This window comes from Scyliorhinus torazame, chromosome 3 (assembly GCF_047496885.1).
Source record: "Scyliorhinus torazame isolate Kashiwa2021f chromosome 3, sScyTor2.1, whole genome shotgun sequence".
Lineage (NCBI taxonomy): Eukaryota > Metazoa > Chordata > Chondrichthyes > Carcharhiniformes > Scyliorhinidae > Scyliorhinus > Scyliorhinus torazame.
In genome coordinates this window covers 148,996,901-149,068,989 of record NC_092709.1, presented here as the reverse complement: position 1 = coordinate 149,068,989, position 72,089 = coordinate 148,996,901, and positions in this window count along the sequence as shown.

Sequence of the window (72,089 nt, the reverse complement as noted above, 5' to 3'; positions counted from 1 at the left end):
ATAATTGATTGCGTTCGACATAGATCATACAATTTACAGTGCAGACATGGCGACGGTGCTAGCCCATTTAAAGTAGCTGATTCGGTGCAGATGTTGTGCCATTTCTTTGTCGTAAAACGCCACACTTCCTCCGTTGGCGTCAACACTTAGCCTCAGAAACGGGGAATCCAGCCTAGGTTTCTCACTCGGCAGTCCATTGGTCAGCACCCCCCACCCCTCCGATCGCTGCTCGGTAATAATGCTGAAATTCAATGGCCGGAATTCTCTGGCCGTTCACGCCGACTGCCTTGCCAGCAGCGCATCCCCTGCTGTGGATTTCCCAGCAGCGTGGGGTGGCATCAATGAGAATTCCCATTGACTTTGGCGGGACCAGAGGATCCCGCCAGCAGCAAATGGCGTGCCAGCACTCACCACCAAGAGACATGCGGCTGGGAGGCCGGAGAATCCAGCCCAGTGTTTTCTAAAAACAATGCAATAGGAGTACAAGAGTGTTTTTAATAGAATTTGCCTCCAATTCCAGGATATGGCTAAAAGCCTCACATGTAGTCTAACATAATACTATGCCTTCAACAAAGTACTTTTATTCTGATGGGTAAACAATGTTTTCACAGGGTGGGGTGGGCACAAGTATTTTAGTATAATAATGGATGTCTAGGCTCTCAGCTGGGAATACATAATAGGGCTTGGCTGAGAGCCAGACATCAATTGAAGTACTAAACTACCAAACCCCAGGGAAAACATCGCTAGAGTGACAACTCAGGCTCTCTAGAACATAGAACATAGAACGATACAGCGCAGTACAGGCCCTTCGGCCCACGATGTTGCACCGTAACAAAAGCCATCTAACCTACACTATGGCATTATCATCCATATGCTTATCCAATAAACTTTTAAATGCCCTCAATGTTGGTGAGTTCACTACTTTTGCAGGTAGGGCATTCCACGGCCTCACCACTCTTTGCGTAAAGAACCTACCTCTGACCTCTGTCCTATATCTATTACCCCTCAGTTTAAAGCTATGTCCCCTCGTGCCAGCCATTTCCATCCGCGGGAGAAGGCTCTCACTGCCCACCCTATCTAACCCCCTGATCATTTTGTATGCCTCTATTAACGAAAACAACCTCAAGTCCATCAGCCTTTCCTCATAAGATTTTCCCTCCATACCAGGCAACATCCTGGTAAATCTCCTCTGCACCCGCTCAAAAGCCTCCACGTCCTTCCTATAGTGCGGTGACCAGAACTGTACGCAATACTCCAAATGCGGCCGTACCAGAGTTTTGTACAGCTGCAACATGACCTCCTGACTCCGGAACTCAATCCCTCTACCAATAAAGGCCAACACTCCATAGGCCTTCTTCACAACCCTATCAACCTGGGTGGCAACTTTCAGGGATCTATGTGCATGGACACCTAGATCCCTCTGCTCATCCACACTTCCAAGAACTTTACCATTAGCCAAATATTCCGCATTCCTGTTATCCTTCCAAAGTGAATCACCTCACACTTCTCTACATTAAACTCCATTTGCCACCTCTCAGCCCAGCTCTGCAGCTTATCTATGTCCCTCTGTAACCTGCTACATCCTTCCACACTGTCGACAACACCACCGACTTTAGTGTCGTCTGCAAATTTACTCACCCACCCTTCTGCGCCTTCCTCTAGGTCATTGATAAAAATGACAAACAGCAACGGCCCCAGAACAGATCCTTGTGGTACGCCACTTGTAACTGAACTCCATTCTGAACATTTCCCATCAACCACCACCCTCTGTCTTCTTTCAGCTAGCCAATTTCTGATCCACATCTCTAAATCACCCTCAATCCCCAGCCTCCGTATTTTCTGCAATAGCCTACCGTGGGGAACCTTATCAAACGCTTTACTGAAATCCATATACACCACATCAACTGCTCTACCCTCGTCTACCTGTTCAGTCACCTTCTCAAAGAACTCGATAAGGTTTGTGAGGCATGACCTACCCTTCACAAAGCCATGCTGACTATCCCTGATCATATTATTCCTATCTAGATGATTATAAATCTTGTATTTTATAATCCCCTCCAAGACTTTACCCACTACAGACGTGAGGCTCACCGGTCTATAGTTGCCGGGGTTGTCTCTGCTCCCCTTTTTGAACAAAGGGACCACATTTGCTATCCTCCAGTCCTCTGGCACTATTCCTGTAGCCAATGATGACATAAAAATCAAAGCCAAAGGTCCAGCAATCTCTTCCCTGGCCTCCCAGAGAATCCTAGGATAAATCCCATCAGGACCCGGGGACTTATCTATTTTCAGCCTGTCCAGAATTGCCAACACCTCTTCCCTACGTAACTCAATGCCATCTATTCTAATAGCCTGGATCTCAGCATTCTCCTCCACAACATTATCTTTTTCCTGAGTGAATACTGATGAAAAATATTCATTTAGTATCTCGCCTATCTCTTCAGACTCCACACACAACTTCCCATCTCTGTCCTTGACTGGTCCTACTCTTACCCTAGTCATTCGCTTATTCCTGACATACCTATAGAAAGCTTTTGGGTTTTCCTTGATCCTACCTGCCAAATACTTCTCATGTCCCATCCTTGCTCGTCTTCGCTCTCTCTTTAGATCCTTCCTCGCTACCTTGTAACTATCCATCGCTCCAACTGAAACTTCACACCTCATCTTCACATAGGCCTCCTTCTTCCTCTTAACAAGAGATTCCACTTCTTTGGTAAACCACGGTTCCCTCGCTCTACGCCTTCCTCCCTGCCTGACCGGTACGTACTTATCAAGAACATGCAGTAGCTGATCCTTGAACAAGCTCCACTTATCCAGTGTGCCCAACACTTGCAGCCTTCTTCTCCAACCTATCCCCCCCCAAGTCACGTCTAATGGCATCATAATTGCCCTTCCCCCAGCTATAACTCTTGCCCTGCGGTGTATACTTATCCCTTTCCATCACTAACGTAAACGTCACCGAATTGCGGTCACTGTCCCCAAAGTGCTCTCCTACCTCCAAATCCAACACCTGGCCTGGTTCAGGAAACCCTCCTGCACACACTGTACAAAAAACGACCCATCTAATGTACTCAAACTATATCTTTTCCAGTCAATATTTGGAAAGTTAAAGTCTCCCATAATAACTACCCTGTTACTTTCGCTCTTATCCAGGATCATCCTCGCCATCCTTTCCTCTACATCCCTCGAACTATTTGGAGGCCTATAGAAAACTCCCAACAGGGTAACCTCTCCTTTCCTGTTTCTAACCTCAGCCCATACTACCTCGGAAGATGAGTCCCCATCTAGCATCCTCTCCGCCACCGTAATACTGCTCTTGACTAGCAGCGCCACACCTTCCCGTCTTTTGCCTCCTTCTCTGAGCTTACTAAAACACCTAAACCCCAACACCTGCAACATCCATTCCTGTCCCTGCTCTATCCATGTCTCCGAAATGGCCACAACATCGAAGTCCCAGGTACCAACCCATGCTGCCAGTTCCCCTACCTTATTTCGTATACTCCTGGCATTGAAGTAGACACACTTCAAACCACCTACCTGAACACTGGCCCCCTCCTGCGAGAACAAATCTATGCTCCTGACCTCTATACTCTCATTCTCCCATACCCTAAAACTACAATCCAGGTTCCCATGCCCCTGCTGCATTAGTTTAAACCCCCCCAAAGAGCACTAACAAATCTCCCCTCCAGGATATTTGAGCCCCTCAGGTTCAGATGTAGACCATCCTGTCTGTAGAGGTCCCATCTTCCCCAGAAAGAGCCCCAGTTATCCAGAAATCTGAATCCCTCCCGCCTGCACCATCCCTGTAGCCACGTGTTTAATTGCTCTCTCTCCCTATTCCTCATCTCATTATCATGTGGCACGGGCAACAACCCAGAGATAACAACTCTCTGATCTCTGCTGTCAATTTCTCATTTTTTTCAAAACGTTAAATGGTTTCAAGGGATAGTGTTTTTTTTTACATTGGTACTTGAAAGGGTCTGGATGAATGACATTTTTATTAGCTGTAGTAAAATGGCTATTTTCAACATTGGAGAAAGTTCCAAATTTTTTTTCAAAGTTTTTTTTATAATGTATATCACTACACCCGATAGATTTCTTTGGTTCTTGACTGTGTACATTGGGTCAAATGTGCATGGAAGTATCATGATTCTCAAGATTCAATGTGACATGGTATTGAATCATGAGGAAGCATAATGGGTGGTTGGGAGGGCAGTGTTTGGCATAGGGGGCATGAGGAGCCATGGGTGGGTGGTGGGTGGGTGGCATGAAATGGAATGGATGTGGCATGCGGAGTGTTTGGTGGGTGACGGGGTGTGGGGGTCATTTGGGCTGGATTGTCTTTGTGTTTTTAGTTTTACTAACATGGAGTTCCGAGGCACCGAGGAGGGTCATTTAAACAGTCTGCCTTTGTATCTGACGGCCCCTGTGGTTGTCTTCGCTCTTCTTCCTGGTGAGCTGGGCCCCCCAGAAATGAATGTCCCACTTGGCAGAGGCTTTCTCCTGAGGTGAATTTGCGAGTCGGGAACTTTCCCGACTCCCGCTATCTGCCTCCAGGTTGAAAATCCAGGCCACCATCTCACTCAAACTTTGTCATTTGCACTTGGCTGCTACTGAAACTGGGCAGAATTTCTGCAAAGTATTAAACGTTACCAGTTAATGTACAATTCTTTAGACCCTTACAGCCATTGCAATTTCATTTGATCTGTTCCATTTTCCTTACAGGTTGCCTTTAACGTTGCGTTCTTTTTGTGACAAATTCGGCAGCTGGCGAATAAGCTCATTGTCAATTGTAGTCGAATACAGTGCCAAGGATTAGTGGAATAAAATTCAGACAGTAACATAGTTCAGACATTACATAACTAATTATGACAAAAGAATGTTATACATAGTTATAAACAGTCATTAAATTCAGCGCCAACCCTTTATATTGTAATTAATGGAAGCAGTATGTTAAAAATAAAGTTTGAACCTATAATTACTAAACATTTAGACAAAGCGCATTCTGAAGAAATTGTATTTATATCTTAATTCTTTTTTATGGAAATAGCCCCAACCATTTTAGAAAAATGAAAACAGATGCATTTTTTCAGGAATAAATTCTGTTCATGAAGTTTTTATAGATTCATAAAATCTAGTTTATTTGGTCCTTTTTGCACAAATCTGTGCGCACAATTTCGTTGTGGATGCATGTTTGACGAGCGTTGCTTAACTGCCTGACGTACAAAGGCTTTTTTTTGCCATTCCCTGCCTTTAAATAGTCACATGACATTCAGGTATCCTCAGGATCAATATTCTGTGTTGTATAGTAACCAACGCATTTGCAAATTGTCACTTTTGTAGAACATGGTATGAGGAATTTTAAGTTTGTGTTATTGATGCAGTAAAACAAATCTGTTTGTACTTTGAATTATAATACTCTTTCACTGTTCCTTTAACTTGAATACATTGGGGCAGATCTTCACTTTGTGCATTAATGCAAAACAGGTGATAGCGAGTCAGTGGCCCATTTATATATCTCTTCTGATTTCCATTTCCATTGTTCACAAAGGGAATAAAAATCAGGAGAGATGTAAAACGTGCTGCTGACTCATTATCATTCACTTTATACCTTTTCAAAATGCCAAGATCTACCTCATTCGACTCTGAAGGTGATACTTTACTGACTCAGACCCATCAGATGAATGGGGGAATTGGTCCTGGAAGACAGTTGCAGCTGAAGTCACTGTGGCTTCATTACTCCAGTTTACCAAATACAGTTGAAGGTTATGCCACAAGGTACCACTCTGAAACCTTTACCAGTTTAAGGAGATATGGTGCATATCTGCGTGACTTGCTTCGAAGACACCCTGAGGGGTCACTATGACTTTGGGGGAGTGTAAATTATCTAATTCACTCGCCTGTTCTATATCACTTCCCGTTTTATTTTGACTGACTTTGCTAGTAATAGAAATAAGGGCAGCACGGTTGCACAGTGATTAGCACAGTTGCTTCACAGCTCCAAGGTCCAAGTTCGATTCCCGGCTTGAGTCACTGCCTGCGCGGAGTCTGCACATTCTCCCCGTGTCTGCGTGGGTTTCCTCCGGCTGCTCCGGTTTCCTCCCAGTCCAAAGATGTGCGGGTTAGGTGGGTTGGCTATGCTCAGTTGCCCTTAGTGTCCAAAAGGGTTAAGTGAGGTTACTGGGTTACAAGGATAGAGTGGAGGCGTGAGCTTAAGTAGGATGATCTTTCCAAGGGCCGGTGCAGACTCGATGGGCTGAATGGCCTCCTTCTGCACTTTAAATTCTAAGGTCTAAGAGATATGTAGTTGATCCAGTATCACCCATTTTACAGTCAACATCACAATGTAACTCGAGCAAATGAGTGCCTGTCTGTTTCATGCCGTATGAACACATCAAATAGGAGCAGAAGTAGGCCATTCGGCCCCTCAACCCAGCTCCGTTATTCAAATGATCTGCTTGGTTGATCTGTTTGTGTTTCGTGTTTCACTTTCTAATCTACCCCTGATAATCTTTGATTGCCTTGCAAGAATCTGCCTCTGCCATTTTTTGCAAACCATCCGTTTCCTTTTCCTTCACAAACTTAAATCACACTGTGTTGTGGTCACTAATACTAAAATGCTCCACCACTGCCACCCCAAAAATCTGTCTGGCTTCATTGCCCAGAATTAGTTCCAGCACTGCACAGTCACTTGTTGGACCTTCTACATATTGACATTAAATGCACTCCTGAATACATTTCAAGAAATCTGCCCCCTCTAAATTCGTTACAATATGACTATCCCAATTGCACGAATGCAAGACGTGCCAGATCATCAACATCGGTACCACCATTACACGCCAGAACACCACCCACCAGGTACGCAGTCCATACTCCTGCGACTCGGCCAACGTTGTCCACCTCATACGCGGCAGGAAAGGATGTCCCGAAGAGTGGTACATTGGTGAGACCATGCAGACCCTGCGACAACGGATGAATGGACATCGCACGACAATCGCCAGGCAGGAATGTTCCCTTCCAGTCAGGGAACACTTCAGCAGTCAAGGGCATTCAGCCTCTGATCTCCGGGTAGGCGTTCTCCAAGGCGGCCTTCAGGATGCGCGACAACGCAGAATCGCCGAGCAGAAACTTATAGCCAAGTTCCACACACATGAGTACGGCCTCAACAGGGACCTTGGATTCATGTTGCATTACATTCATCCCCCCACCATCTGGCCTGGGCTTGCAAAATCCTACCAACTGTCCTGGCTTGAGACGATTCACACCTCTTTCACCTGGGGTTACCCCAATCTCTGGATCTGTAAAGACTTAATTACCTGCAAATGCTCGCATTCCAAGCATTGTCTTGCTTCTTTGACTTTGTCTATATATATGTTTCTGGAACCTACCTCTTCACTCACCTGAGGAAGGTGCGCTCCGAAAGCTAGTGTTTGAAACAAACCTGTTGGACTTTAACCTGGTGTTGTAAGACTTCTTACTGATCACAAGGGGGGCAGCACGGTAGCATGGTGGTTAGCATAATTGCTTCACAGCTCCAGGGTCCCAGGTTCGATTCCGGCTTGGGTCACTGTCTGTGCGGAGTCTGCACATCCTCCCCGTGTCTGCGTGGGTTTCCTCCGGGTGCTCCGGTTTCCTCCCACAGTCCAAAGATGTGCAGGTTAGGTGGATTGGCCATGATAAATTGCCCTCAGTGTCCAAAATTGCCCTTAGTGTTGGGTGGGGTTACTGGGTTATGGGGATAGGGTGGAGGTGTTGACATTGGATAGGGTGCTCTTTCCAAGAGCCGGTGCAGACTCGATGGGCCGAATGGCCTCCTTCTGCACTGTAAATTCTATGATTCTATGAACAATTAATGTTCGGGAAGTTGAAATCCCCAAATATAATTGCCCTATTATATATGATTTTTACACACCTCAGTGAATTGTCTACATAACTGCTCCTTTATTGCCTGCACACTGTTTGGGAGGCACTCCCAGCAAAGTGACTGCCGCCTTGATATTCCTAAACGCTACCCACAAATCCTCATTTGAAGGCACTTCCAAGATGTCATCCCTCCTTGTTGCAGTGACTGACTCCTTCATCAATATGCAACACCATCTCCTCTTTTACACCCTCCTCTATCTCACCTCAAGATCCTATACCCCAGAATGCTGAGTTACCAGTGCTGCTCCTGCCTCAACCAGGTCTCTACGATGGCAACAATATTGAATTTCCACTTGTGAATCCATACCCTTAACACATCAGTCTTACCTATAATATTCCTAGCATTACAGTAGAGGCCATCCAGCCTTATCTCATTCCCTTGGAGCACAACATGGCTTAAATCACTCAGTCTTGGTGTGTTTATTATAGTATGCTGTGTCCCGATTGTACTATCGCTCTTTGTCCCCTCCCCCACCCAATCTAATTGGAATTCCTCCCAACAACATTAGCAAACCCACCCGCAAGGATGCTCGTTCCATTCTGGTTCAGGTGCATCCTCTTGTACATATACCATCTTTCCCAGAAATGGTCCCAGTGATCTGGGAATCTAAAACCCTCCCTCCTACATCAACTTTTGAGCCTCGCTTTCACCTGCCTTATTATCCTATTTCTTGACTTGTTAGAACGTGGCACTGGGAGTAATCCAGAGATTACAGGAATGATTTAAAGGCCCTATCGCATCCGACTTGGTGTCGAGAGACACCAAGAAAGAGAAAGAGGTGACGAGACCATTGAATCTCATGAGAGGCCTCGCATGCGAGTCGTGATGCTCGAGACATCTCGCAAGATTCAAACGAACCTCGTGAGACGTCGCGATCTGGATCTCACCTGTACTGGGCTAAATCCAGATCAGGCTAGTAGGTTCATTTAAATATGCATGTGCCGGATTCCCTCGGTGCCTGGGATCTAATGGCTTCCCCAGCGAAGCCTCGACCGGGTGCCGTTTACTACTGATCCAGACAAACATGGACCAGGAGTATTGGCATCTGGGGAGTTTCCCATGCTATTGGACACCCCATTGGGATGTCGGCGACAGGGCAGGGTGGCACCCTGACTGTCCCTCTGACATCTGGGCACCTTGGCACTGCCACCCTAGCACTGCCAGGGTGCCTGAGTGATACTGCCAGGATTGCAGTGACATTGCCGGGGGGGCAGTGCCAGAGGACCCGGGGGCCAAATTGGCACTGCCAAGGGTTGAGGCCTGAGCCGGGTCATGCCAGTAAAAGGGTGAGAGGGGTAAGAAGGGGCCTGTTTATGAACTGACCACCTTTCCACTCGCTTCAATGTGGAAAACGTGTGCACCAGCCATATTGGGGTCACATTTAATTTTTCCACGGTTGAAAGGCGTGTAATACGGGGCCTCTCAGCATGTGGGGAGGTGAAGGGTGGAGGTCCTAAAGGGGGTTCCAAAAGTGGGGGTGGAGGTGCCCGAAAAGGGGTTCCCCCAGCAACCCCATAGCAGACTGTCCTCACTTGGAGAAGGAGCAATGCCCATGTGTGCGGGAGGGGGGTGGGTGGCATTGCCCATGGGTGAGGGCTGTGGGGGATCCTCAAGCTCACTTAGAGGTTGAGCACCCTTTCAAAATGGCGGCCCGATCACTGAGGAGCTGGTCTCGCCAGCGATTTCAGATCACCATTGTTGAAAAAAATTCGATGGGTGGGCTAGACCAGGGAGAAAGTCCACAAGGCCCCAAAAAATGACGAAGGGTGTGATTTATTGACCTCGTCATGCTGGACTCGGTGACACGAGGAGGCTGTTAAATCTCGCGAGAGGCCTCTCGCGTGATTTACGATGCTCAGAACGCCTCGTGCGATCTAACGAGTCTGCCAAACTCTCATTGCCATTTACCCTTCTGCTTTCTCAGACATGGGCTTCTTCCCCTCCTAATTGCCAGGGCTAGTTTCAAACCTGTTCTTGCTGGCCAGGATTAAAGCTTCCAGAGCAGACAGCTCTTGTCTCCATTTTGCCGTCAGCTTTCCTGAGCCTTGGGCAATCCATGAAACTGATGTTACATGTAAATCAGGTTTCCAATTGCACTGTGGGAGCTGATTCAAATATGTTTCTGAGCTGACCACATTTCCACTCCCTTCATTGTGGTTGTTGCACATACGCGATATTGGGGGTCACATTTCATTTGTTCAAGATAATAGCCTGCCAAACCTCTTGCTGCCCATGCTGCTGGAAGAGCTTTAATGTCAAGACCAGGGCAGGTGAATTGTTTTAAGATATGACGTGGTAAGTATATAAGCATGTCTCGCTTTCTGTTTTCTCCTTTCTGATCTTTCTTACTCATTGTAATAAATTCAGGCTGTGAAACTGGGCTCAGTAACGTTCATTATCTGGCCACAATGCATTACAATCACAGGAATCCCGCGAAAGATCAAATCGGAAGGTTTATTCAACAAGCCAAAGCAAAACTACAAAGCGGCGGGGTGTACAACTAGTCCCAGCAGGCACCATCTAAAGATGTTGTTTCCTTCCTGGCTGGCCATTGTCTGTGGACTTTAACAAGTTCCATTGTTAGGCCTCAGTCCCTCAGCCCCACAATGAGATCAATCAGGTTGTCTCTGTAGGGGGGGGGGGGGGGGGGCCCTGCCAGGGCCAAGGGGGAGGGTTGATGGGCTGAGTCCTGGGGTGACCCCCCATGTGACTGGGGCAGTGTCCAGTCATGGACCGCCATTGCCGTGGTCTGCAAGGGAGCCATCTTGCTACCCACCCCACTGACCACCCACCATAGTCCCTGGTTCTGCAGAGTGACCCTACCCCTGCACCCCACCCTCTGTCACCCCTCCCCACCCGACTGCCACCCACTGGCGGGAAATCAGGCAGTCCACCCAGGGCAACACCCACAATAACCTCTGTGGGGGAACTGCGTGGGGCTGTGGAGCGTACCGCTAGCATGGGCAGTGGCATCTGACGGTACTCCTGGCATCAGCGATGGGCTCCAAGGCCAGAGTCCCCATGGTGCAGGGCAACGATGGGGCCAGGAGTGCAAAGATGGGGGGAAGTAAATGCGGGGGCAGAGCCCACAGTGCCAACTGGGGCCACCATGTAGCCCATTGCACCTGGTTGGGCATGGGGTTTGCACCATGCTAACATGTCGGCCTTTCACCCCCTGCAGACAAAGGATATTGGAATTTAACCAGCAATGGTGGTCTTCCTGCTAATCACCGCAGCCCTCGGGGATACTCTGCGGCTGTACGAGCTGGTGCTGCTCAAGGAGGAGGAGGAGGCTGAAGCAGTGGAGCATGCTCCAGAGGAACAGGGCATAGTCACCCAGGATGAAGAGCCGGCTGCCAAGAGGCCAAGAAGGAGGAGATGCCAAGGAGGCGCCATATGTACCAGCAGCGGGGACCTGCCTGACCGGACATGCCATCGAAGACTCTGCCTGAGCAGGGGCAGTGTGACACATCTGCCACATGATAGCATACCTGGCACCACGGGGGTATGGGGGAGGACACCCACTCCGGTGGCCGTCAAGGTGATGGTCGCCCTGAACTTTTACGCCACACTGAATGGGGATCTACCCGGAATCTCGATGCACAGGTACATCCGTGCTGTCACAGAGGCCCAATATGCCCAGTCGGCACAACAGATCCACTTAAATGTGGGCCAAGCCCACCAGGATGCCCGGGAAGTGTAGTCCGCCACCATCACCGGGATGCTCCGGATCAGCGGATGATAGACGGGATGCATGTCCCCCAAGAGCTGCTGCAGATGACAGGCTGCTTCACACAAACTGAAAGGGGTTCCACTCAATGAACGTGCAGCGGCGGAGGGGGAGGATGGGCAGGCCACTGGGCCCAGGCAGACACAGAAAGCAGCACGATGTGTGTGCCCGAGCCAACACGCACAGGGTGCTCTGATTGCCTCCAGGGTCTTCGACTGGCAATGGGCACCCCCCCCCCCCACTTCCCCCCTCCCCCCCACTGCCTGCAACCCCCTCCATTATATATATACCTGCCTCACTACGAGTTCCGGCCCCTGGGTTGGCAGTTAACATCGGGTCTGGTCCTTGGGATGGAGGATGATGACAACCGACTCTGCGATGAGCTCTGGTGCTCCGCATCATTTGACAATGTTCGATTCCTGCCCATGGTAGCATTTTCCACCGTCCACCAGGGTGATCCCTGCATGCGAGCTGGCCATTCCATCACACAGTCCCACCGAATCCTTGGGGTGTACTTGGGCATCAGGCATTGGCCTTGATTAACTGGAAGGGGTTCCACTCCCAGAATGTTCAGATCGTGTGCGACCACCGCCTCCATATCATACACCTGTGTGCCCACTACATGCTGCAGGACGAGGAGGAGGAACATGCAGCTTCATCTGAGGAGAAGAAGAGGGACCAGCAGGAAGGCGAGGAGAGCATGAGGAGGAGCCGGAGAGTGGAGGTCAAGTGATGGCAAGGTTCCGACATGCCCGAAGGACCAGGGAGACCTTATCATCTTCAGATTCTCATAGGACGAGGCTGTCCATCAGCTCAACACCTCTTCATTTAGTTCCCCCTTCCAAATCCCTCCTTCCCCCTCATCCATTTCCCTCCTCCCATTTCCCTCCTTCTTCCATCCCTTCTTCCACCTCCCCCATTTCCCTCCTTCCCCCATTTCCCTCCTTCACCCAATTTCTTCTTCCCTGCCTGCTCCCCCCATTTCTCTCCTCCCAACCCTTCTTCCCTCTCCCCCATTTCCCTCCTTCCCCCATTTCTGTTCTTCCCCCATTTTCCTCCTTCCCTCCATCCCTCCCATTTCCTCTCCCCCACAGTTTCACAGTAACTTCATTTTTGAAGCCTACTTGTGACAATAAGCGATTTTCATTTCATTTCATTCCCCGCCCCCAATCACACCATCCCCTCCACGACCATCCTGTCCCACCCTACAAGGGTCTGAGTAACATCACTCCAGGGTGATGGGCCTGTGTCGGCACTGTCAGTGGGCCAATATCGAAGACAGGAGAATGATGATCACTCGCTGCGAGGGAAGCTCTGGTGCTCCTCAGTTTCTGCAACAGTCTGACTCCTGTCTTTCTGCAGACAACGCGCTCACACCCATCCTCTGAACAGCGTCTGCATCGGGAGCTTTTGATCTTGGACCACTGTGTCCGGGATGGGTGGTTGGGGGAGTGGAGGGCAACAGGGGATGGGGGTGCAGGCAGACCTGCTGTGAAGATTAACATGACAGAGGCTTCACATGTATCAGGTGTAACATGTTTACACAGTGAACATTCTACATTTCGATTCCCCTAGTTATAGATAGTGAACCCCCCAGTGCCCCAGTGCTCCTCACTCTTCTTTATCTTTCATTGTCTACTGCTACATCTACGTGTGTCCCCATGATGCACATCAGAGGTGGCGACAGCCTGATGATTTCCGCAGCGTGTGACCTTTGATGCCCTTGATGTACGTCCTCTGAAGGGTCTGGAGCCGGAAGGCCCTAGCCACTCTGTTCTTCCCAATGCGTTGGTGTCAGGAGGAGTGGATTCAGAAGAACTGGAGACCGCCGTCGTGTCCTTGGTGTCAGACCCCCGCCGGGTCGGAGAATGGCCGTTGGCCGCCGTGAATCCTGCCCCCGCCCCCGCCGAAGTCTCCGGTACCGGAGATTGGGCGGGGGGGGAAATCGGGCGCGCCGGTTGGCAGGACCCCCGCTCAATTCTCCGGCCCGGATGGGCCGAAGCCCCGCCCAGGAATTGCCTGTCCCGCCGGCGTAAATCAAAGCTGGTATTTACCGGCGGGACCAGGTGGCGTGGGCGGGCTCCGGGGTCCTGGGGGGGGCGCGGGGCGATCTGACCCCGGGGGGTGCCCTGGCCCGCGATCGGGGCCCACCGATCCGCGGGCGGGCCTGTGCCGTGGGGGCATACTTTCCCTTCCGCCTCTGCCACGGCCTCCACCATGGCGAAGGCGGAAAAGACTCTCCCCACTGCGCATGCGCGGGAAACTGTCGGCGGCCGCTGACGCTCCCGCGCATGCGCCGCATTTCCGCGACAGCTGGCGGGGCACCAAACGCCATTTCCACCAGCTGGCGGGGCAACAAACGCCATTTCCACCAGCTGGCGGGGCGGAAATCCCTCTGGCGTTGGCCTAGCCCCTCAATGTTGGGGCTCGGCTCCCAAAGATGCGGAACATTCCGCACCTTTGGGCCGGCGCGATGCCCGTCTGATTGGCGCCGTTTTTGGCGCCAGTCGGCGGACATCGCGCCGTTGGGGGAGAATTTCGCCCTTTGAGTGAGCTCGAGAGGCCCCTAAGTCATCTGGCTCTGGCAGTCCTGGTGGCTCCCCAGAGTCTGCACCATGGTGTTGATGCCATTGGCGATACTGTTAAGAGACTGGGCAGTGCTCTGCAGTGCCCTGGCAACTTTCACCTGGTCTGGGACATGTCCCTCAGCAACTGGGACTTGATGTTGAGACCCTCAGCCATAGTCGTCACAGACTGAGCCATGCAGTGAGCACCACCGCTCAAGACGCAGATGTCATGCTCCAGGCTTTCCACTGTGGTAGCCACCCTAGCAGTGTTGGCCTCAGTGCCACGCATTGTCAGCACCATTTCCTGCACCCAAAGCTTTTGGGACTCCTTCAATTGGCTATGTGCGCGCTGAAATGTCACTGACATCCACTCCTGAATCTCATGGCTGTGTCCTTTCATCTGCATCAGCTCTGGGAGAACATTGTCCAGAGGCTTGACGTCTGACTGGGACCCAGCTGAGTCACAGGATCCAGCAGACCTCTGAATTCTGTCTCCCTTGGATATTCCTGCCTCCACTTGATGTGCATCAGCAACTGTGTGGTGCTCATTGGATTGTGCCCCAGAAGCCTGACCACTAATGTCGCCCACTGAGGTGCGTGTCTCAGTGCTGGTGGAAGGTGGGGGTGATAGCTGTGGTGTCTCGATGGTGGTCTCTTCAGAGCTCTCCTCTGATGTGGTCTCTGGGGTGAAAGTGGGGAAGGGGGGTGGTGCAGTCCAACCTCGCTGTCGGTGACTGCTGACTCTTTGGTCAACCCCGCAATCTCCAGGACCCATTCCTCATAGGGGGTGAGGACCCCCATCTTGCTCCCTGTTTGACCATTTCCCTCTTATTATGGGTGATTTTCTCCTACAGGAACAAAGAGAGGGTAATGTGATCTGCATGCTTGATGGGTCAGGGGGTCCACAGCAGGTGGCATGTGTGAGCACAAGCGGTTGTGTTGCTGGATGCCAGGGCTCTGAGGAACAAAGATCGGATGTGGGGAGGGTGCAAGATGTCAGCCAGTGATTTGTGAGGGGTGGGATGGGGTTGGGAATTTGTGGGGTGGCAGGCAGGTCTGATGCCAGGAGATACCCTGGCAGCTCAGTAGAAGTCATTGGTCTTCTTCCAACATTGGATTGATGTCCTCCAGGTCGTGCTGCCCACACTGACAACCGCTGCCACTGTCTCACACGCGCCATTGCTGACCCTGTTGCTGGTTCCCTGACTCCCTCAGGGGGAACAGGATGTCCCGCCTCTCATTCATAGCATTGAGAAGCCTTGTGAGGTCAGCATCCCCAAAGTGAGGAGCAGGTCTACTATGCTTGTGTATTGACTGGGAGTGTATTGAGGAATCGTTTAAAAGAAACTCCCCATTGTTAGCGGCGAGAAGCTGATGTGCAATTCCGACGAGACAGCAGTAATGGCCAGAAGCTCATTGGGGCTCATTTATGATGAATACGAGCTGTGATTTCATCAATGCAACCATCGAGAAACATTCTGGCAAACTCACCCAAAATGACACTTAAAATGTTTCCTCCCTGTCTCTTCGTCCACATCATTCATATAGATCGTATAGATTGTAAATAGCTGAGGTACCAATACTCCACTATTATCTACCATGTTGAAAAAGCACTTTTTATGGCCCCTCTCTGCTTCCTACGTGCTAATCAATCTTCTCTTCATGTTTATGTATTACCTCCAACTCCATGTGCACTTACCTTGCCTTGCCTATTAACCATTGATGTGGAAATCCAGGGGCGGGATTCTCTGCAATCGGCGCGATGTCCGCCGACCGGTGCCACAAACGGCGCGAATCAGTCCGGCATCGCGCTGCTCCAAAGGTGTGGAATCCTCCGCATCTTGAGGGGCCGAGCCCTCACCTTGAGGGGCTAGGCCCACGCCGGACTGATTTCCGCCCCGCCAGCTGGCGGGAAAGGCCTTTGGTGCCCCGCCAGCTGGCGCGAAACTGACTTTGCCATGCGGCGCATGCGCGGGAGCGTCAGCGGCCGCTCACGGCATCCCCGCGCATGCGCAGTGGAGGGGGTCTCTTCCGCCTCCGCCATAGTGGAGACACTGGGTCCCAGCATATATGACATCCCGACTCGTGAGTGCAGGATTATGCTGCAGCCTGACGCCAAGAGAGAGAGAGCGGTACAAGCTCACAGAGAGCGGCCTGCTGCCACACAGAGAGTGGTCCACGCACCGCGAAGGGTCCCCGACTCCACACAGAGAGTGGTCCATGCACCACAAAGGGTCCCAGCCTCCACACAAGAAGTGATGACAGTCACCACAGCGAGACCAATGCATGATTCCACACGGGAACGCTGCAAGACTCCACGGGGGGAGTGACACAAGTCTCCACAGCGAGCTCGTGGACAGACTCCACGATGGATGCAACGCAAGACTCCAAAGCGCAGTCCTTGCATGAACAAGGCCATAAGGGTGTGGCAACCACCTCTGAGCAACCAGCAGCAGACAATGCAAGTCTGCCACGCTCAAATGAACAACAGAAAGACTATGACAGTCTGCCATGCTCAAGTGCACAGCAAGAAGACTATGACAGTCTACCACGCTCCAGTGAACAACAAAGCGAATATGACAGTCCACCCAGATTGTTTGAGCTACCAGAAGAAGACTCTGACAGTCTACCCAGCTCAAGTGAAAGATAAGAAGACACTGAGGCTCTACCCACTGTATGTGAGACAAGTGATGACGGCATCCCACTTCCCATACCAGATGTGCAACATGACAGACCTCAGCTAGAATGTACAGAGGCACTCGACAATCACAGTGAGACAACTGGTGACTCCGGTGACACCACATTACTTCAAACCTCATTCGCTCGAGCCTCTCCAGAAGCAAATGCATTCCTGACTGTTTTGATTCCGGACGTGGAGCATCAAGAAACCTCAGAAGATTCAAGTGAACCTGCAATGACTTCGGATGGGGACCCTCAAGAAACCAAAACTGACTCAGGTGAACCAGAAACGACTCCTGACGGGGAGCATCGACAAGCCAAAGCTGATTCAAGTAAGCCGGACATGACTCCAGACGGGGAGCGCCGCAAACTCAGTGACGGCACTCTCAAGGAACAGCAGATGCCTCAAAGCACGCTAACACGAGTAACTGTGTGAAGGACTCGTATTATCCACAGAGTGTGGTCCTTGAGCGTAGCAAACATGGCAACAAAACCAACCAACACAACAACAACATCAAAGACAATAACAGGAAGCGTACCAAAGGCAACAATGTCGTCAACAAGCATGACAAACACAACACCAATGGAACTACGACTGGTACGACATGGTACAACATTGCAAATGCGGTGATGTGTTGGGTGCTCTGGATCCGTGGAACACATACAGGCCACCAACAATTAAAATAGTACAACACTATTTTATTAAGCTAGAAACTGTTGAACATACTTTCACTGTGGGTTACATTGATGTTAGGTTAAACTAAAGACCTATGCCTGTCCTAATAAGTCTATGCACTCAGCACATGGTGAAGATCTGTGCTGTCAGCTCTGTCCTTCTGAGAGGCTGCATCCCGAATGAGCGGGAACTCTGATGCCCTCTGTCTTTATAGTGCGTGTGCTCTAACTGGTGATTGGCTGCAGTGTTGTGTGTGTTGATTGGTCTTGCTGTGTGTCCATCAGTGTGTGTGTCTGCACCATGATATACTGGTGTATATTATGACATCCCCCCTTTTATAAAAAAATGTATGTGTGTGGCAATAAATAATGTGTGGTGATAATGTTCCTAACTATGTGTGGGGTGCGAAGACATATTTACAGGATTACGTACATGAGAACTAAGCTATTTACATGGGAAGGTGCCTGGTGCAGAGAAGCAGTGTGCAACAAGAGTAACGAGATCAACACTATATACAAACCAGGGAAACGATCAAACAAAGCAACAAAACAATTCAGAGAGTCCATAAATTCGAAAAGTTCATAAATCTAGTCTCTGAGGTGGGCGACGAATTCTGGTTGACCGCCTCAAGGGTAGGTTGAGAGCCGCCGATTCAGGAGCGGGCTGGACTGCGTTAAGGTCAGGGGGAGGCAGAGTGACAGGGAGCTCTGCATAGTCCGTGGCAGGGTCAGCAGGAGGGGAGGCGACACTGGAGGATCACGTGGTGAGCGTGGAACGAGACGAAGGGCGCGTCGATTGCGGCGCAGAATAGAGCCCCCGGTAGACGAACCAGGAACGAGCGGGGGGCCACCTGCCGAAGGACAACAGCGGTTGCAGACCAGCCACCATCCGGAAGATGGACGTGGACGTTGTCATCTGGAACCAGAGCAGGGAGATCAGCTGCACGGGAGTCATGAGCCACCTTGTGCTGTGCACGAGACATCTGCATCCGGCGAAGGACCGGAACGTGGTCGAGGTCTGGGACATGGATGGACGGCACCGCCGTTCTCAGGGTGTGACTCATGAGCAATTGGGCTGGCGACAGGCCAGTGGACAGTGGGGCGGAGCGATAGGCCAGCAAGGCAAGGTAGAAATCAGACCCAGCATCGGCAGCCTTGCATAGGAGCCGTTTGACGATATGTACTCCCTTCTCTGCTTTTGAGACACTGTTACTGCTCAGCTCAGTACAATGACATCTTACCAATTCCCATTTGCTGCACCACCAACAGGCAACCTGGCGTTCAGGACTGATGCCATCAAGAATTGCTGCCATAAGCATCGAAAAAAAAGATTAACAGTCGAGTTGAATCCAAGTAGGAGAATTGTTAATAGTTTAATAAACGTGTTAAAGCTATCTCCAAGTCTGAACCTTCCTTTGTCAGAGTGCACATCAAGGAAGCAGCTCATGCTACTTCAAGAGCACTGTGCAAGCATCGGGAAAACTTTAAACCGCTCCCCCCACCCCCCCCCCCCCCCCCCAGCCCCCAGCAGGGTCAGTGGTTGCCAGGTTCTTTGAATGTGAGGTTGGTTAGAGCACTCGTGTTTTTCCTGCCTCCATACTAGGGCACATATATTTTCAATCTCACCTCATTGGTTGTGGCCAAAATGAACTCCCTTTAGGGAGTGCCTGCGTGGTCATGCAGAGATTTTCTGAGGCCTCTCAGGGAAACTCAATACTGCAGCAGTGACCTTAATCAGCTATCAGGGGCGAAATTCTCCGGTATCGGCGCGATGTCCGCCGACTGGCGCCCAAAACGGCGCAAATCAGTCGGGCATCGCGCCGCCCCAAAGGTGCGGAATGCTCCGCATCTTGGGGGGCCGAGCCCCAACCTTAAGGGGCTAGGCCCGCGCCGGACGAATTTCCGCCCCGCCAGCTGGCGAAAAAGACCTTTGGTGCCCCACCAGCTGGCGCGGCAATGACATCTCCGGGTGGCGCATGCGCGGGAGCGTTAGCGGCCGCTGACGGCATTCCCGCGCATGCGCAGTGGAGGGAGTCTCTTCCGCCTCCGCCATGGTGGAGACTGTGGCGATGGCGGAAGGGAAAGACTGCCCCCACAGCACAGGCCCGCCCGTGGATCGGTGGGCCTCAATCGCAGGCCAGGCCACCGTGGGGGCACCCCCCCGGGGCCAGATCGCCCAGCGCCACCCCCAGGACCCCGGAGCCCGCCCGCGCCGCCGTGTCCCGCCGGTAAGGTAGGTGGTTTAATCTACGCCGGTGGGACGGGCATTTTAGCAGCGTTACTTCGGCCCATCCAGACCGGAGAATCGCGGGGGGGGGGCCCGCCAACCGGCGCGGCGCAGTTCCCGCCCCCGCCGAATATCCGGTGCCGGAGAATTCGGCAACCGGCGGGGGCGGGATTCACGCCAGCCCCTGGTGATTCTCCGACCCGGCGGGGGGTCGGAGAATCTCGCCCCTGATCCCTTATTCACATCTCCAATGGGTCTGATGCTGTTTCAGGCATAAGCAGTAGATACTGCCTGTACTGTGTTATAACCCCAATGGAGGTCACGGGATCAGGACCATACGGTTTTCCATGACCTCCACGGAATATGAACTTCCCTTTTAAGGGGGTGGGACTTCCCCTTTAAGAGGTGGGGCTGCACCGTAACAAGGAGAGCCCCAGCTGCATAATAACCCCAGCCTTGTTGCAGATCGGAAAAGGAGACCCATAGGGGAGTGGAGGAGTATTTGGAATTGCATATGCAGGCCTTTGAGATTGGCCAATTAGAATACGAGTTCCCTGATTAGTGGCCCAATCAGGGAACCCCTTTCTCAGTATATAACAGGGAGTGTCAGAACCTCTGCACTCCCAGTGTGGACAGCAAGCAGAATACACCTGGTGTTCGGCTGTTGGTTTTGTAAATAAAAGGAATTCTGGTGAAGGGACTTCTGCCTCCGTGAACCTATTACAGTGGTGACGAGTAACATGGAATGACCCAAATGAACCTGCTCATTAGCAGCTGCCAGATATTGAGGGTAAGCCACTGACAAGCAAAATGCCTTTATTTGGGAATTTGGTTTCTTTTGACCCTGCAGTGGAAGACTGGGCCCAATATGTAGAGTGGATGAAGTACTTCTTTAGAGCAAATGATCAGTTCTGGATGAAAAGCAATGGGTCGTTCTGCTGACTGCGTGTGGGCCAGCAGCTTTTGCCATTATGTGCAGTCTCACTTTTCCGGAGGCACCGAACACTAAAACTTTCCAGGAATTGACGGACTTAGGAAAAGAGTACTATGACCCTCAGACACCTCTGATCCTGCAAAGGTACCGGGGTTACTCAGCATTCCGAGACACTGGTGAGTCAGTCACTAACGCTTTAACAAGATTAAGACGATTAGACGAGACTTTCGAATTTGGCCTGACACTAAATGAGATGCTCCGAGACCGGTTGGTGTGCGGAATAGATAATTTAGCAATACAAAAATGTCTGCTAGCAGAAGCCGAGCTGGATTGCAAACAAGCAATAGAAGCCCCAGATCAACATCTTGGAGAAAGACATGTAGGCTGGGGTACAGGAGAATGCACACCCTAGAAACCCCACCTACCTCCGACGACCAACAACTAAATTGTGTAGCGATGGTTAAATCAAAACCCATTAAATTAACCATAAGGTTGAATGGATATTCCACATTAACGGACGTCGACACGGGAGCAGCAGTATCAGTGATAGGGGAAACAATATTTAATAAAATTCGCACTGGACTCCAACCCTTGTCCCTAACCAGGACCTCGGCAAAACTGAGGACATACACAGGGGAACCACTGAGAATGTTGGGCACAACACATGTACCTGTGGCTTATGGAGAGCAAATGGGTTTGCTGAAAGAAGACCAAGCAGCCCGGATCCAACGTAGGGCCCTACTACTGGCAGCATACCAATATCAACTGGAGCATCGGTCGGGAACCCGGGTGGCAAATGCCGATGCACTAAGCAGGCTGTCATTACCGGACACCCTGCCATTGGTACCCAGAATAGAAGAAAAGGTAATGACACTACATTTCCTGGTCATCCTTCCAGTGGGTGCACAAAACATTCGTTTGTGGACACTAAGGGACCCAGTTTTAGCAAAAATAAAACACATGGTGTGAACGGGGGAGATGGAAAGACCAGCCCAGGTGGAATTCCACCCTTACTGGAGGAGAAGAGAGCAGATCACTGTAGAAGATGGGATCCTGCCATGGGGAGGCCGAGTAATAGTTCCAAGTCAAGGCTGTCGAGCCATACTGGCTGAACTACATCATGGGCACTGTGGAGTCTCAAAAATGAAGATGCCGGCCAGGAGCCATGTCTGGTGGCTGGGCCTGGACACAGACATAGCGGCATTGGTAGGCGGTGCCAAGAATGCCAACAAGGGTAGAAGGTGCCCCCAGCAGCCCCACTTCACCCATGGGAATGGTCGGGTAGACCGTGATTGCAACTTCATGTCGATTTTGCAGGCCCGTTTATGGGTTCAATATTTTGTGATCCAAATGGCTGGATGTCTACAAAATGAACTCTCAAACACAACAGCAATCATCTCAACTTTGCACCTCGTTTGCACCACATGGGGTGGGATTCTCTGACCTCCCGCCATGTCAGAGAATCGCCGGGGGGGGGGTCGGCGTGAATCCCGCCCCGCCGCTCTGACGCCGGCTGCCAAGTTCTCCGGTGCTGCTTTTTTTGCCGGGAGCGAGGATCGCGCTGCACCAGTCGGGGGGCGTTGTCAGTGCCCCAGCTCCCCCCACGGTGATTCTCCGGTCCCCGATGGGCTGAGCGGCCGCCCGTTATCGGCCAGTCCCAATCGGCGTGGATTAGACCAGGTCCGTACCGGCGGGACCTGGCTTTGATGACTGCATGCGGAGTCCTCTAGGGGAGGAGGAGGAGGGGGGGGGGGGGGGGGGGGGGGGCACGGCGGCCTGGCCCGCGATCAGGACCCACCGATCTGCGGGCGGGCCTGTGCCGTGGGATCACTCTTTCCCTCCGCGCCGGCCTGTGTACAGCACCGTCATGGCCAGCGCGGAGAAGAAACCCCCTGCGTATGCGCAGGAAACACGCTGGCACTGCGCATGCGCCAACTCGTGCCGGCCGGCGGAGGCCCTTCGCCGCCGGTTGGCGTGGAGCCAACCACTCCAGCGCCGGCCTAGCCCCCGAAGGTGCGGAGGATTCTGCACCTTCCGGGCGGCCCGACGCCGGAGTGGTTCACGCCGCTCTTGGCGCCGGTACGTCCCACCCCGCCCGACACCGGAGAATCCCGGCCATGGTGTCCTGGAGGTGTTCGTTTCAGATAATGGATCGGTTTTCACCAGCCAGGAGTTCACAAAATTCATGAAGTCAAATGGCATTCGGCACATAAGGACGACTCTATACCACCCGGCATCAAATTGGTTGGCGGAGTGAGCCGTCCAGACCCTAAAAGTCGGGTTTAAAAAACAGTCAATCGCACCAGTAGAGACTAAACTGTTGCGCTGGCTATTCGACTATAGGACAATCTCCCACACCACAACCGGAATAACACCGGAGGAGCTATTCGTGAGCAGACGACCCTGAACCCGGCTGAGTCTGCTATTCCCAAATTTAGGCAGAAGAGAAGAATGACACCAAGAGGCCCAATGCAGGGGCTACTACAACACTCGCCGAGAAAGGCAGTTCCACGCGGACGAGAAGGTATGGGTCAGAAATTACGCCAATGGCCCCACATGGGTAGCAGGAACAGTCAAGGCCAGGGCAGACCTGGTGTCGTATGAGATGCATATGGGAGGACATGTGGTAAAAAAGACCCTTGACCAGGCCTCATTCGTTTCCTCCCCCAGAGCTGTCTCAGACCAGCATACCGAGGACCGTGGAGAGTCCTTCCCGACAAACTATTCACTCCCCTCCGGCACCACATATGAGGATACTGGACTCTGATGTGGACACCGTGGATGATGCTGCAGCTGTACCCCTGCTGCCGGAGGAAAGGGGTGAACCGCCCCTCAGGCGCACTCATCGGAAAAGACTGGCGCCTAGCCGTTATACCCCCCACCGTACCAGCCCCCCCCCCCCCCCCCCCGAACAGGTGCCGGAATGTGGCGACGAGGGCTTTTCACAGTAAATTCATTTGAAGCCTACTTGTGACAATAAGCGATTTCATTTCATTTTTCACCCCCCACATCGGAAGCTGAAGTGGAGGAGCCAGACCCGGCGCAAAAACAAAGCAGGAGACCCGTGAGTCACGAGGGCCACGGGACTCCTCGGACTTTGGGGGGGGAGGGGTGTAGTGATTTCGGCCAGGCCTTTGAGATTGGCCAATTAGAATGTGAGTGGGCAGGGAACCCTTTTCTGTGTATATAACGGAGTGTCAGATCATCTGCACTCCCAGTGTACACAGCAAGCTGAACGCACCTGGTTGTTCAGCTGTTGGTTTTGTAAATAAAAGGATTCTGGTGAAGGGACTTCTGCCTCTGTGAACATATTACAGTATAATAATAAACCTTGTTTGGTAATATCTACTATAGTCTATGCGTCCTGCTTGCAGCGGATTCAAATGTGGCCTTCACCAATATGGCGGGTGCTACATTTTGTTTTGGATTTGGAATAAATGTGCTCGCTAACTGAAGGCTTAGGAGGTTGTTGATTAGCAGAAAAAATGAATGCTAAGTGGCTGAATTTCTAGGCCAAACTCTTTTGCAAAGAAACACTACTGGGCTCCAGATGTCAAACCATTTATTAGCTGATGCAGAGGATATTTCATTCTTCAAGTACTGTGACTGTTCATGAGTCACAGATGCTGAAACAAGAGACATTTGGTGGAATATAAAACCAGTCACCTGTGTGTAATTGTCTTCATGATATCGGTGTGCGTGCATTCACGCAAAGACAGATGTCAGGAAAGTCTGTTCTTTCACAAAACTAATTTGCAGTGAAAGCTGTACTTTATTCATGAATAACTTGTGTGGCATTGCATTCCCCTTCCGCTTCCAACATTCATCACTAGCATCCCCCCCCCCCCCCCCCCGCTGCTCTTCTCTCTCTTTTACCCCCGCACTTTAAAACATCAACCTGCGCCAGGGGCAGAGTCGGAAGTGCCTGGGCATGCACCCCCCACCCCCACCCCCCACCCCCACCTCCCACCGGGGATTATACTTACCTCTGCGCCCCCGGATTGGTGGGTGCGCGCGATCTGCGGGGGTGCCTATATTGTCGGGGTTGGCCTGCTGTTTGGGTCCGCCATGTTGCGCGTACCGGTGACTGGATGTGCAGGGTCCCGTAATAGGCAGCCGAAGCTGCGTGGAGTATTCAGGGGCCCTGCAAGCCCCCTTCAAAATGGCGAATCACTCTGGACTTTCTCCAGGAAATGTGGTTCACGCCCTTCGTGGGGGTGAATCTCATGATGTCACGAGGGGAGGGGCGGTAAGATTTGGAAAAGCGATCTCTCTGGTGAGGAGGGTCGCAGGCAAACCCGACAATGTTTAATGGATGGATTTTACCACAAGGTGAGTACCCCTACCACCATTGGGTCAATATCAGCGGCAGTGGGATGAGACTCTTAAATTGGCTACTTAAGGGCTTCAACTGCTCTCTGGGTGGCAAGGCCACCCTCCACCCTTCTCCCATTGAGCTTCATTGGGGAGTTGGAGGGCAGTGAGGACCCCACCCCACATCCTTCCATCCAATCAAATAGTCCACTCTGCTTCTGAACTTCCACAGCAGGAAGGAGATCATTAAGTTCTGCTCTATACATGCAGTTCTTTATGCCCAAGCATTAAGTGGAAAGTCTACACGATAGACTCTTTACAGAGAGTTTCAGGTGCGATCTAACTAAAATAAAATGGAGTCGGTCTGGGCAGGGTTAGTGGGGTCATTCCCGGCACTTGTAGCCCAGCACCTGTATCCAACAGCACTCTGGCCCCTCTGAGGCCACTGTGAGGAATCTGGTGAGCGGGGTTCCACTCTGCAGGAAGAGATTGGGTCGTCATTTAAAAATGGCGTCCCGATCTCTCGACCATCCAGCGCAATCCCAGGACACTTCCAATGTCCCAATTCACCTAATAAGGAGGTCTTCGAACCCTCTGCACCCCACCTCACCAAGTTAGGGCCCGGTTACAGCATGGGCAAAGTGCCAGCCTGGCACCCTGGCAGTGCCCCTGTCTGGAAGAGCCACCTGGGCACCCTGGCAGTGCCAGGCTGGCACCATGATAGCAGTGCCAGGGTGGGACCCTGCCTGGACGCCGACCACCCAGGGGCCTTCGATCACCTGGGAGACCCCCCCCCCCCCCCTCCCCTCCCTCCCCCAGCTACCATTCCACCTAGTCTCCATTTGTGGGGACCTGTACTGAACAGCACCAGGCTGGGGTATCCTCTGAGACTGGTAGATGCCATTAGATCCGACGCAAGCACGGCTAAGTGGGTTCTTAAACTCACTTAGCCATACGAGACTGGGTTCCGCAAATTGTGGGCAGGACCCATATCTCCCCGTCTTGTGAGATCTGGTTAGATCTCACGAAGTGTAATGGCTGTCGGAAATCCCGGAGGAGGCCTCTCTCAGGGTCTACTGGCCATGTTGTGCCCTGGTTCGGGCAGGATGCAGCCGGTAGATCATGTCCATAATCCAGCTAGTTTCTGAAAACATAGCTTGCAATCCATCTTTGATGTTGTGGAAAGGGAATCAAAAGAGTAGATAGAGAATTGCATAAAGGAAAGGGAAAAACCAAGAACTGATCACAGCAGGAGGAGGAATGGGTGAAAGGTAGAAGTATTAGCAATGAAATTATCCAGATCTGAGTGAGAAGCAAAAGCAGCAGTAAGTAGTGATCAATGTACTGGAAGTAGAGAAACAGAGGTGATCAAAATAATGCAATTGCGGAAAAGAGTGCTCCACATATCCAAAAAAAGGTGGATAAAATTGGCATCCACATCGGTTTGCTTAGCAAAACTGTTTTTCTCCAGGAAATTAGTTTTAATTTAAAAAAACAAATACTTCAAAGGGACAGAACTTCAATCGGGTGCAGGAGAGTGAACAAAGAACAAAGAAAAGTACAGCACAGGAACAGGCCCTTCGGCCCTCCAAGCCCGTGCTGACCATGCTGCCCGACTAAACTACAATCTTCTACACTTCCGGGGTCCGTATCCCTCTATTCCCATCCTATTCATGTATTTGTCAAGATGCCCCTTAAATGTCACTGTCGTCCCTGCTTCCACCACCTCCTCCGGTAGCGAGTTCCAGGCACCCACTACCCTCTGCTTAAAAAAACTTGCCTCGTACATCTACTCTAAACCTTGCCCCTCGCACCTTAAACCTATGCCCCCTAGTAATTGACCCCTCTACCCTGGGGACAAGCCTCTGACTATCCACTCTGTCTATGCCCCTCATAATTTTGTAGACCTCTATCAGGTCGCCCCTTTACCTCTGTTGTTCCAGTGAGAACAAACCGAGTTTATTCAACCGCTCCTCATAGCTAATGCCCTCCATACCAGGCAACATCCTGGTAAATCTCTTCTGCACCCTCTCTAAAGCCTCCACATCCTTCTGGTAGTGTAGCGACCAGAATTGAACACTATACTCCAAGTGTGGCCTAACTAAGGTTCTATGCAGTGGTATTGGAGTTGATGTGGTTGAACGAAGAAATGAAGCGGTGAATGCCCGGCGATTGAGAGACTACTTTTCATCAGGAAACGGAAAACGTTACGGGCCAGAGGATCTACGATTGTTGCAGCAGTTGAGGCGATCAGAGGAATCATGAATGTTGGTGTGTTGGGGCAGGAAAAGAATTGATAGCATTAGTTCAGTGGGACAGGACTAGGCTGAAATAATCTGTCATTCAGTGACAGTGCCAAATGTGGACCCCGGTGAGGAGGTAGGAATTAGGATTAGGAAACAACAAATTTATAGACTGAGAGAAAAAGATCTTTGAAAGAGATCATCTTTGGCAGGTGATAGTTTGGTATTCCATAGTGCAGCTGTGGGGATAGGATAAGTCACCAGACAGTTGGTATTCAGCCTCACGTTATAATACAGTTCCCCCTCAGTCAACAGCATTGTTGAGGGTCATAGAGCTAAGGATGAAAAGCTCAGAGTTGAAAGACTGGAATTGTTAACAGGAATGGCGAAACTGAGATCAACAGCAGTTTTCAATGGAAAGATCAGGAGAGGACAAGAAGCTAGAGGAAGGAATCTTGGGAGAGGGAAGAGAGAAAAGAAACACTAATTTAATAGGGGAGCCGCTTGGTAAACAAAGAAATCACAGAGGCCTACAAATTCCAGCATCGCGTCAAGCCCAGAATTTGTGATCTATGCAAAAATAACCAGAAGTATCTTGATAGTTGGTTGGTTAAGTCACCTTCCTGCCTTTGCTCTAAGTCCAGAGCGGGGAGGCTCATGGATGGTCTTCCTGCTCGCTGTTAGTTGCCAAATTAAGGGCCTCATCCTGTAATTGCAGGAATTCAGTATCTTTATGGGTCTGTTGTATTTCCCTTCTTCATTTTTTTTCCTTCCTTCATTATTTCCCCAAACTTTTTTAAATGCCTAGTTAATTGCCAGTCTTCAGTTCTGAAGAAGGGTTGACAGGTGAAATGAGAACCCATCTTTTCCATTTACAGGTGCTGACTGGCCTGCTGTATAATTGCTGCACATTCGGCATTCATTTCAGCAGTCACTGGGTTCAATTTGATGTGAGACGTTGTTGCCTTTTTTTACTTGCTATAAATATGGCAATCAATAAGGTTGCCCTTCTTTCTTTGGATATCGATATTATATTGCTAAGAGTCGTCAGGTATCAAATGATACCACCACAAGGTTCAACCGGATATCAATCAAAGAGCCAAATACCAGTTAGTTAGTTCAAGATCAATGGTACTTTATTTACACACACAATTAATCATGCAACATAGGTGTAGTTTAACTCGTAGTATCTATCAACTATGACAACCTGGACTTAACTTCAGGCACCCGGCTTAGGTCAGAGGACCAGTGACCTTTATTCGGATCTGGGTCTATCGGGTCTGTAGCAGCAACTCCTGCTCAACTGGGCTCATCCTTCTGGTAGCAGGTGTTGAACTTGAACTTGTTTCTGGTGGTGCTGCAATTGGAAGTAGACGTTGCCAGAGCGCCAGGTCGAACACATGGTGGTCTCTCTTTTTATCCTTGGGGAGTTTCGCACTCTTTTGGGCAGTCCTTCGGTTTGGACCCCATTAATTGGATAACTTTTGATTACTGGATTTGATTTGAGCCAATAAAGGGGCAGGTGCTTCGATGGCCGGGCGTGTCCTAAGCGGTCATTGACCCTGTTGTTGATGCGACCTGGGATGCAGGGAGTGACGCCAAAATGTCTGGGATTGTATTGGTTGCTCAAGTATCAGTCTTTAGTCTTTCGGAGATGGGCCATCAAAATGCTAATCAGTTGGGGGTTTCGATGCTGTCTGGATTCTTCGCTCACAAATATACATTCAGGCTCTGAGCCTGCCTGAACCTTGCATTGCCCATTTTTCCCGTTATGCTTTGCGACCGTCCACGTTTCTCATTGTAAGTGGCCATCCCAGATGGCTACAGTCCGTCCTCTTGATCCTCTATGCAAAGCGTGAAGGATCACACCAGTGAATCTTCTCCTGTTCTCTGATATGCCGGGTACCCTCAATCAAGGACATGTTCTATCCTACTCTGTCCTATGGGTCGAAACATTGACCTAAGTTTTCCCTAATACAACACATATCTCTACAAATTCTAAGGGGGCACTATAACATTCAAACATACATTTCTGTTTCTTTACACACAAAGGGGAACCTCTAACTGTCCTTAACTAAACTACACTCATGTTGCTATCTAACAACCAAAGAACTTATATTACAGTACAAAGAAACAATAGCAGCATCACATTCCTACTTCATACTCATGTCAATTTACAGAGAAAGTAACTTAATTAAAAACAAACGCGGAATTTATTAGGGAGGAAAAGTTCAGAAAGAGTGGGGTTTGCTGGAGTCTGAGGAAAGGGGGCTCTAAGTGTGTATACTGGAGGGCGGGAGGCTCTCCTTCGCCATTTCCGAAGTCTGATCGTCTGGATGGCACTGCAAGGTATAGGTATAACCAATAGGGCTTCTACTGTGTACGAAAGGGGATACCACTTTATGATGTTATCACACCATGTGGGGGTATCCGTGGCTGTGTCTGTGTGTGGGGTAGTGTCCGGGCTAGGGGTATCATGTTGGGTCTGTGTGGTGAGGGGTATAGGGGCGGGTAATGCGCGCAACTGTATTGATCTAACGACGATCATGATGCAGATCGTCAGATTCGTCTTCATCTTGCCTGTATCTTCCTCTGTCTCCTGGTATATTCGTATCTTCCTGGCGGTACAAGCATAATATCTGTTATTATCTTGTTGTTTAATATCTCGTTTATCTGTCTGTCTGTCTCTCCTTAACGTCAATTTCCCATTTAGAATCGCCACCATACGTGACTCCCTCATTTTAAAAAATTTTTTTTTAAACAACCATTTGGGAGACAAGACATCCGGAAAAAAAAATCCTGTCACAGTGCGAGCACTCTCGCAGCCTGTGTTTGATGGGCTGAGTGGGCGGACAATTTCTCCATCCAGTGCAAAATCATTTCAACCAAGTGTTGAACATGTAAGGTGGAGAATAGCAACCGAAGGATCGCCGGAAAGGAAACAAAAGTTGTGGCAAAGTACATTCTTTAAACCACATTTTTAAAAGAACTGCAAAAGAGTTTCAAAAAGAATTTTCCGAATGGGGTGCATATGAGCCGCGGCAGGGCAAGAATGGGTGGAATCCCCGGGTAAGGCGATGATCAGTGCCGTTGCTCCACTACACAAGCTTGGCTGACCAAATACATAGGGGGTCCTCAGGCACGGCGGGGATAAGTGCCGTTACTCCACTGCCTGAGTGACCTTCCAAAAACGGTAAGAATTTGAGTATATATGGACTTTCAACAAACTTGTGCCTTTAACTACCATGTGGCGTCAAAGGAGTTGTCATAACTGTATCAAGAAATGTGCCTGAGATCGACACACAAAGTTGTACAAGAGAGAAATATTCAACATTAAAAAAAAACTAAAGAAGAAAGCGGGCAGGTTCCGTCAGGGAATAGGACACCGTAAATCTCAATCGGTTCCATTCTCTCATCATCTGGACACCTCCGGATTCCATTCCAAAAAGAGGTTAGCATGGTGGGAGTCAGACTCTGAGCCATCGCCATCTCCCGGGTACCAAACTCGTGCCTGGAGTTTCAGTGCCAATGTGATGTGGGATCCATCTCGTCATTTCTTATCAGTCGATAAGAATTGTCGCGGTGCCATTGTTTCGTATTCTGTAGGGCGGTAGGGGCAAGGGGGGTGTCGCTATCGTCGGGTGGTGGGTCAGGTTCTGGTGACGGCAAATAAATTGTGTCTGAGGCGCTGAACATATCGTGGTCGGTGTCACTGGGGCTGTAGTGACTGGGGCCTGGTCTGTCGTTCCATTGGTTGGGTCTATCAAGGGCGTTGGTTGTGCTTTCGCTGTCGCTATCGCTAGTGGCCAAATCCAGTGTCAAGATGAAATTCGACTCTGGGGGCAGAGTCAATGTTGTGTCTGTGGACGTGCTGTCCTGGCTGGGGGAGGGCTGGAGTGGGTTGTCAGTGAACGGGTCTGGGTTGTCTGCCATTGCCATTGAGAGCTGGTGTGAGTGGCTGCACTGCATTCCATAAACCTTAAGCTGGTTTATATGGAGCCATCCTGACTTTCCATTAGGATATGTAATCTTGTAAACTGAGGGGCTTACTTTATCGGAAATTGAGTAGGGTCCTGCAAATTTGGGGGAGAGGAATGTACAGGGAGATCATGACTTGCTGTCCGACTGTATATTCTGTCTTATCAAAGCAAGCCTTACTCTGCTTTCTCCTAGCGCCTAGTTGAACAGCTGCAGCGAGCTGTGCTGCTTTAATATTCTCCATTATGCTTTGGGCCGCTTTTCCGTGGGTAAGGGTGGTGACTGTGGGGCTGGCCAATTCAAGTCCAAATAAATACTCTGTACCCTTCATGGATCATCCGATCATGAGGAAATGGGGGGTGTATCCTGTCGAACTCTGCACGATGTTCCTAATAAACTTCAGTGCAAATGGGAGCATGTGTCCCATGTCGTGTTATGCTGCTGTACCATCTTCTTAAGTGTTGCCTTTAGGGTCCATGCGGTCCACAATGCCACTGGACTGCGGGTGATGGGCAATGTGAAACTTCTGTTTTATGCCAAAAATCGTCAGGACATTTTTCATAACTCTGCCTGTGAAATACGAACCTTGGTCTGACTCAATACTGTGGGGAGTCCCCATCTAGTGAAAATGTGCTTGGTTAGAATTTTTGCCGTGGCTTTGGCTGTATTTGCTCTTGAAGGGAATGCTTCTACCCATTTTGTGAATGTGTCGATGACGACCAACACATATTTGAATCCATTTCTGCAGGGGGGAGGGGACCAATGTAATCTAACTGCAAGTTCGTCCTTGGGCCATTCACAGGGCGGGTGTGTCTTAACTGACCTTTTTTTGCATATCTGTCCGGGTTGTTCTGGGCGCAAATCAAACAATTCTCAAAGTAATAGGTTACGTCGGTTTTTAAATCGGGCCACCAGCAGAGAGGTCTGAGGTGGGCAAGGGTGGATTCTATCCCTTAGTGTCCGTCATGGAATTGGCAAATAATCTGGTTCCTGTACTGGGTGGGGACCACATAAATACCATCCTTTAAAACGATTCCCTCATGAATCGTTAACGTGTCTTTAAACTTATCAAAGGGAGCTGGGTAGTCTCCTTTTCAAATTTCCTTTGGCGTATCATCTTCTGTTTGTGCCATGGCCAAATCTTGAATATTGGTCTGAGACCTGAACCGCGTGTACTGGGGCACTCTCGGGGGGTTGCCAAAAGTGGCCATGTCGTGCGCCTGCTTTGTAGGGCGTCTGCTTTCACTTTACCGGGTGGGGAGGAACGATGGTGGCTTCTAACTTTTATGATTCCATATTTTCTACCTTTTCGCTGTCTGGAGAATGTGTTTGAGTAATGGCGCTGAGGGTAGGGGCGCTGAGGGTAGGGGTTTTCCATCGGCGGATATAAATCCTCTAGATTCCCACAGAGGCAGGAATTCTGTCAAGCTGTTGCAGACATACAAACTGGCCGAAATGTCTGCTGGGGTCGGGAATGAATCTGGGTGCTGCTCAATGTAAGCAATGGCTGCTAACTTGGCTGCCTGCGAACCTAAATGTCCAGGCAACTTTAATGAGATTTCTTCTAAAGCACGTCCCTGTGCGTCCTCGGAAATTCCACATCCTGTAATCCTTTTCCCATCTAGAACTGTGGATGAGCCATCTACATAAATTTTTAGAGCTTTGTCTGTGGGCTGGGTCGTCTGTGGTCGGATGCCTGTCTTTTTCGGCACCGATTTGGGAACAAAGGGGCCTGTGCTGTGCTTGGGTGCAATGATCTCGCACTCATGTGGGATTCCTGCATAGTGTAAATTGTCGGCTAGAAATGTGTGCGTCTTTGTCCTCTTTACCGTAATGTTGCGTCCTTGTAGGAGTAGGGTCCAGTGCGTTGCTCGAATTTGGCTTACTGTGCCGTCTTTTAGCCTACCATCTGATAGTACCTGTGTCGGTGTGTGCTCGGTCAAAATGTTACAGAGTTGATTCCTGTTATTTATGAGAAGTATTGTACAGCCCAAAAAACTGCAAGCAGGTGCCTTTCGCAGGCTGAAAATCCCTGCTCTGTGGGATCTAAAACTTGTGGGGCATAGGCTACAGGTCCTAAACGATCGTACCTTTCCTGTAGAAGTACGGCCGAAAGGGTTCGGTCGGTGTCGCTACCTCTATCGCGTATGGGGAGATGGATCTGGGGCCTGCAAAGCGGGAGCTGTGCTTGGGGCGCGTTTCAATGTTTCTACGGTATAAAAGTGATCCCATACAGTGCAGACTTTGTTTGCACGGAGTGCTGAATTTGGTGCTTTTTGAGTGCGATAGTGAGTTTGGTGACCGAGGGAGTTAGATGAGGACGGAGTAAGGTGCTCCTTTCATTTTGTTTCTGACATTTCCGCAAAGAGTGCGAAGAGAGCCAGGAGTTTACAGGAAGTGTAGCTGACTGGGACGGCGGCGATCTAGTTAGTCCACACGGCAGCTATATTCTGTAAGGTAAGAGGGGATGGAGGCTAGGCCAGTTACATGCTCCTCCTGTAGGATGTGGGTGGTGAGGGATACCACCGGTGTCCCCACTGACTATACCTGCGTGAAGTGCACCCAACTTCAGCTCCTCAAAGACCGTGTTAGGGAACTGGAGCTGAAGCTGGATGAACTTCGGATCATCCGGGAGGCAGAGGGGGTGATTGAGAAGAGTTACAGGGAGGTAACCACACCCAAGGTACAGGACAAGAATAGCTGGGTTACAGTCAGGGGGAAAAAACAAAGGCAGACAGTGCAGGGATCCCTCGTGGCCGTTCCCCTTCAAAACAAGTATACCGTTTTGGATGCTGTTGGGGGGATGACCTACCGGGGGAAGGCCCTAGCGGCCAGGTCTCTGGCACTGAGTCTGGCTCTGGGGCTCAGAAGGGAAGGGGGGAGAATAGAAAAGCAATAGTTGTAGGAGATTCAATGGTTAGGGGAATAGATAGGAGATTCTGTGGTCGCGAGCGAGTCTCCCGGAAGGTATGTTGCCTCCCGGGTGCCAGGGCCAGGGATGTCTCGGATAGTGTCTTCAGGATCCTTAAGGGGGAGGGGGAGCAGCCAGAAGTCGTGGTGCACATTGGTACCAACGACATAGGTAGGAAAAGGGGTGTGGAGGTAATAAACAAGTTTAGGGAGTTAGGCTGGAAGTTGAAAGCCAGGACAGACAGAGTTGTCATCTCTGGTTTGGTGCCGGTGCCACGTGATAGCGAGGCTAGGAATAGGGAGAGAGTGCAGTTGAACACGTGGCTGCAGGAATGGTGTAGGAGGGAGGGCTTCAGGTATTTGGATAATTGGAGCGCATTCTGGGGAAGGTGGGACCTGTACAAGCAGGACGGGTTGCATCTGAACCAGAGGGGCACCAATATCCTGGGAGGGAGGTTTTCTAGTACTCTTCGGGAGGGTTTAAACTAATTTGGCAGGGGAATGGGAACCGGATTTGTAGTCCAGCAACTAAGGTAGCCGATATTCAGGATGCCAAAGCATGTAATAAGGCAGTGGGGAAGGGAACACTGACAAAGGAGAGTACTTGCAGGCACGGAGATGGGTTGAAGTGTGTATACTTCAACGCAAGAAGCATCAGGAATAAGGTGGGTGAACTTAAGGCATGGATCGGTACTTGGGACTACGATGTGGTGGCCATCACGGAAACTTGGATAGAAGAGGGGCAGAAATGGTTGTTGGAGGTCCCTGGTTATAGATGTTTCAATAAGATTAGGGAGGGTGGTAAAAGAGGTGGGGGGGTGGCATTATTAATTAGAGATAGTATAACAGCTGCTGAAAGGCAGTTCGAGGAGTATCACCCTATTGAGGTAGTATGGGTTGAAGTCAGAAATAGGAAAGGAGCAGTCACCTTGTTAGGAGTTTTCTATAGGCTCCCCAATAGTAACAGAGATGTGGAGGAACAGATTGGGAAACAGATTTTGGAAAGGTGCAGAAGTCATAGGGTAGTAGTCATGGGCGACTTTAACTTCCCAAATATTGAGTGGAAACTCTTTAGATCAAATAGTTTGGATGGGGTGGTGTTTGTGCAGTGTGTCCAGGAAGCTTTTCTAACACGGTATGTAGATTGTCCGACCAGAGGAGGGGCAATATTGGATTTAGTACTGGGTAATGAACATGGGCAAGTGATAGATTTGTTAGTGGGGGAGCATTTTGGAGATAGTGACCACAATTCTGTGACTTTCACTTTAGTAATGGAGAGGGATAGGTACGTGCAACAGGGCAAGGTTTACAATTGGGGGAAGGGTAAATACGATGTTGTCAGACAAGAATTGAAGTGCATAAGTTGGGAACCTAGGCTGGCAGGGAAGGACACAAGTGAAATGTGGAACTTGTTCAAGGAACAGGTGCTACGTGTCCTTGATATGTATGTCCCTGTCAGGCAGGGAAGAGATGGTCGAGTGAGGGAACCATGGTTGACAAGAGAGGTTGAATGTCTTGTTAAGAGGAAAAAGGTGACTTATGTAAGGCTGAGGAAACAAGGTTCAGACAGGGCATTGGAGGGATACAAGATAGCCAGGAGGGAACTGAAGAAAGGGATTAGGAGAGCTAAGAGAGGGCATGAACAATCTTTGGCGGGTAGGATCAAGGAAAACCCCAAGGCCTTTTACACATATGTGAGAAATATGAGAATGACTAGAGCGAGGGTAGGTCCGATCAAGGACAGTAGCGGGAGATTGTGTATTGAGTCTGAAGAGATAGGAGAGGTCTTGAACGAGTACTTTTCTTCTGTATTTACAAATGAGAGGGGCGATATTGTTGGAGAGGACAGTGTGAAACAGATTGGTAAGCTCGAGGAAATACTTGTTAGGAAGGAAGATGTGTTGGGCATTTTGAAAAACTTGAGGATAGACAAGTCCCCCGGGCCTGACGGGATATATCCAAGGATTCTATGGGAAGCAAGAGATGAAATTGCAGAGCCGTTGGCAATTATCTTTTCGTCCTCACTGTCAACAGGGGTGGTACCAGGGGATTGGAGAGTGGCGAATGTCGCGCCCCTGTTCAAAAAAGGAACTAGGGATAACCCTGGGAATTACAGGCCAGTTAGTCTTTCTTCGGTGGTTGGCAAAGTAATGGAAAGGGTACTGAAGGATAGGATTTCTGAGCATCTGGAAATACACTGCTTGATTAGGGATAGTCAGCACGGATTTGTGAGGGGTAGGTCTTGCCTTACAAGTCTTATTGAATTCTTTGAGGAGGTGACCAAGCATGTGGATGAAGGTAAAGCAGTGGATGTAGTGTACATGGATTTTAGTAAGGCATTTGATAAAGTTCCCCATGGTAGGCTTATGCAGAAAGTAAGGAGGCATGGGATAGTGGGAAATTTGGCCAGTTGGATAATGAACTGGCTAACCGATAGAAGTCAGAGAGTGGTGGTGGATGGCAAATATTCAGCCTGGATCCCAGTTACCAGTGGCGTACCGCAGGGATCAGTTCTGGGTCCTCTGTTGTTTGTGATTTTCATTAATGACTTGGATGAGGGAGTTGAAGGGTGGGTCAGTAAATTTGCAGACGATACGAAGATTGGTGGAGTTGTGGATAGTAAGGATGGCTGTTGTCGGCTGCAAAGAGACATAGATAGGATGCAGAGCTGGGCTGAGAAGTGGCAGATGGAGTTTAACCCTGAAAAGTATGAGGTTGTCCATTTTGGAAGGACAAATATGAATGCGGAATACAGGGTTAACGGTAGAGTTCTTGGCAATGTGGAGGAGCAGAGAGATCTTGGGGTCTATGTTCATACATCTTTGAAAGTTGCCACTCAAGTGGATAGAGCTGTGAAGAAGGCCTATGGTGTGCTCACGTTCATTAACAGAGGGATTGAATTTAAGAGCCGTGAGGTGATGATGCAGCTGTACAAAACTTTGGTAAGGCCACATTTGGAGTACTGTGTACAGTTCTGGTCGCCTCATTTTAGGAAGGATGTGGAAGCTCTGGAAAAGGTGCAAAGAAGATTTACCAGGATGTTGCCTGGAATGGAGAGTAGGTCTTACGAGGAAAGGTTGAGGGTGCTAGGCCTTTTCTCATTAGAGCGGAGAAGGATGAGGGGCGACTTGATAGAGGTTTATAAGATGATCAGGGGAATAGGTAGAGTAGACAGTCAGAGACTTTTTCCCCGGGTGGAACAAACCATTACAAGGGGACATAAATTTAAGGTGAAAGGTGGAAAATATAGGAGGGATATCAGAGGTAGGTTCTTTACCCAGAGAGTAGTGGGGGCATGGAATGCACTGCCTGTGGAAGTAGTTGAGTCGGAAACATTAGGGACCTTCAAGCAGCTATTGGATAGGTACATGGATTACGGTAAAATGATATAGTGTAGATTTATTTGTTCTTAAGGGCAGCACGGTAGCATTGTGGATAGCACAATTGCTTCACAGCTCCATGGTCCCAGGTTCGATTCCGGCTTGGGTCATTGTCTGTGCGGAGTCTGCACGTCCTCCCCGTGTCTGCGTGGGTTTCCTCCGGGTGCTCCGGTTTCCTCCCACAGTCCAAAGATGTGCGGGTTAGGTGAATTGGCCAATGATAAATTGCCCTTAATGTCCAAATTGCCCTTGGTGTTGGGTGGAGGTGTTGAGTTTGGGTAGGGTGCTCTTTCCAAGAGCCGGTGCAGACTCAAAGGGCCGAATGGCCTCCTTCTGCACTGTAAATTCAATGATAATCTATGATTAATCTAGGACAAAGGTTCGGCACAACATTGTGGGCCGTAGGGCCTGTTCTGTGCTGTATTTTCTATGTTCTATGTACGGCATCCGTGTGCTGTGGAAGCCATTTCCATGGGGCGTGTTTCTTAACGAGCTCGGAAAGTGGGGCTGCTTTTGTGGCAAAACTGTCTATGTGGATCCTGCAGTAACCGACCAGTCCTAAAAGTGACCAGAGTGCTGTAACATTTTGGGGCAAGGGCAATTTTACAATTGAATCTATCCATTTCTGTTCTATCTCACGCTTACCACGCGTGATGACCGTACCTAAATAAGTGACCTTTTCCTGGAGAGTTTGGGCTTTTTGGGGGTTAATTTTGCATCCAATTTCTGCGAGGAGTCCTAATAGTTCTGAAAGAAGCAAAATGTGCTGTTTCTTAGTGTCAGTCTGTAGGAGCAAGTCGTCCACATACTGAACAAGGCATTTGGGCCGAGAAAAGTTTGCTAATCCCTTCGCCAATTGTCTGTGAAAAATGGAGGGGGTGCTGTGGAAGCCTTGTGGAAGGCATGTCCACTTGTACTGCTGTCCCTGGAAAGTGGACACAAATTTGTACTGGCACATTTTGTCCAATTGAATGGACCAAAAGCCATTGCTTATGTCCAAAACCGTGTGAACTTTTGACTGAAGTCCCTGTTTTAACATGGTCTCGGGACTCGTGGCTGCTAACAGGGTTACTTTGTTTAATTCCTTATAATCGATGGTCAGTCATCATGAACCATCTGGTTTTCTTATGGGCCAAATCAGGGCATTGTTGAGGCTATGGGCCGAATTGCTCCATGGTCCAATAAACTCTGGATTACTTTAGCTATCTCTCCCTCAGCTTGCTATGGAAAACCGTATTGTTTCTGGGGCTTAGGATCGGGACCTGTAATGTTGACCACTCCTGGGATTTTACTGCAGTCGTGCTTGTGCTGGGCAAAAGATTCTTTGTCTTTTCAAGTCTTCTTGAACTGTTTTCTCTGCGGTAATGGTTTGTGGATCAAACCAGTACCACTGAGCTAATCCTGCGTGCGTAGTCTCCTACTGTGAGCGTGGCAGAGACTCGTGCTGCTCTGGCCATTTTCCACACTAATTTATTTAGGGGTCGAAAGAAAGGTTGTGTGAGCTCATAAAATCTATTCCCAAGATGTGTTCTGCTGTCTGGGGTAAATCTACCAAAACGACTGTGTGCTTAGTTTTAGTGTTACCGATCTGGCTATCCACAGGGGCTGTAATGTGTCCATTCTGGAGGTGCCCTGTAAGGCCACTAAGAGTGATGGTGTCTGTAGTGGGCCATATATCTCATTGGTACATCATGGAGGAGTTAAACTTGGTTTGGGACCCTCCTGTGTCCCAAAGGAACTCTACTGGGTGTCCCTGGACTGTGCCTGCAACTCCGGTCTTCCGGACATATCCTAAAGTGTGTAGCAGACCCAAGTTGGGGAGTCCGAATACCATCAATCGGTGCCATTTATGGCCAAATTATCTGCTCGGGCGCTAACGCTGTGGATGGGTCTGGCATTGTTCCGAGGGGGGGCATTTGTGGGCTGATTCCGTTGCTGTTTCGGGGGAGCTTGGCATTCTCGTGCGTAATGTCCCTTCTGTCCACAATTGTAGCATCCCTGCGCTTTAGGGTGCTGTGTGTTACTTCTGCCTTCATTTACCCATGCGGGGTCTTGGTGTGCCCTTACTGGATTCATGTTGGCGTCTGCTCTCTCCTGGTCTGTCTTTTTCTGTAGGGACTGTTCCCAAGCTCTAGATAATCACTTCAGCACCCACACATCATTGTGTGCCAGGTCTGAGGGGTCGTAAATCGCACATGCCTTCTGTCCTGCCTCCGTGACGTGGGAGACTAGAATACGGGTCCATTTGGCCGTATTGTCTACAGATAAATGGGCGCAGGCTAAATCACCGAATACCGCGGTGAAGTGGATCCCGAGGCGTCCAGCAAATGCTGTTGGATGCTCTCACTACTTCTGTCTACAACGGTTGAGTCCTCCTACTGGATCTCGTTTATTGTAGCCAATGGTGTCTAAGATGGCTGTTTTCATATCTTGGAGGCTACCTCCTCCTACATTTTGTGGGTCGGGAAAGGCTGAACTAACCGACTGGTCAAGGCTCATTACTATGAGCTTTACTTTTTCCTGCTCATCCAGACCGTACATGACGGTCTGTTGCCTACCTCTCTCGAAAAAGTGGTGTGGGTCTGATGTGGGGTGAAAAGTCTCAATTTTATTGCTGGCATCTCTTAACTGGGTGATGGTTAGTGGGGTGGTGTACACAAAATCGGGTTGGTCTTCTGTTGTTACTCTATACTGCGTGGTGATGGGGTTCATTGGGTTGGGTGCTGCCTGTGCAGTTGGTGGTGCGGGTGTTTTTTTTCGGGGCCTGGGGGGCTCTATTCAGACTTTCTGTCTCGTTCACATATCGATGGACTGTTTCATTAAGTTCCTGCCAATCGGGGCCACCTTCCTGATCTAACTGTGGGCCAAAGGTATCTCTGAACCTGTTCTGAACGGATAGCAGTGATTGCAATCTTGCAATTTGCTGCCTGCACTTGGCATGATCCACCGAACTCTGCCTCTGTTCCATGGTGGAACTGTGGAGTGCTCGTAGGGCTGCCTTTAAATCCTCACATTGTTTTCTCAACTGTTCTGCTTGGTTTTCCCTTTCCTCTCTTACCAAAACCGCATGTTGCGTGTCCTCGTAGGCCTTATCGTATTGAATCTGAAAGCTACTTAGGTGAGCGAGACAAGATTGGCGTGCCCGTTTGACATCAGCCATCTCCTAGTCCTTCGCCGCTAGCTGCTCTCGGAGCTGCTCGTTTACTCTCTCACATTCGCTAACATGTCCCTCTCTACTCATCTTTCTCCTCAAGCTATCTACGGAGCGTCCTCATGACTTCCTCTGTGCGTCGCAATTGTGCCAAGCAGGACACGATTGCCATCGGCTTACGAACTCTCCTCAAATTCTTCTTGTGGATCTTGGTCAGGTTGTCCCACCAAGTTTCTTCCATGCAACCAGGACCTGTTTTCTCATTTGCACAAAACTCGGACCAAAGGGGCCATCCTGTCCCCTTTAGGTACTTTCTAATCTAATCTTCCGATATGGGACACTGTTCTGCTCTGTTGGTCGCTGCGACCTCGGGCTCTTGTGGATGCATTAGGCGTTCCATTGCCTTCATTGCCATTTCTACGATTATCTCTGTTTCTACTGGGAATTTGGAACAGGGGGAATAAAGCAATGGTGCAAACACGGGTATGGCTTAAGCTATTTTCTGGCTTACGCAACTCCCGAAAGTTTCACGCAACAAAATCTATCGAGGTTACCTTATATCCCTTGTTAGTATACATGCAAATTACACACTTCCGAATCTTGGGGGTTTGATCGATACTGCTCTTACATACTTGTGGCTTATTTTACTTTGCCAATTTGGATTTCTAATTCAACCATTTTGTGGGTTCTCTCGGAGTGACACAGTCACTTCTGGGTCGAGTCCCGTCCGATGTCGCCAATAACTGTTGCCTTTTTATCCTGCTATAAATATGGCAATCAATAAGGTTGCCCTTCTTTCTTTGGATATCGATATTATATTGCTCAGAGTTGCCAGGTATCAAATGATACCACCACAAGGTTCAACCTGATATCGATCAAAGAGCCAAACACCAGTTAGTTAGTTCAAGATCAAGGGTACTTTATTTACACACACCATTAATCATGCAACATAGACACTACTAGTTAAACTACACCTATCAACTATGACAACCTGTACTTAACTTCAGGCACCTGGCTTAGGTCAGAGGAACAGTGGCCTTTACTCGAATCTGGGTCTATCGGGTCTGTAGAAGTAACTGCTGCTCAGCTGGGCTCATCCGTCTGGTAGCGGGCATTGAACTTGAAAACTTGCTTCTGGCGGTGCTGCAATTGGAGGTAGATGTTGCCGGAGTGCCAGGTCCAAGAGAGGCCGAACACATGGTGGTCTCTCTCTTTATCCTTGGGGGGTTTTGCGCTCTTTTGGGCAGTCCTTCAGTTTGAACCCCATTTGTTGGGTAACTCTTGATTACTGGATTTGATTTGAGCCAATAAAGGGGCGGGTGCCTTGATGGCCGGGCGTGTCCTAAGTGGTCATTGACCCTGTTGTTGATGCTTCCTGAGTACAGGGAGTGGCGCCGAAATGTCTGGGATTGTAGATTGTATCGGTCGCTCAAGTATCAGTCCTTTGTCTTTCGGAGATGGGCCATCAAAATGCTAATCGGTTGGGGGTTTCGATGCTGTCTGGATTCCTCGCTCACAAATATACATTCAGGCTCTGAGCCTGCCTGAACCTTGCATTGTCCATTTTTCCCATTCAGCTTTGCGACCGTCTATGTTTCTTATTGTAAGAGACCATCCCAGATGGCTACAACGTATCAGTCTCAGCTGAAAAAGAACAAAACAGAAATCTAATTGTGCAGTGAAAATGCCCAGTGAAAACAGAGTGCAACTTTTTAAAACACAAGGTACAGTGAGGGACAGCTAAAAATGTCACTTAATAGAGATTTCGGGCTAAGATGCAGAAATAAAAGGAATCCTGCTGTGCAAAGCTCCATTGCGCTGTCTGTCAAAGTGAGTTTGTGCTGCTACAGAGTCTTTTACTACTTTCTCGGGATGTTGAATGATGATGAGACAGGATCTGACAGGAGAGCAGCTGTAGTTTAATATACTGCCAGAGTTTCAGTGACAAAGGCAGTAGAAGGAGCAGAAAGAACATCAGCTCAGCACTCGGGGAGAATTTCAGTCAAGATAGATCACCGTATTTTTATTTTCCATCCCGTTATCATTCTGAATGTTTTTGGTGATCACTGTTAAATTACAAATATTTGCGCACTGTAGAATGTTAGGAAGAGGAGTAATGCAAGAGAGGTTCATGCCTGTGATATCTTGTGCACTACAGGGGCAACCCCGAGGCAAATTAGGAGGGGGTTGGGAGGGGGGGGCGGGGGGGGGGTGGGGGGGGGGGGGGGCATTTAACCAGATGGGTGGGTACCGGGAGGAGATCCCACCAAAGTCCTACCTCACCTCCGATTTAAGTCCTGGGCGGGAAGGCTCATGGACGGTCTACGTGCCCCACCGGTAGTTGAGGCCATTAAGTGGAATATTAATGCGAACTTAAGGGCCTCATCACATCACAGCTGGCATTCACCCAGTGGCAGGTCAGGGACTCATCATGCAGGAGGCCCAAAAAGCAAACGCTGTCGGCGATGCTTACGGGATTCCAGAGAGTGTCCCTTATTCAAAGGCACCCAGTGCCCAACTGAGGGACCTGACATCAGGAAGGTGGGGTCAACTGAGAGCCATCCCTCTGCCCTTGCTGCCAACTCCTTCCCGCACAGGCCCCTTCCTGCCATCACTCACTTGTGGCCTGGGTCCCTTAACAATCCTGGGATCCCCACCCACTTTTTAACTGGAGGCATGGAGACCATTGCACCCCATAAAACCATCAAATCCAGCCCTGTGTGCGTATCATGTTACATTGCGCAGGCCAGATTGATGGAGTGAGTGAGTGAATGAGTTGGTAAATGCAATATTAGTCAGGTAAGGCATTAAAATATGCATCAGGAAACCTAGCCAAATCTGAAGAATGTTTCAGCATTGAAGTTGCATGATGTGTTAATAAACATCAATACTAACCATGGCCAAAGTGTCCTTTGTATTCTATTTTAGCTAGGGCATTGCAACGAACAACACCAGAAACTCTTCACTGCATTCATCAACCTGGCCAATGCATGTGATTTGGTAAATCACAGGGCTCTGTGGATTATGCTCCAAAGATTTGGATGTCCAAGAAATTTCTTCACAATCCCGTAATTGGTTCATGATGATAAGACTGCAACTGTCTGGGTGGACTATCTTGAGTGGGAGATCTGAAACAGACACCTTCAAAATCTAGACTGGAATCGAACAAGGCTGTCTGATAGGCTCCATACTATTGACAATCTACCTGCCAGTGGCTATTGGACTCATCACAGATGAACTGCGTTCTGGTGTCAGCAGTAAACACCATCTGGTTGGAAAACTCTTTAACCTCAGTCAACTCTGCCAAAGCTAAAGTGACCACCATAGATACATATATTCTGCAGACTGCCAAACCACATCTGGTTAGCCAAATATGCCACCTCCCACACATGTTGAAGGAATGATGCTGGAATATGTTGAGTACTTCCCAGTCCTTGGCAGCCATTTCTTTCAAAAGGCCACCATTGACGAGGAGATCCGAAACCAGGTCAGCTGCGGTAGCTCAGTCCCGTATCAACTATTGAGTGTTGAGTGTTTGACAACAGCGACCTCCGCCGGTTAACAGAAATCCTAATGTACAAATCAGTTGTCATCACCAAACACCTGCAGTAAGATTTTGATTGTGTGTCAGTGGCACATTCGAACACGAGAGAAATTCCACCAGCATTGCCTCTGTTACACCTTCTGGAGTCAATGGGAGATCCATTGATTGTCATCCTTCTTGAAGGCAGCTCCACAAATATTCAGGCAAAATTCTTGAAGTCAACTTTAGTGGACTAAACACTATGTCTGAATGGCTGAAAAGTGTCTCCTACGCCGAGTACTGTGTTTTATCAACACTACGGAGGGCCAATGTTCTGGGGGGAGCAAAGAAAACACTTCAAATCCAAACTGTTCCTTGAAGCATGGCAACTTTGCTGTAATCATTAATTATCACTAATGACTGGAAGAAGCTTTCTACCAATCATTCAAAATGGCAACAATTTGTCCATCAAGCTAAGTCACGCTTTGAGTCACAAAGTTTTAATGATGAAGCAGAGCAGTGGCAAAGAAGGAAAGAAAAGAAGGTGAATACTACATCTAGATCCGAATACTTCCTGGGACATCCTATCCCATGTGCTCAAAGATCTGTGGGTTGAGAATCAGCCTGTCCAGTCACATGACAACCCATGACAGAAACTTGTGCCCCTGGCTCGATGTCATCCTTGAATTGAGGGACAGCTGACGATAACAAAAGTGTTAACCTATTTCTAACTTTTAAAAATACCTACGCTACAATAATAGTAGAAAGATTGCAGGCAAACATGTTGAATGCCTATCCTGTTAACCCACAATGGAATTCTCGGCCATAGAGTCATTTATATACTGAAAGGAAGGGGTTTAGAGTATAAAAAAGCTGAATAGAGGAATTGTATCATGTGTTGGGAGAATTAAGCTGGTTTCTGATGGCTTAGTAGATGCCACGGGCGAAATTCTCCATTATCGGCGGAAAGTCCGCCGATCGGCGCAAAAAACGGCGCAAATCCCACTTGCGTCACGTCATAAAAATGGGCCGATAGTCTGCGGCCCGAAATGGGCTAGCAGCGACGTAACGGGATCCGCGCTTGCGCAGTGGTTCACGCCGTGCAGCGTCATACGCGCTGCACGGCGTGACGGCTCATAAGGCCGCGCAGCTCCCCCCCACCCGACCGGAACAGCCGACCGCAACACCCGACTTGATGGCTGGCCGTCGCTCAGCCCCGAGGTTCGAGTCACGCGATGTGGAGGCGCTCCTGGACGCGGTGGAGCAGAGGAGGGAAGCCCTGTATCCCGGGCACGGCCGCAGAGTTGCCCCACGCCACAGCCGGCGTCTGTAGAGGGAGGTGGCAGAGGCCGTCACCGCTGTGGCCCTAACACCACGGACAGGCACCCAGTGCCACAAGAAGGTGAACGACCTCGTCAGAGGAGGCAGGGTGAGCCTCCCCCATATCCCCCCTCCCCCAAATCCCCCCCTCCCCCATATCCCCCCCTCCCCCATATCCCCCATATCCCCCCTCCCCCATATCCCCCATATCCCCCCTCCCCCATATCCCCCATATCCCCCCTCCCCCATATCCCCCATATCCCCCCTCCCCCATATCCCCCATATTCCCCCCTCCCCCATATCCCCCCTCCCCCATATCCCCCATATACCCCCCTCCCCCATATCCCCCCCTCCCCCATATCCCCCCCTCCCCCATATCCCCCCTCCCCCATATCCCCCCTCCCCCATATCCCCCCTCCCCCATATCCCCCCTCCCCATATCCCCCATATCCCCCTCCCCCATATCCCCCTCCCCCATATCCCCCTCCCCCATATCCCCCTCCCCCATATCCCCCTCCCCCATATCCCCCTTCCCCATATCCCCCTTCCCCATATCCCCCTCCCCCATATCCCCCTTCCCCATATCCCCCTTCCCCATATCCCCCTCCCCCATATCCCCCATATCCCCCCTCCCCCATATCCCCCATATCCCCCCTCCCCCATATCCCCCATACCCCCCTCCCCCATATCCCCATATTCCCCCATATCCCCATATTCCCCCCTCCCCCATATCCCCCCTCCCCCATATCCCCCCTCCCCATATTCCCCATATCCCCCCTCTCCCAAATCCCCCATATCCCCCCTCCCCCATATCCCCCCTCCCCATATCCCCCCCTCCCCCATATCCCCCCCTCCCCCATATCCCCCCTCCCCCATATTCCCCCTCCCCATATCCCCCCTCCCCATATCCCCCCTCCCCCATATCCCCCCTCCCCCATATCCCCCCTCCCCCATATCCCCCCTCCCCCATATCCCCCCTCCCCCATATCCCCCCTCCCCCAAATCCCCCCTCCCCCAAATCCCCCCTCCCCCAAATCCCCCCTCCCCCAAATCCCCCCCTCCCCCAAATCCCCCCTCCCCCAAATCCCCCCTCCCCCAAATCCCCCCTCCCCCAAATCCCCCCTCCCCCAAATCCCCCCTCCCCCAAATCCCCCCTCCCCCATATCCCTCCCTCCCCCATATCCCCCTCCCCCATATCCCCCCTCCCCCATATCCCCCCTCCCCCATATTCCCCCTCCCCCATATCCCCCATATCCCCCCTCCCCCATATACCCCCTCCCCCATATCCCCCATATCCCCCATATCCCCCCTCCCCCATATCCCCCCTCCCCCATATCCCCCCTCCCCCATATCCCCCCTCCCCCATATCCCCCCTCCCCCATATCCCCCCTCCCCCATATCCCCCCTCCCCATATCCCCCATATCCCCATATTCCCCCCTCCCCCATATCCCCCCTCCCCCATATCCCCCCTCCCCCATATCCCCCCTCCCCCATATCCCCCCTCCCCCATATCCCCCCTCCCCCATATCCCCCCTCCCCCATATCCCCCCTCCCCCATATCCCTCCTCCCCCATATCCCCCCTCCCCATATCCCCCATATCCCCATATTCCCCCCTCCCCCATATCCCCCCTCCCCCATATCCCCCCTCCCCCATATCCCCCCTCCCCCATATCCCCCCTCCCCCATATCCCCCCTCCCCCATATCCCCCCTCCCCCATATCCCCCCTCCCCCATATCCCCCCTCCCCCATATCCCCCCTCCCCCATATCCCCCCTCCCCCATATCCCCCCTCCCCCATATCCCCCCTCCCCCATATCCCCCATATCCCCCCCTCCCCCATATCCCCCCCTCCCCCATATCCCCCATATTCCCCCCTCCCCCATATCCCCCCCTCCCCCATAGCCCCAAGTGAATCCAGCCCTAACCTTAACCTCTGCAATGCATGCGCAACCGATGGCGTGCATTCATATACCTGCCTAACACTGTTGCCTTTTACCCCTGCCACCCCCCCCCCCCAGGAGAAGCGCGCACACAACAATAGGGAGCATGTGAGGACTGGAGGAGGGCCCGCTGATGAGAGGCCACTGACCGTACACTAGGAAAGGGCCCTGGAACTGGCTGGCGGACCTGAGGACCGGGAGGTTGCTGATGCAGAGGTCGGGGCCCCACGAGCAAGTGAGCCACCAACAGCCCGTCCCCATATCCCCCCTCCCCTATATCCCCCTCCCCCGTATCACCTGATCACTGCCTGATGTCTAACCATACATGCTTCATTGTGTATCGCAGGACCAAACGTCCAGGCACCCATCCCCGCAGATGCAGACCGCCCGCAGGATGCCCCTCGGAGACCACAGGAGACGGAGAGACCCGCACCCTCCAGCATGCGACGCCCGCAGGATGCCCCTCGGAGACCATGGGAGACGGAGAGACCCGCACCCTCCAGCATGCGACGCCCGCAGGATGCCCCTCGGAGACCACGGGAGACGGAGAGACCCGAACCCTCCAGCATGCGACGCCCGCAGGATGCCCCTCGGAGACCACGGGAGACGGAGAGACCCGGACCCTCCAGCATGCGACGCCCGCAGGATGCCCCTCGCACACCACGGGAGACGGAGAGACCTGGAGAAACAGGGAGACAACACCCCCGTCACGTGCGGGAGCGACCACCCAGCGATGAGGGGGGCAGCCACAGGCCCCCGTCACATCCGAGCCAGGACACCACTACCCGGGACACCCCTACCCGGGACACCCCTACCCGGGACACCCCTACCCGGGACACCCCTACCCGGGACACCCCTACCCGGGACACCCCTACCCGGGACACCCCTACCCGGGACACCCCTACCCGGGACACCCCTACCCGGGACACCCCTACCCGGGACACCCCTACCCGGGACACCCCTACCCGGGACACCCCTACCCGGGACACCCCTACCCGGGACACCCCTACCCGGGACACCCCTACCCGGGACACCCCTACCCGGGACACCCCTACCCGGGACACCCCTACCCGGGACACCCCTACCCGGGACACCCCTACCCGGGACACCCCTACCCGGGACACCCCTACCCGGGACACCCCTACCCGGGACACCCCTACCCGGGACACCCCTACCCGGGACACCCCTACCCGGGACAGCACTACCCGGGACAGCACTACCCGGGACAGCACTACCCAGGACACCCCTACCCGGGAAGACGAAATACCGGACAGTGACTCAGAGTGGATGGGTGGAGACGAACCCCCACCCCAAAGTGCCATGGACTCAGAGTGGGACGAAAAGCACGACACAACGCCACTGCTGTCACCAACACCCTCCACCATCGCAGAAACACTCACCACGGTTGGGCACTTTAGTGATGAGGCGTCTGGTACACTCACTGGTGCGCACAACACAGCCGTCCCGGTACAGCAGGTGGAGGTAGGAGCAGCAGAGGGACCGGGCGGTCGGAGGGCAGCCCAGGCCAAGCGAACATCTGCCGCCCGGGTTCCTGCAGTTACCACACCCACACTTGGATCCGATGCAACCACCGACACGGAGACGAGCGAATAGGGTGACGGGTGGCTTGCGGCGGCTGCGGTCGCAGGTGGAGGAGTCCACCCGCGTCCAGGAGCTGGGAGTGGTCCCGGTCATGCGTGCCACCCAGGCTGACACCGCACGGGTGGCGTCCGCGGTGGAGGCAATGGGTGCGACGGTGTCAGACATGGGGAACGGTTTGCGAGGCCTGGGGCCTTCCGTGCAGGCGGCGTCTGTGGCCCAGGAAATGGCTGCCCTCTCACAGGAGGCCATGAGCCAGTGCCAGCGCCAGATGGCAGAGGCGCTCAACGCCATAGCCCAGTCTCAGCAGGCCATGGCCCAGTCTCAGCAGGCCATGGCCCAGTCTCAGCAGGCCATGGCCCAGTCTCAGCAGGCCATGGCCCAGTCTCTGCGGGCCATGGCCCAGTCTCTGCAGGCCATGGCCCAGTCTCTGCAGGCCATGGCCCAGTCTCTGCAGGCCATGGCCCAGTCTCTGCAGGCCATGGCCCAGTCTCTGCAGGCCATGGCCCAGTCTCTGCAGGCCATGGCCCAGTCTCAGCAGGCCATCGCTGAGGGCATCGGCGCCAGTGGCCATGTGCGAGCTGGCGTCGCACTGTCGCAGACAGGGTTCGACAACCCCCTGGGCTCCATGGCTGCAAACCTGCAGACCCCTGTCGATACCAGCACGGGCCTCCAGGACTGGCAGCGCCAGATGTCGGGGGCGCGTCGGATGGCCAGTCCATTCGCATCCCCCACCCATGTAGAGGCCTGGGGGCCATCGGGCACCCCGAGGGAGGAGGAGGTGGTGTGGTCCATCCCGGCTCCCTCTGTAGGGGAGGTCCCGGTACACCGCGACACCTCGGACTCCCCCCCCCCCCCCCCTTCCGTCCCAGGTGCATCGGGTGGGCAACGGGCAGGACAGGCTGGCAGCTCGCCATCCCAGTCGCCCGGGCCGCAGCCTGGCCCATCTAGGCCAGGACGCCCCAGGAAACGGCCGCCAAAGGGATCCAGTGTCAGAGGGCAGGAATCACAGGAGTCCACCTCCAGTTCTGCTGTACCGTCTGGGGAACCACGTAGACGTAGTCAAAGGGCCCGTAAGGCCAAACAATTAGACACTGAGTAAGTTGGCACGGGTGCAGGGCACAGATGAGTTTTAGGGGCTAGGGCACGTGCATGAACTCCTTTGGTTATTAAAGTCAATGTTACACCTACCGAAGCTGCCTTTGTGCTCTGTCCAAAGTGTGCGGGGGTGTCATGTACGTTGAGCGCAAGTGTGTGTGTGAGGGGTGGTCTTACCTCAGCCCCAGGTGAGTCTGCCCCCTTCCCCCTGGGCCGCCATCAACATCCCCCGGGCAGAGGACGGGACCGTGCGCTGCAGTGTCACAGCCGCATGCAGGGATGGTCCGGGTGGATGGTGGTACTGTGGCCATGGGTCAGACATCGTCCAACGATGTAGAGCCAGGAGCTCATCGGAGGCGGGTTGTCATCATTCTCCATGGCCTGCGATAGACACGCGTCCACCCGCAACTGGGTGAGCCCGGCCCGTTGTGCCGCCGGTGGATCGGCAATTGGGGGTGGGGGGGTGGTGTGCATGCGGGTGGGGTGTGTGGGGTTGGGGAGGGGGGTGAGGGTGCTGGGTGGGTGGATGGGTGGGGGGTGTGGGTGGTCGGCTGTTGTCATGGTGTGCGGTCTGTGGCCATACTACCCCATTCCCACGCCCATCTAGTCAGTGAAGCAGGCGTCTATCAGTCTGTCCCGTGCCCGCTGGGCCAGCCGGTAACGGTGGACAGCCACCCGCCTGTGTCTACCCCGTCTGCCCTGACCATTGCCCCCATCCCCCTCATCTGGGGAGGACTGCGCCTCTTCCTGCTGCTCCTCCACTCCGCCCTCCTCTGCCTGCGGCACATCGCCCCTCTGCTGGGCTATGTTGTGCAGGACGCAGCACACCACAATGATGCGGCCGACCCTATCTGACCGATACTGGAGGGCGCCCCCAGAGAGGTCCAGGCACCTGAAACGCATCTTCAGCACGCCAAAGCACCTCTCGATCACTCCCCTTGTCGCTACATGGGTATCATTGTAGCGGTTCTCCGCCTCATTGCGTGGCCTCCGTATAGGCGTCATCAGCCACGATCGCAATGGGTAGCCCCTGTCGCCCAGCAACCAGCCCCTCAGCCGGAGATGGCGTCCCTCGTACATGCCGGGGATGGATGACCGCGACAACACGAATGAGTCGTGTACACTGCCTGGGTGACGGGCGCAGACGTGCAGGATCATCATGCGGTGGTCGCAGACCACCTGTACGTTCATTGAATAGGTCCCCTTCCTATTAGTGAACACGGCCCTGTTCTCTGCAGGTGGCCGCACGGCGACGTGCATCCCATCGATCGCGCCCTGGACCATGGGGAACCCGGCAACGGCAGAGAAGCCCACGGCCCGGGCATCTTGGCTGGCCCGGTCCACGGGGAAGCGGATGTAGCGGTGCGCCATGGCATAAAGGGCATCTGTCACTGCCCGGATGCACCGATGCACCGATGTCTGCGATATGCCGGACAGGTCCCCACTCGGTGCCTGGAATGACCCCGTTGCATAAAAGTTCAGGGCCACCGTAACCTTGACGGACACGGGGAGAGGGTGTCCCCCGCCAGTGCCACGCGGTGACAGGTGTGCCAGCAGGTGGCAGATGTGTGCCACGGTTTCCCGGCTCATCCGGAGTCTCCTCCTGCATTCCCGGTCCGTGAGGTCCTGGTATGACTGCCGGGGCCGGTACACACGGGGCGCCCTCGGGTGCCTCCGTTGCCGTGGGGCCGCGACGTCCTCCTCCCCCTCCTCGTCCTGTCGGTCAGGTGTCCCTCCAGCCTGGGCGGCTGCCGCCTGCCCCTCTGCGGCAGCATGCGCCGCCTCTCTGGCACGCTCCTCCTCCTCCTCATCCAGGGCAACATAGACATGAGCGGCTGCCACCACGGCGGCCAACATCGCTGGATGGTCTGAAAACATGACGGCCTGGTGGGGGGGAGGGGAACGACGACATGTCATCATTGCCCATATCCCCTCCTCCCCCAGCCAGGTGGCATGGACCGCATGGGTCCAACTGTTGGAGGCTGGCACCTGGCCAGGTGGACCAACTCATTTGCCCTCCCATCACCCACCCCGGCACGGACCCCAACCCCCAACCTCCACCCCGGCACTGACCCCCCCCCCCCCAACCTCCACCCCGGCACGGACCCCCTCCCCAACCCCCAACCTCCACCCCGGCACGGACCCCCCCCCCCCAACCTCCACCCCGGCACCGACCCCCCCCCCCCAACCTCCACCCCGGCACGGACCCCCCCCAACCCCCAACCTCCACCCCGGCACGGACCCCCCCCCCAACCTCCACCCCGGCACGGACCCCCCCCCAACCCCCAACCTCCACCCCGGCACGGACCCCCCCCCAACCCCCAACCTCCACCCCGGCACGGACCCCAACCCCCAACCTCCACCCCAGCACGGACCCCCCAACCCCCAACCTCTACCCCGGCACGGACCCCCCCCCCCAACCTCCACCCCGGCACGGACCCCCCCCCCAACCTCCACCCCGGCACTCCCCCGGAGCCCAGCCTACTCTAACCACACCCCCCCCCCCCCCCCCCCCCCGCCGCGCACACACACAAGCCGAGACACACCTCTCCTCACGCAATCAGTCTGCGGCCACGCCATTTCCTGCCCAGAGCCAACCCCCCAGGCCGTCACTCACCTCCTCGCTGGTCGGCGTGAGCCTGGAGCACCGGGTCACGCCGATGAAAAGGAGGTTTGATTGACGTCGACATGAACGGTCATCACGTCGACGGGACTTCGGCCCATCCGGAAGGGAGAATATCGGCAGGCCGAAAATCGGCTGCCTTGCGCAGACCCGTGACATTCTCCGCGGCAGCGGCGCCATTAACGCCCCGCCGACTTTTCTCCCTTCGGAGACTTCGGCGGGGGCGGGGGCGGGATTCACGGCGGCCAACGGCCATTCTCCGACCCGGCGGGGGGTCGGAGAATGACGCCCCACATGTACTGGGCGGGATTCTCCGATGGCTGATGCAGAAATTGCGAAAAGCAATTGGATGGAGAATAGGTTCCAACTGCAAAATCGTGGCAGGTGCCGACTTGACGGCAAATCGCAATTCTACGCCACCACGTCACCTCGACAGCAGGGTCAATACGGTCTGGAACGCATGTACAGTAAACACCATTTGCAGATCATTAACGGGCCAGACCCAGTATTCTCCGGTGCCTCCGCGATGCTCCGCCTTTGAAAGTCCGAGTTGCCGACAGCGCGGTTCACTTGTGCTTTTAAAAATCGTGAAACCGGCATCATGGCTGATGAGGGAGAGAGAGGGGTTACGGAAAGTGCCCAACATCGCCATAATTTGCTGACTCTGGCCCGGGGGCTTCTGCCGGGGCTGGGGGGAGTCATGGGGAGTGGCCAGGAGGTGGGCTGGATGGGCACGGGGCACCATTACCGCGGCCAACAAAGCAGCCATGCAGTTGCGCACACCACTGACAGCCCGCTGTGAAATTAGGGTCATGGGTCGTATAGGTGTCCTCCCAGGCCACCTCCCTAGGTGCCTTCTGGTCCCAACCAACCCACCAATTGTATGGGTGCACTCCAGCACAATCAGTGCCATCTTGAGTGTGTGGGGAGTGCAATGTGTATATGCGGCTGCAGCTTGTCAGCCTCCCGAGTGTCAATCACGGACCCGACAAAACCGACACCATTTCTTATTGGAATCAATTGTGTCCCATGCAGTGCCCGTGCTAACCCCTCCATAGTTGCTGAATCGATCCAGGTTCGCCGCTAGTTTTGCAGTCGTGAAAGTCCACAATTTCTGCATCAGCGTCAACACTTGGTCTCAGAAACAGAGAATCCCGCCCATTGGTTTAAAAAAAAATAACAGCACAATGTTGCCTGAGCAATGGCCAGAAAAGTGCAGGGTCTTGATCGTTCACACAGAAAGTGTTGCATCTTGGCAGCTACATAATCTGACCCAGTTTCCATTAAATCAGTTTCTCACTTTTGGATCACTTTCAAAAATCCACGCCAAAATTGTCAGTCAGGAACTGCGACCATTGAGGGTTGAAATGCAGCAAAGGTACTGCACGTTGATGCATTGCTTCGTGTTTTTTTACAACATTTACCAAAAATTTGTAATGGTTTTTTTCTCAGTCCCAACTTGTCACCAAACATTAAGGAATTAAATTGAAGTTTTGTTCTGTTCAGCAGACAGTCTCCCCTGTGAAGATGGTTGGCTGTTTTCCAGGCTACTATAAAATTAAGTAGTCTTGGTTTATGAAACAATTCCTCAGTCTCCCATTTCACAGAATAAAACAGCCAGAATATTTTAGCTTGGAACATACCCTCAGTCACTCTTTTCTGCCTTTCTGCCTGTTAGGTAAGAGCAAATGTTAGCTGTGCGATGAACAACACATGCACATGCGTATTGTGTAAGCTCACTGATGTGTTGGGTGTTCTGGATCACAAACAGATCACTGACACTGGAAGTGGTGCAACTCAAAATAAACATACGTGAACTGTGGGTAAATGCAATACCAGCTTTAACTGTTGACCCTTGCCTAGTCCTAACTAGGTAATGCACTCAGAACATGGTGAATGTCTGTGTTGCAGGCTCGGAGCTCTGTGCTCCGAGCTGGCAGCTACTAGAATGAGCAGGAACTCTCCTGTCCCCTGTCTTTATAGTGCATGTTCTCTCATTGGTGATTGGCTGCGGTGTTGTGTATGCTTATTGGTCCCACTGCATGTCCATCGGTGTGTGTGTCTGCACCATAATATACTGGTGTATATTATGACATTCACTGCTGCAAAAATGCTGGTTATTGGATTTAGAAGAAAATAGCAGAGGTCTGGATTGTGAATAGCTAATCATCAGGAATGTATAGCTCAGGCTATATGGCTCAGGAAAACAGTAATAAATTGCCTGAAGTTTGCCTCTGACCTCAGTAGCCTCATAAACCTATTAGGCCAACAGCAGGTTTACTTAAAAAAAAAACGGTTAATGAATCTAAGGATATTAGGTACAGAAAAAGGCCTACAGGCCCAATAAAATTGACTAATTGTCATAGATTAATCCCACAGCCTGCATTAATCTCGGCCTATGGAATGAGGGAGCATTACCTGCTGTGAGGATATCCAATGGGGAAAACTGCAGTAGGATATCAAACATCACGTCCTGTTGAGCCCACTTTCCTCTCAATGTTTTGATATATAAACGATCAATGCTGCATTTTCTCTTTTGCTCTCTGAAGCACATTTGCAATACTGTCTCTATTGTTTGTTTTCAACTTGCTTAGCTGAGATTATTCTTGCTTCTGGATTTGAAGGTTATTTATTCGAGCCCCATGTAACGCCGTGAGTACAACAGATGCCCTGATTCTCCAGTATTGCGGGAGTACTGAATTTTTGGAAGTTACACTTTTTGGAGGAAACATGAAATGAAATCCCTACCAAAGGGAGTGGTTGAGACAAATATAGGTGTATTTGAAGAGAAGTTAGATACCTCACATATAGAAGATTGTGCTGAGAGTTAGACGAGGAAGGATGGGGAGGAGGCTTACATTGTGTATGTGGTGAACCACTGTAATAGGAGATGTAAGGTAGGACCTGCACTACAGGTTCGCTGGTAGTTCCTGCCGGCTGGCTCCGCCCAGGGAGAACTGTATAAATACGCGTGACCTCCAATGCACTGCCATTACGCCAGCTGCAACAGGAGGCCACGCATCTGACTGTAATAAAGCCACAGTTCTATCCAACTTTAGTCTTTGTGCAATTGATAGTGCAGCAATTTATTACAGTCAGATTTCCCACAGAATGGACATCCGACCTGCAGCTGGATCTGCACTCTCCCGACGCCAGGAAAGACTTTACTCACTGGCTAGCATGTTTCGAGGCTTACATCAATGCGGCGGTCCCCGCGCCAATGGGGGCTCAGAAGATAAAGGTCCTGTACTCCAGACTGAGCTCCAGCGTGTTCCCGTTGATCCAAGACGCCACAAATTACACAAAAGCAATGGAACAGAAGGCGAACACGCTCTTCGCCAGGCATGTACTTGTCACCCGCTCGCAACTACCTGGTGAGTCCATCGAAGACTTCTGGCGGGCCCTAATTCCACTCGTGCGGGACTGTGACAGGACTTTCAGGCCGTCACGGCCGCAGAACGCAGAACGCGCAAATCTTCTTAGGCGCGATGCCTTTGTGACGGGGATTGCGTCGGACCGCATCTGAGAACGATTGCTGGAAGGGGCCAAGCTCGAACTGGCGAAGACGGAAACCCTGGCACTCTCCATGACGGTCGCATCCCGTAAAGTACAATCGTACCCCTCCCACCGCACTGCCCACCCTTCTACTCCTTCCTACCCCTCCTGGACCCCTCCGATGACCTCCTCAGCCGGGGCCCTGCCTTCGCAATACGCCTGCGCCCCACGCCGATTCGCGCACCCCGGGGTCCCCGCTGCTACTTCTGCGGTCAGCAGAAGCCAACACTGCCTGGCCCGCACTGCCGTTTGTAAAGCCTGCAGTGAAAACGGCCACTTCGCGGCTGTGTGCCAGACTTGCGCAGTCGCTGCGATTGCGCCCGCTATCGCCCCCTCCCCCACGCCAGACGCACAGTGGGAGCCGCCAACTTCTCCACCCGGGTCCATGTGCGACCAATGGGTGCCGCCATCTTGTCCCGTCCCCGCAATGTGCGCACCATGGGCGCCGCCATCTTGTCCCCCACAGGGTCTCCGGATATCCCGACATCGGAACCGCACTCGCTCGCCACCCGAAGCATCCGATGGCTACCCGCAGCTCGCTTCGATGACGCTGGACCAATCTCGCCCGCTCAACCTGGCCACCGCATTGACGACGGTTAAAATCAACGGCCATACGACCTCGTGCCTGCTGGACTCCGGGAGCACCGAAAGCTTTGTTCACCCAGATACAGTAAGGCGCTGCTCCCTCGCGGTCCACCCTCCCAATCAAAGGATCTCCCTAGCCTCCGGATCCCACTCCGTCCCTACCCGAGGCTTTTGTACAGTCACCCTCACGGTCCAGGGCGTAGAATTTAGTAACTTCCGTCTCTATGTCCTTCCTAATCTCTGCGCTGCACTCCTGTTGGGCCTAGACTTCCAGTGCAATCTCCAGAGCCTCACCCTCAAATTCGGCGGGCCCTTACCCCCCCTTACCGTTTGCGGCCTCGCAACCCTCCAGGTCGACCCCCCCTCCCTTTTTGCCAATCTAACTGTGGATTGTAAGCCCGTTGTCACTAGGAGCAGACGGTACAGCACCCAGGACAAGACCTTCATCAGATCCGAAGTCCAGCGGCTGCTTAAGGAGGGTATTATCGAGTCCAGCATCAGCCCCTGGAGAGCCCAAGTGGGAGTGGTTAAAACTCGGGAGAAACACAGGATGGTCGTGGACTACAGCCAGACCATCAATCGGTACATGCAGCTCGACGCGCACCCCCTCCCACGCATATCTGATATGGTCAATCAGATTGCGCAGTACCGGGTCTTCTCAACAATTGACCTGAAATCCGCCTACCACCAGCTCCCTATCTGGAAGTCGGACCAGCCATACACGGCCTTCGAGGCGGACGGTCACCTCGACCACTTCCTTAGGGTCCCTTGCGGCGTCACAAATGGGGTCTCGGTCTTCCAAAGGGAGATGGACTGAATGGTCGACCAGTACGGTTTGTGGACCACCTTTCTGTACTTAGATAATGTCACCATCTGCGGCCATGACCAGCAGGATCACAATGCCAACCTCGATAAATTCCTCCACACTGCCACTCTTCTCAACCTGACCTAAAACAAAGAGAAGTGTGTGTTCAGCACGACCCGGTTAGCCATTCTCGGCTATGTAGTCCAAAACGGACTTCTCGGGCCCGACCCCGAGCACATGCACCCCCTCCCCCGCTGCCCCAAGGCCCTCAAACGCTGCCTGAGGTTCTTTCCTACTACGCTCAGTGGGTCCCAAACTATGCGGACAAGGCCCACCCACTAATTCAGTCCACCCAATTCCCCCTTGTAGCCGAGGCACAACATGCTTTCGCCCGCATCAGAGCAGACATCGCCAAGGCCGGGATGTGTGCAGTGGACGAGTCACTGCCTTTCTAAGTAGAAAGCGACGCTTCAGACGTCGCCCTTGCCGCCACCCTAAACCAGGCAGGCAGACCCGTGGCATTCTTTTCCCGCACCCTTCATGCCTCTCAAATTCGACACTCATCCATCGAGAAGGAGGCCCAAGCTATCGTTGAAGCGGTGCGGTATTGGAGGCATTACCTGGCCGGTAAGAGATTCACTCTCCTTACGGACCAACGGTCGGTAGCCTTCATCTTCAATAACACACAGCGGGGCAAGATCAAAAATGATAAAATCTTGCGGTGGAGAATCGAGCTCTCCACCTATAATTACGAGATCTTGTATCGCCCCGGTAAACTCAACGAGCCCCCAGACGCCCTCTCCCGAGGTACATGTGCCAGCACACAAGTGGAACAACGCCGGGCTCTACACGACAGCCTTTGTCACCCGGGGATCACTCGATTGTACCATCTGGTCAAAGCTCGCAATCTGCCCTACTCCGTCGAGGAAGTAAGGACAGTTACCAGGGACTGCCAGGTCTGTGCGGAGTGCAAGGCACACTTCTATCGGCCGGACCATGCGCGCCTGGTGAAGGCTTCCCACCCCTTTGAACGCCTCAACGTGGATTTCAAAGGGCCCCTCCCCTCCAACGACCATAACACGTACATTCTCAGTGTGGTCGATGAGTACTCTAGATTCCCGTTCGCCATCCCATGCCCCGATATGACATCTGCCACTGTCATCAAGGTCCTCAGCACCATCTTCGCCCTGTTCGATTTCCCCGCCTACATCCACAGTGACAGGGGATCCTCATTCATGAGCCATTAGCTGCGTCAGTTCCTGCTCAGCAGGGGTATACCTTCAGCAGGATGACCAGCTACAACCCCCGGGGAAACGGGCAAGTAGAACGGGAGAATGGGACAGTTTGGAGGGCCGTCCAGCTGGCCCTATGGTCCAGGAACCTCCCAGCCTCTCGCTGGCAGGAGGTCCTCCCTGACGCTCTGCACTCCACCCAGTCACTATTGTGCACCACCACTAATAACACCCCACGAACGTGCTTTTACCTTCCCCAGGAAGTCCACATCTGGGATGTCGCTCCCGACTTGGATCGCTGCTCCAGGACCGGTCCTTCCCTGTAGGCACGTCCAACTCCACAAGGCGGACCCCTTGGTGGACAGGGTTCACCTGCTCCACGCCAACCCTCAATATGCTTACGTTGAGTTCTCCGACGGCCGCCAAGATACTGTTTCACTCAGGGACCTGGCACCGTCAGGTTCCACCCCAACACTCACCCCTCCCACCTCCCCACCTCCCACCGAGCCGCCAATATTGACCCCACCGGACCCCCCCCCCTCCCCTTTTCTGCAGTAGAGGACAAAGAGGACTTCTGCATGCTCCCGGAGTTCCCCGATGACTGGCCAGCATCAGCACCACCGCCATCGGTGCCACCTCCACCACCGCCAGCACCAACTTCGCCGCCACCGTTAGGCCGCTCCCAATGAAGCACCAAAGCACCGGACCGGCTGAACCTTTGACGGACTCCGGATCGTCAACATAGATTTTTCTTTCCCTGCCACTGTATATAATTGCACTAATTGTATATAGTTTCACGTCACCCCCGCCGGACTCATTTTAACAGGGGGTGAATGTGGTGAACCACTGTAATAGGAGATGTAAGGTAGGACCTGCACTACAGGTTCGCCGGTAGCCCCTGCCGGCTGGCTCACCCACGGAGAACTGTATAAATATGCGTGACCTCCAGTGCCCTGCCATTTCGCCAGCTGCAGCAGGGGGCCACACATCTGACTGTAATAAAGCCACAGTTATACCCAACTTTAGCCTTTGTGCAATTGATCGTGCATCAGGGCATAAATAATGGCATGGGCTGGATGGGTTGAATGGCCTTTTTCTGCACTGTATACTCTTATGCCATTTTATGTAAAATCCTACCTGCCTATTGTGCTGGATGTTAAAAAGCACAACTTAAAAAAGGGCAGTTGGGTTGAACCAGAGCGCTGTGAAGGGAATAGTCCCCCTTAGAGAATAGAAAATGTGTTGATGGTGACATTTTTGTAACTTACAGAATATTTTCTCTGCTTACTTGGAATATGTTTTTGCTTCTTTTATTTTTTTTCCACAAATGCTTGTTTAGCTGTGATTTTTCAGTTATGAAGAAAGGCTTCCTCCACCCGAGTTAATCTACTCGCCTTCTCCACAGATGTTGTGTACTTCTAGCAGTTCTTGTTTTTGTTCAATGACTCCAGCATTTGTGGTTGTATGTTTGTTTTTATTTGTGTAGGCATGATATGGCTTGTGAAAGTATTCTTAACATTCTGTTCTGGTTCTCTATATACCGACCCAGACTGCTCAAGTAAACAGCTTCCAAGAAACTAACACACCTTCAGAAAACCTGGCAACTTGAACAGGCCCATTGTTCCAATGTGATAGAATAAGCTGCACTCTATCTTTATAATAGGGAATACTAGCACTTTGGGCATCATATTTTACAATTCCTGGCTGCGAAATTCAGCACCACATCTATTTTCTTACTCGCCTATGGGATGCGAGTGTCACTGGCTAGGCCAGCATTTATTGCCTATCCCTATTTGCCTTTGAGAACGTGGTGGTTATATCCCCCCCTTGAACCGCTGCAGTCCCTGAGGTGTAGCAGTGCAACAAAGGTTCACCTGCAGAGTTGAAGTACAGGAGGTGCCACTGGCTGCGTCCCCATGGGACATGTGGCATTCGGCGACTGGAATGTCGCAAGCAGGTGAGTCCTCTACAAGTGCCCAAAAAGGTTGAAAGAGCAAGATCATGATATGACTGCTGTCAATGGACTAATGAAAAACACAAATACTAAAATTGGCCAATGGATGTGTAGGAAATGCTTTTTGTTGCATCTTTCCAATAACAGTACGAAAGAAATGGATTGCTGATGCACGTGGGTGGAAAGCAACATGAACAGAGGTTTATTGAATAGGTCTTCACTGTATAAAGGCTGGTACTAGACTAAGGGCTATATTATTTCCATTGCCCAAATAATACTCATAGTCTTCCAGTTGAAGTAAATGCTTTATTGAGTCAGTTTGTTCTCTCTCCAGAGCTTAAACTAGATGTTACATGAACACCACCTGTGCTGAGCTGTCTGTCTGTGTCTTGTCACTAGCTACTGTTCCTGTGAAGAGGGCTGATCCTGGCTTTCGTCAGTCCATTTATACGTCTCTAGTGCCCCCTCTAGCTAGTGATTACTTTGTTGTAGTGTATTTACATTCACCCCTTGTGTATATGCAGATCACTACAGTCCCCCCCTTTTTTTTCTTTTTACATATTTTCTGTACGGTTTTAGAGAAAATTGTACAAAGCAGGTAGATAAATAATGATATGTATATTTGTGCAAGTTGTGATGATATTGATAATTATACAAAGCCAATTAATATTTATGAGTCCAATCATTATTAAAAAAACATTTATGAGTCCAAACTTAATAAATTTAGTCGGTTGAGGTTCTTTCATCTTCTGTTGTTGAAGTGTTGAAGTGCTGACTTTGATATTTTAATGTCTTTGTGAATGTTGTCAGTGTCCTTTTATTTGAGGTATTCAAATGGTCAAATCACTTTTGTTGCCTGACCTGGACTTTTTCCTGTGCTTGCAGTATTGAGTCTGTATGTCATTTGCCTTGAAAGCTGGTTTGCTTGTTTGTTGTGGAGCAGATATGGAATTGTAAGATTCATTGTTATGCCATATTATGTTTGTACTCTTACCATTGTTTCGGACTGTGCTGCTACATTGTCCTTCATGTGCAGAATTGTACCATGTTGTACAGGTTGTTGTTGTTTTTGTTGTTTCTGTCGTTTCTGTCTTTGTTGTGCTTCTTGTTGTTGTTTTTGTCGTGCTTGTTGTTTCTGTTGTTGTGCTTGTTGTTTCTGTTGTCTTTGTTGTGCTTCTTGTTGTTGGTTTTGTTTGTTTTTTATTGATATGCGCATGTGTGGACAGTTTTGAATCGGAGGCGCCACAATGAGGAAGCTGTTTTGAACACAGACTACATTTTAAGTTTCTCAGCCTCGTGGAGAACATTTTCGGCGATCATTGTTTGTGAAAACTCAAGATACTGATTATTAATTTTGTCTTGGGATTTGCACTTTTCAATCGCGATTTCCAGCATTAAACCTTTTCTGTTTTAATAATGGTTGTTTGTTTGATTTTCGCATCACTTATTCCCTGTGCAATTTGGTCTCTGAGCATCGAATCCCTTAAAGCAGCATAGTTGCAGGTGTTACATCGATCTTCAAATTTTTCGAGTATCACTTTCAATTTAGTTCTGTCTTCACCTTCCAAGTAATTAAATAAGTTATAGGTCTCTCTAGCTTGATTTCCTGCTATTGCTAGTAGCAATGCTATTTTTTTGTCTTCAGAGGTTGTGCTCAAAACATTAGCTACCATACATAGTTGGAACATTTGTTTAAAAATTTTCCAGTTTTCATGTAAGTTACCGGTTGTTTTCAGATGCCGTGGAGGTCGAATATGTTCCATCAAATCGGTCGGTCATCAAGGATCCATATGCTGCGAGGCCTTCCCAAGTCGAATGACCGGTACGAGTTTTCTTCTCTTTTCGATCTTTCTTTCTATAATCTGCCTAGTAAGCTTTCCTGAAATCACGTCCTGGTACCATATATTATTTCTTATGCCTCAATAATGCTCGTAGTCTTCCAGTTGAAGTAAATGCTTTATTGAGTAAGTTTGTTCTCTCTCCAGATAGACAGAGCCTGAAACAAAGGTTTTGCTGCTGAGATTGCTCAGTGGATGGTGGAGCATGGTGCAAAGGAGGAGGATCTCTACAATACATTCCTGAGGAGGTCTTCATGTTTGTGTGCTGGATCTCCACAACCTCGCAATTATAAGGACCAACCAGTAATTCTTGGGATCAGGAGGCCACGGTAAGAAGAGGAAGAGAAAAGCACATCTACCACATGCAACTGAATGAAGCAAAAAGGATCACAGATTGGTCCTGTTTCCTTTACATGGTTGTTTTCCAGGGTTTCCTGCCACCTGACGGAAATGTTACCTCCTTCCTCGCCAGGATATTTTGACGCAAGTTTGTACAAGGCAGCACCATAAAAGATGAGTGCCCTCTCCTTCACTTAGTGTGCCATAGTTTCTGCCTGAAAGTCAAAAAATGATTATCCAGCAGCCTGAAGTGCATTGCTACAATTGTCGTTTTAAGAGACTGCACCTTTAAAAGAGAGGGGCTGTCATGAGTACATGGTTTGTTTCCAATGTTACTCAGCCCCTGGAGTGTACGGAGAATGACCGCACTGAAATGGAGGTTGGGACTGCATGGGAGCCACTTGTGGCCAGCTGCAGTCAGGTAAATGAGATGGGTAGATGTATTTTATCTCTTATCCATCTGCTTTCCAACAGGCATAGGCATTTCACAAATTGCAATCTCCACTCCCATACAAAAATCAGGGCAAGTGAATTTCTCACTCTATTTTGCAACGTGGGAAAACAAATAATGACACTGAGAAATGCAGGGGAACATAATTTGATCAGTCTCCAATAAGTATACACCCTGGTTTTTTGCAGATCAAATTTAGCTTTAACACATGAAAATTCAGCTCAACATTGCAGGGCAATGTCCTTTCAACAGAACTGGATGAAGTTAGAGATTTAGTAGTTAATAAATTCAATCGTAAAGGGAATAGATAGGTGTTTCGGTGGCTGCAAACGAGACTCCAGGATGGTATGTTGCCTCCCTGGTGCTAGGATCAGGGATATCTCTGAGCAGCTACAGGGCATTCACATGTCAAGTGATAGGGAAACCTCAAGCAGTGATAAAACCAGTGCCCTTGATACCCATTCCAGCATTTGAGGAACTTTTTACAAGGGTCCTAATTGATTGCATAGGACCGCTTCCTAAAATGAAAAGTGGGTATCAATATCTTTTGACTATAATGGATGTGTCTACTAGGTTTCCAGAGACCATTCCAGTACGTAATATTACAGCTAAAAAGATTGTGGAGGAGTTACTTAAATTCTTTATTAGATATGGACTACCCACAGAAATACAATCGGATCATGGGTCAAATTTTATCTCCAGGTTATTCAAAGAAGTTATGGATAGCTTAGGAATAAAACAATTTATATCAACTGCGTACCATCCAGAATCGCAGGGAGTGTTAGAAAGGTGGCATGTTGAGGGCTTATTGTCAAGATTATCCAGAGGATTGGGATAAAGGAATTCCGTTCGTACTGTTTGCAATTAGGAATGCACCTAATTAGCCAACCAAATTTAGTCCTTTTGAACTAATTTTTGGTCATGAGGCAAGAGGACCACTTAAATTGATTAAGGAAAAATTGGTGAGTGAGAAATCGGAAATTACATTATTGGATTACGTGTCAAATTTTAGGGCACAAAATGTGATGAAACGGGTAGCGGACAAGAAATCCAAAGTTCGTAGTTTTGCCAGTGGAGATAAAGTTTTAGTGTTGTTATGAATGGTAGGTGAACCTTTAAAAGCAAGGTTTTGTGGACCTTATCAGATTGAAAGGAAATTAAGTGAGGTGAATTACGTGGTGAAAACACCAGATAGAATGAAGACTAACCGAGTGTGTCATGTGAATATGTTTAAAAGGTACTTTGAAAGGGAAGGAGAGAAAAAGGAGGAGGTTTTAAAAGATTCTAATTCAAAGTGACAAACCAAATCCAGATGACTGTGAATTTGACATGCCTCAAATTAAATTGGAAAATGAGGACGTTCTTAAAAATTGGGATAAATTGTTGAGTTACCTTCCAGAGGAAAAACGGATTGACCTGAAAGAGTTATTGATATCACATGGACAAGTTTGTAGAGATAAATTGGGAAGTACTAAAATGGCTATACATGATGTAGATGTGAGAAATGATCTGCCAATCAAACAACATCCATATAGACTTAACCCTTTAAAATTGGCGCAGGTTAACAAAGAGATTGAGAGTATACTTAAAAATGGCATAATTAAAGTGGGTTGCAGCCAATGGAGCTCACCCATAGTGATGGTACCTAAACGAGGCAGTACCCAACGGTTGTGTGTGGACTATAGAAAGGTTAATGCAGTTACAAGAATGGACTCTTATCCTATCCCACATTTGGAGGATTACATTGAGAAAGTGGGAGAATCAGTTTTTATTTCCAAACTGTATTTACGTCAAGGTTACTGGCAGTTACCTTTATCCGAAAGGGCGAAGGAGATTTCAGCTTTTGTGACTCCAGATGGTATATACCAATTCAAAGTAATGCCATTTGGCATGAAAAATACCCTAGGCACAGTTCAATGGTTAACTAAAAAAGATGTTTCAGGATTACCCAATTGTGCGGTATACATCGACGATCTGGTAATTTTCAGCCAGACATAGAAAGAACGTTTCAAACGTCTGATGGAGTTATTTGATTGACTTCAGGAGGCGGGTTTGGTGATAAACCTAGCCAAAAGTGAATTTGGAAAAACCCAAGTCACTTTCCTTGACCATAAAATCGGACAGCGTCGAATGGTCACACGGGATGTGAAACCAACAGTTATTGAGGAGTTTCCGATACCCTCAAGACAAAGGGAAATATTGTTGGCATGTGTGGATTTGATCGAACATTTGTGCAAAAGGTTTGTAGCGTGATTGCTCCATTGATGGACTTGCTGAAGACATGTCAAACATTTCAGTGGACTTTCAACAGGCATTTGACTGCCTGAAAGCTGTGATATCCAATGCTCCTGTGTTGGAGAATTGCAAGGGACTCTGCGATCAGATTGAACTCAAATATCTGACTTTAAAGAGAAATGCTGAGGCATAGAGAAATGGACGGATCGTGCAAAGACCTTCTTGTTCAAAGAGACTGTCAATCAGGAAGGATTTCAGTTGGAGGAAGAAGAACAAAAATGGACTATATTTGCGTACCTGCTTGCGTGTGTCGTTTTTTTTTAAGATAAAAGTATATTTACTGTGTGCATTTCTTAAAGGATAGTGAAAAGATGAAAAATGAAACCACCTTGAAGTTGATGGGTTTTTTTTTTCTTGGGGGAGGTGTCTTGTGAGAGTACCTTTAAGAAATGGGTGTTTATAAATGGGTGTGTATATAAGTATCTGTAGTGAGAGTACCTTTAAGAAATGGGTGTTTATTACTGCAGTGATGTCAGTGGGTGGAGCTGGGCTTCTGTCAGCTTTTTACTTTCGTTTTAGGCTGTTTGCTGCAGGGTGTGTTTTAGTTTTGTTTTCAGAGCTGGATAGCTGCAGTCACAGCCAGAAGGCGTATGAATCTCTCTCTGTAATCTAAAGACTGTAAATCGATCCTGGTGATTTAAAATTAATAACAGTAGTGACTTTAACCTGATATGCTTCTGGTAAAAGGTGTTTTAAGTCATATGGATGTTAAAAGGAAAGCTTAAAGAATTACTTAGTGTTGTATTATTTGGGGGTTGTATTTGAATTAATGGTTGCTAAGATGTTCACTATGTTTTAAAAAGGTTAACTTGAGTTCATAGAATAAACATTGTTTTGCTTTAAAAAATACTTTTCCATTTCTGCTCTACCACACCTGTAGAGTGGGCCGTGTGCTCCCCATACCACAATCTATTAAAAGTTGTGGGTCAGGTGAACTCCATGATACACTTTGGAGTTCTCTAATCCCTGGCCCATAACAATATTCAGTATTCAGGAAGGACAGATGAAAAGGAAAAGGCGGTGGGGTTGCATTGCTGGTTAAAGAGGATGTGAAGTCAACAGTGAGGAATGATATTAACTCCCACAATGTGAAATCTAGAAGGGTTAAGCTGAGAAGCACCAAAGGGCAAAAAACATTAGTGGGGGATGTATATAGACCCTCAAACAGCAGTCGTGATGTTGGCATTAAACAGGAAATTAGAGACCCATGCAATAAAGGAACATTTGTAATTGTCGGTGACTTTAATCTGCATATAGATTGGGCAAATCAAACTAGTAACAATACCACAGAGGAGGAATTCTAGGAGTATATACGGATGGATTTCTGAACCAATACATTGAGGAACCAATTGGAGAACAGACCATCCTAGACTGGGTAATGTGTAATGAGAAAGGAATAGCGGAAATCTAGTCATGCAAGGCTCATTGGGGATGAACAACCATAATATGATAGAATTCTTCATCAAAGTGGAGAGTGACGTAGTTGATTCTGAGACTAGCACCCTGAATCTAACAAAAGGAAATTACAATGGTACGAGGTGAGAGTTGGCTATGGTAGATTGGGGAACGTAACTTAAGGACATGAGATGGATAGGCAATAGTAGGCATTCAGAGAGTGCATGGGTGAATTGCACCAATTGTTCATTCCTATCTGGTGCAAAATTAAAACGGGAAAGCTGGCCAAATTATTGCTTACAAGGGAAATTAGAGATAGTATTTGATCCAAGGAAGAAGCATACAAATTGACCAGAAAAAAACAGCAAACCTGAGGATTGGGAGCAGTTTTGAATTCAGCAAGAAGGACAAAGGCATTAATTAAGAAGGGGAAAATAGAGTACGAGAGTAAGCTTGCAGGGAACATAAAACACTGACTGTAATAACTTCAATAGGTATGTGGAAACAAAAAGATTGGTTGAGACAAATGTAGGTCCCTTACTGTCAGAGAAAGGGGAATTTATAATGGGGGACAAAGAAATGGATGGCAAACTAAAAACATACTTTGGTTCTGTCTTCACAAAGGAGAACACAAATAGCGTACCAGAAATGTTGTGGGAAACACAGGGTTTAGTGAGAGGGAAGAACTGAAATAAATCAGTATTAGTAGGGAAATGTGTTGGGGAAATTGATGGGATTAAAGGCCAATAAATCCCCAGGGCCTGATAATATACATAGCAGAGTACTTAACGAAGCGGCCCTAGAAATAAGGGATGCATTGGTGGTCATCTTCCAGGATTCTTTAGCCGATGACTGACATGGGTAGTGGCAGCCACTGTTACCCCTGTTGACAGGAACAGGTGGTGAGGATAGAGGCCCAGTGCCACGCACTGGCAGGGACAGGGGGGCAGTGTGGAAGGCAACATATCGGGGGCGAGGGGGAAAGGCTGATTGTGGGGGTGGGTTTGGGATGGACATGTGGAGAGTGGAGTTGAAGTGCAACTCAGGGTCCCCATGTAGACTGTTGGATTTGGATGGTCAGGGAATTCTCATCATGCTAACATGTCTTCTCTTTCTGCCCACCCCCTGCAGAGAATGAATTTCGGAGTGCAGCCAGCAATGCTCGCTACCTATCTCGCCGCGGCTGCCGTTACAAACACATGGAGGCTGGAGGAACCGGGCCTGATCGGGGAGGACCCGACACGAGGGAAGCCTGCCCTAGCAGAGCAGGGGCCAGTTGGTGAGGCTTGAATGCCAGCGTCCAGCAAGCTGAAGAAGAGGTGCAAAGGTGGCTCATGAGGGCACTTGCATACCATTAGCGCCTGTCTTTCGAGGAGCTGCTGGACCACATGTGCTGCCGAAGGCTCCAGCTAACCAGGGAGACTGAGTGCCAGATGGTGGCGCACCTGGCACTACAGGGCTTTGGAGGAGGACACCCGCTTCCAGTGAACCTTTATGCCTCGGTCTTTCCGGGGACCGAGCGGGGATCTGTTGAGGTCTCGCTGACATCCACAAACATGGGCATCCATGCTGTGATGGATGTGAAATTACACGCTTGAGTGCTTGGAATGCATTTACCTCTCTTTGATGTGGTCAATGTTTACAAACATTGAGGTTTCGCTACCTAGACCACTGAACCGTGAAGGAATATGATTGGATCAAAGTTGCAGATGGTTTGTAGAAGCTGTCAATCACAGACCACTACTATAAAGCCATGAATGGCTTGCAGCTAAAGGACCTGTGAGAACCAGACCGGGTCACAGCTGTTCTCCTTGGAGGAATGGACACGTGGAGCTGCAAGATAAGTGTTACAGCTATAATTATTATCACTGCTCTCTAGATTCCAGACAGGGGTTTATTTTCTGGGGAGGCCGGGGTCCATGTGGGTGGGTGGGGTCCTGTTCCTCTGGGAGGATGAGCCACAAGGCAGCCAGTGCTGGCTGGGATGAGATGGCGGCTGCTGTTAGCTCCAACAGTATGATGGAGAGGACTGGCCAGCAGTGCAGGAAGAAGGTCAACGACCTACACCGGGCAGCACGAGTGAGTAGACACCAACGCCACGCCCCCCCCCCCCGCAAGGGACATCACCCCCCAACTCTCCAAGTGACCCTCAGCCCCCCCCCCCTCCCCCTCCCCCACTCCGCCAGCAGCCCCCCCTCTCCCACCACTGAACCACGCGTGTGGCTAACGATGCCCTCTCTGCGTCTCCTCAGGAAACACTCTCCCACAATCGGTGGGACAGGGCCCAGACTGGCGGTGGTGTGCCAGACTTGAGAATCTTCACCTCCTTCGAAGAGTGGGCCCTGGACTTTACCGGTGTGGCCAAGGACAGGGCGGTCAACAACGTGGAGGCTGGCAGACGCTGCAGAGGTGAGGAACAACCAAAATCCACAAGGAGGACCTGTCAAACGTGAGTAGTGATTGCCTTACTGATTGACCCATTCGCCCCACTGACCACATGTCCATTCTCCTGGAGGTCCTCCAGCCGACAGCTCTGGCCCATCCTGGGAGCCCCCTCTCCTGTCTCCGAAGAGACCACTTTGGAGAGTGCTCTGAGGATTCCACCATAATAGCCACGGCACAGCTGTTAACCCTGTGGTGTTCTTTGTCTGGCTTATTTCAGGGTGCTTGGCGTAGTGTTCACAAAGATCACAAAATAGCTTTAACTTAAACAAAGCTATAAATTTATTAACATTACTAACTTAGATTCGACACGTACTCCTCAAGAATACACAGTTTTTAAATAACATCTAAACTACTCTCATCGACAGCTAATCTCACTACTGGTTTAAACTATGATCTGCACTCACCTACATTATGTGTACTTCTGACTCTCACTAGCTAACTCCTACACACTCTCCCACAAGGCTTAGCATCACTGCCTTTCTATAGCTGTAACTGTAGCTCATTCTAGTGGCTAATCTCAACACTTCATTAACCCTTGCAGTGCTGATAATTATGATAATACCACAATTCTCACCCTCCACCAGCGCAGATACACACATCTCGGTGGGACATGTTAGTGGACAGGCTTTTGGGGTACAATCTGGTGAGCACCACACTGCTGCTGATGAACATCTGGTGGAGGGAGGAACCCCCAGGTGAGACAGCAGTCGAAGGTCTGCTGGATCCCAGGACCCAACTGGGTCCCAGTCTGATGCTGAGCCTCAAAAGGTGGGTTACCCGGATGTAGCAGGGACTTTAGTGTGTGGATTAATTGCCCATTTAAGGGTATTTATTTTATCTAGCTGCGTGGCTATATTTTATAATAAAGGCACTTGCTAAAGCATGCTGGGAATGCTTCACTATAGTTTAACTCTGCTTTTGAACGAAAATAAGTAGGTCTGGAAATGTAAACAAAATACTGCTTAGTATTTTGGACTCTGCATTATTATGATAATAAGTTGTTTTTCCAAAGGACAACAAAATGCCTACTCAAATTGTTTTTAAACCAAGGGAAAAACATTCATATTTCCTCTTGCGTATGCTCCTAAGGTTTATCTCTTCAAAGTTGTTTATTTCACACTATAAATATAATGGTTTTCAAGTGTATAACTCAGAGTGCTGTGGAATGGCTATGCAGCCAGAGCATTCCCCTCTCCGCAAATATTTATGTCAACTAAATTTCCTTAATCGAACTCTCGAAGAATTTGTCTTTATTATAATTTCCACGACACCAGAGCTGATGGAGATGATGGGGAGAGGCCAGGATATTCAGAGGGAGATGTCAGCATCACTCCATCTGATCCATAGCCACTTGGAGGAGTCCCAGAGACTATGGGTGCAGGAGATGGTGCCGGCAATGAGCGGCAGCGAGGCCAACACTCTCCATTGCGGTGCGACCGCAGTGGAGAGCCTGGTGTATGGCGTCGGCACCATGACTGAAGGTGTGCATCAGTGATGGCCATGGCTGAGGTTCTTAACAGTATGTCTGCCTCACGGGGGGATGTCACCCAGCACCAGGCTAACCTTGATGAGGTTCTGCGGGACATGTACCGCTGTCTGATAGGCATGGCTGAGGTGCTGTGGAGCTTATCCCAGTCGCAGGTGGGCATGGCTGAGGCACTGCAGAGCATGGCCCAATCATTGAGAGCATCGCTGAGGGCGCCGACACCATGATGCGGACCATGAGGAACCGGAAAGGCTGGCAGAGCCAGATGATGCAGGGACAGCCGGGACTCTAACCAGCTGTCCCTCCATCCCAAGGTGAACACCAGGGCCCGATGGGTGCCAATAGGGAGGAGGGGGTTCTGAGTGCCATCCCGGACCCATTCCATGGAGTGGCGATGGTAGGCAGCAGCTCCCCAGAGTTCCACCGCTCTGATGAGGCCGCACCTTTCAGGCAGCACATGGGACAGGGTGGCACGGCTGTGCATGTGCCGCCGACAAGTAAGCCGGGGAGATCAGGCCTGAGAGCCCCCAGAGGAAGCCCGCCACGGGCATCAAGGGCCATGGGTCAAGGGAAGCAGCTGGCTACCGCCACCTCAGATGTGCATCCTGGGGAAACACAAAGATGTAGTGGTAGAGCTAAGAGGGCGAGGCACGTTAAGGATCCCTGAGGGCACCGGGGTAGGGGGTGGGGGCAGTTAGGTAGTGGGTTGGGAGGGGATGGGCTTCGGGGCTGGGGAGATTGGGGGGTGGCAATATCGGGAGTGGGGTATTGTACAGCACATTAAACAACTGTTTGCACAACCGTTAAGGTGCCTCTGTCACTTTCATCCGCAATGCGGTCTGACCCAGGACCATTTGCTCATCTTTCCAGGCAACACCCCCTCCCCATGGCA